The following is a 72,089-nucleotide window of genomic DNA, read 5'->3' as shown; positions in this document are numbered from 1 at the left end:
GAGGTGTGTCATAGAGGATCCTGCTGTGATTTATGTCGGAGAGTGTTTGGCCTATGTTCTCCTCTAGGAGTTTTATAGTTTCTGGTCTTACATTTAGATCTTTAATCCATTTTGAGTTTATTTTTGTGTATGGTGTTAGAAAGTGTTCTAGTTTCATTCTTTTCCAAGTGGTTGACCAGCTTTCCCAGCACCACTTGTTAAAGAAGTTGTCTTTTTTCCATTGTATATCCTTGCCTCCTTTGTCAAAGATAAAGGTTCATAAGTTCATGGATTTAATCCTCTGGGCTTTCTATTCTGTTCCATTGATCTATATTTCTGGTCTTTGTGCCAGTACCATACTGTCTTGATGACTGTGGCTTTGTGTAGAGTCTGAAGTCAGGAATGTAACACAAACCACATTAACAAATTGAAAGATAAAAACCATATGATTATCTCAATAGATGCAGAGAAAGCCTTTGACAAAATTCAACACCCATTCATGATTAAAACTCTCCAGAAAGCAGGAATAGAAGGAACATACCTCAACATAATAAAAGCTATATATGACAAACCCACAGCAAGTATCACCCTCAATGGTGAAAAATTGAAAGCATTTCCCCTGAAATCAGGAACAAGACAAGGGTGCCCACTCTCACCACTACTGTTCAACATAGTGTTGGAAGTTTTGGCCACAGCAATCAGAGCAGAAAAAGAAGTAAAAGGAATCCAGATAGGAAAAGAAGAAGTGAAACTCTCGCAGTTTGCAGATGACATGATCCTCTACATAGAAAACCCTAAAGACTCTTCCAGAAAATTACTAGAGCTAATCAATGAATATAGTAAAGTTGTAGGATATAAAATTAACACACAAAAATCCCTTGCATTCCTATATACTAACAATGAAAAATCAGAAAGAGAAATTAAGGAAACAATACCATTCACCATTGCAACAAAAAGAATAAAATACTTAGGAATATATCTACCTAAAGAAACAAAAGACCTATACATAGAAAACTATAAAACACTGTTGAAAGAAATCAAAGAGGACACAAACAGATGGAGAAACATACCATGCTCATGGATTGGAAGAATCAATATTGTCAAAATGGCTATTCTACCCAAAGCAATCTATAGATTCAATGCAATCCCTATCAAGCTACCAACGGTATTTTTCACAGAACTAAAACAAATAATTTCACAATTTGTATGGAAATACAAAAAACCTCGAATAGCCAAAGTAATCTTGAGAAAGAAGAATGGAACTGGAGGAATCAATCTATGCATATCTTGATTTCTTCTTTGATTTCTTCTATAATTTGTTGGTTATTCAGAAGCGTGTTGTTTAGCCTCCATATGCTTGAATTTTTGATAATTTTTTTCCCTGCAATTAAGATCTAGTCTTACTGTACTGTGGTCATAAAAGATGACTGGAATGATTTCAATTTTTTTTTAATTTACCAAGGCTTAGATTTATGGCCCAGGATGTGATCTCTTCTGGAGAAGGTTCCGTGTGCACTTGAGAAAAAGGTGAGATTGATTGTTTTGGGGTGAAATGTCCTATAGATATCAATTAGATCTAGCTGGTCCATTGTGTCATTTAAAGTTTGTGTTTCCTTGCTAATTTTCTCTTTAGTTGATCTATCCATAGGTGTGAGTGGGGTATTAAAGTCTCCCACTATTATTGTGTTATTGTTAATTCCCCCTTTCATACTCGTTAGCATTTGCTGTACATATTGTGGTGCTCCTATGTTGGGTGCATATATATTTATAATTGTTATATCTTCTTGGATTGATCCTTTGATCATTATGTAGTGTCCTTCTTTGTCTCTTTTCATAGCCTTTATTTTAATGTCTATTTTATCTGATATGAGTATTTCGACTCCTGCTTTCTTTTGGTCTCCATTAGCGTGAAATATTTTTTTCTAGCCCTTCACTTTCAGTCTGTATGTGTCCCTTGTTTTGAGGTGGGTCTCTTGTAGACAGCATATATAGGGGTCTTGTTTTTGTATCCATTCAGCCAGTCTTTGTCTTTTGGTTGGGGCATTCAGCCCATTTACATTTAAGGTAATTATTGATAGATATGGTCCCATTTCCATTTACTTTGTTGTTTGGGGTTTGCGTTTATACAACCTTTCTATGTTTCCTGTCTAGAGATGATCCTTTAGCATTTGTTGAAGAGCTGATTTGGTGGTGCCAAATTCTTTCAGCTTTTGCTTGTCTGTAAAGCTTTTGAATTCTCCTTCATATCTGAATGAGATCCTTGCTGGGTACAGTAATTTGGGTTGTAGTTTATTCTCTTTCATTACTTTAAGTATGTCCTGCCATTCCCTTCTGGCCTGAAGAGTTTCTATTGATAGATCAGCTGTTATCCTTATGGGAATCCCTTTGTGTGTTATTTGTTGTTTCTCCCTTGCTTCTTTTAATATTTGTTCTTTGTGTTTCATTTTGTTAATTTGATTAATATGTGTCTTGAGGTGTTTTGCCTTGGGTTTATCCTGTTTGGGACTCTCTGGGTTTCTGGGACCTGTGTAATTATTTCCTTCCCCATTTTAGGGAAGTTTTCAGCTATTATCTCCTCAAGTATTTTCTCATGGCCTTTCTTTTTGTCTTCTTCTTCTGGGACTCCTTTGATTCCAATGTTGGGACGTTTCACATTGTCCCAGAGGTCCCTGAGGTTGTCCTCATTTCTCTTGATTTTTTTTTCTTTTTTCCTCTCTGCTTCATTTATTTCCACCATTTTGTCTTCTACCTCACTTATCCTATCTTCTGCCTCCATTATTCTACTGTTGGTTCCCTCCAGAGTGTTTTTTATCTCATTTATTGCATTATTCATTTTTAATTGACTCTTTTTTATTTCTTCTAGGTCCTTGTTAAACATTCTTGCATCTTCTCAATCCTTGTCTCCAGGCTATTTATCTGTAACTCCATTTTGTTTTCAAGATTTTGGATCATTTTTATTATCACTATTCTAAATTTTTTTTCAGGTAGATTCCTTATCTCCTCCTCTTTTGTTTGGCTTGGTGGGCATTTTTCATGTTCCTTTATCTGCTGGGTATTTCTCTGCCTTTTCATCTTGTTTAAATTGCTTTGTTTGGAGTGGCCTTTCTGTATTCTGGTGGTCTGAGGTTCCTTTTTATTGTGGAGGTTTCTCCTAGTGGGTGGGGTTGGACAATTGGCTTGTCGAGGTTTCCTGGTTAGGGAAGCTTGTGTCAGTGTTCTGGTGTGTGGAACTGGATTTCTTCTCTGTGGAGTGCAATGCAGTGTCCAGTAATGAGTTGAGATGGGTCTATGTGTTAGATGTGACTTTGGGCAGCCTGTATGTTGACACTGAGGGCTATGTTCTTGCATTGCTGGAGAATTTGCATGGTATGTCTTGCTCTGGAACTTATTGGCTCTTGGGTGGTGGTTGGTTTCAGTGTACGTGTGGAGGCTTTTGGATGGTCTCTTATTACTTAATGTTCCCTGTAGTCAGGAGTTCTCTGATGTTCTCAGATTTTGGCTTAAGCCTCTTGCCTCTGGGTTTCAGTCTTATACTTCCAGTAGCCTCAAGGCTTCTCCAACTATACAGCACTGATAATAAAACTTCTAGGTTAATGGTGAAAAGATTCTGCACAGTGAGGGACACCCAGAGAGGTTCACAGAGTTACATGAAGAAGAGGAGAGGGAATAAGTAGATAGAGATGAGCAGGAGGAGAAAAAGGGAGACTCAAGAGGAGAGAGACAGATCTATGCAGTACTCTGTTCCCTAAGTGTTCTCCGTAGCCCAGAACACCCACAGAGATTCACAGAATTGGATTGAGAAGAGAAGGGGGAGGGAGGAAATAGAGGTGATCTGGGGGAGAAAAAGGTGAATCAAAAGGGGGAAAGAGTAATCATCACACTCCTGAGTAAAAATGGGTACTGAATATTGGATTCTTAAATGTCCAAAATTGATATCAAATACTGAAAAACAAAGATTAAAAATCTAGAGTAGAGGTTAGACTCTTAAAAATACAATATTAAAAACAAAAACACAAAAACTTTAAGAAATATATATGAAGTTTGCTTTAAAAATAGGGTCTTTTTTTTTTTGCAAGGTTATAGTGAAATGAAAATGAAAATTAAGGAGTAATAGAGGAGTAATAGAGGTCTTTAAAAGAAAATAAAAGAGAAAAATAAAATTAAAAAAAGAGAAAAAAGAAAAAAAATTTTTTTTAATTTAAAAAAAGAGATAGAAAAATATATCTAAGAATTTCTCTGGAGCTGTTGCGGGCAGTGTGGGTTTGGTTCAGTTTCAGATAGCTCCTTGTTCCAGCTTACACTTCTCGATATCTATAGGCCCCTTCCGGTGTAGTCGGTGTTACCTACAGGGATTTTAATCTGTTGCACCGGTCCCTTCTGAAGCGGTTCCCTTTGTTTATTTGGCTTCTGTTTGCCGGTCTCTTCAGTGTCTAATTTCCGCCCTGACACAGGCGGAGGGAGGTGGTCTCTTGTGTAGGTTCGCTTGTTCAGTCGTGCTGCGGGGAGGGAGGGGCGCTGCAGAAAAATGTCACTGGCCTGTGTGGGGAGGACCGCAGTGTTCCGGCCACACTGGGTTTCCCCCTGCTCGCGGCGTGTGCTTTCCCGTCTACGCTGCTCAGGCTCCAGGCTGCTCTATAGGGAGCGTGCCCTGAGTGGCGTGCTGTTCCAGTTTTCGGATTCTCCACAAAAGCACGGACGCGGTTGGGCCTGCGTTTTGTGCCTTCCCGCCCGAGCAGCTCAGGCAGCCAGGAGCTTGACCAGCGCACTCTCCTTGGGTGTGGTGCACCTTCTCCCCTCTGCGGTCCCAGCCTCAGTTTCCGCCCGCGCTCCAGTTGGGTGCGCCTTGTGTCTGTTCTGTGGAGCTGGTCTCTAGCCAAGACTCTCCCGGCGGATGTCAACCATCCAGAATCTTAGGAAGTCTTTGGTTAGAAACTGGGAACCTGTTTGCAGTTTGGTAGGGGTGTCGTCTCTTGGGCCAAGTTTGCCTGCCTCCTGCCTCCTGCCTCCGGTGGGGGATGGACCGGTCCACAGCCAGCTAGCTCTTCTCTGGAATTGCTCAGTCCTTCCTTTGTTCCTAAGCAATGCTGCCCACTCCTCTCCGTTCAGCCCCCACTTGCTGGTGGCAGATGTGAGCAACTGGGGTACTTTTCTGCTAGGAGTTGCTTTTAGGCATGTAATCTGTGGGTTTTATTTATTTTTCCTCCCAGTTAGGTTGCCCTCCGAGATTCGAAAACTTCCCCCAGACCCGCCAGTGAGAGGGTTTCCTGGTGTTTGGAAACTTCCTCTATTACAATTCCCTTCCCGGGACAGCTCTCCCTAGCTCTTTAGTCTCTCTTTTTATCTTTTATATTTTGTTCTACCTCCTTTCGAAGACAATGGGCTGCTCTCTGGGAGCCTGATGTCCTTTGCTAGCGATCAGAAGTTGTTTTGTGCAGTTTGCTCAGTGTTCAAATGTTCTTTTGATGAATTTTTTAGGGATAAAGTGGTCTCCCCATCCTATTCCTCCACCATCTTAGCTCCTCCCCTCTTTTTCTTTTTCTTTTACATTAAGATCTTTGTTCTTATAATAAGTGGTGTTTCTTAGAAACAACAGATATATAGCTGGGTTTTTTTAAAAATTCAGCCTAAAAACCTTAATGTCTTAATTTCAATATTTATACTATTTACATCCATTATAATTAAGGATATATTGGTTTATATCTACCATCTCACTATTTGCTCTCTGTCCCATTTGTTGTAGCCTTTTTCTTTTCTTTCCATACTTCATTTGGATTAGTCAATTATTTTCAATTATTCCAACTGTTTCCTTTATTAGTTAGTTGGATTTGCATTTTTCATGCTTTCTTTAGTCATCATTCTAGAAATTGAAGCATATATTTTGACATATAACAGTCCATCTACCATTTTTCAGATAATGCTAGACTCTTAGGACACTTTTCATTTTCTTTTCATTCTTTTCCCTTTGACATAATTTTTGTCATACATTTATTCTACTTATAACTGAATCTCAGAAAATAATATTATTTTGTTTCTATGCAATATTTATTTAAATTCATCCACATATGTACTCTTTCTATTCATCTTTCTATTCTTTTCTACATTTCTATTTATATTTTTCTATACATATCTCTTTTCCTTCTGAAAGGATTATATTAATTCTGGTAATCTGTTTATTGTGAGCCTGCTGAGTTAAATTATCTTGTTTCTGGAAGAGTCTACATTTTTGCCTTTAGTTTTGAAAAATACTTTTACTGAATATAGACATCTAGATTAAAGGGAATGTGTGCATGTGTGTGTGTGTGTGTGTGTGTGTGTGTGTGGTTTATGTGTATGGTTTAACCTTCCAACATTTAGAAGATATTTTGTGGTCTCTGATATCTGTTGTTTTATACATACTTTTGAAATCCTGGTTGCTTCGGAAGGTCTCTAAATATTCTAGTTATTTTAGGTAAAGGCATTAATTTATATACATTGCAATGTCATGTGTGTGCTAAGTCACTTCAGTCATATCCAACTCTTTGCAACCCCATGGACTGTAGCCCTCCAGGTTCCTCTGTCCATGGGATTCTCCAGGCAAGATTACTGGAGTGGGCTGCCATGCGCTTCTTCAGGGTGTCTTCCCAACCTAGGGATTGAATCTGTGTCCCTTAGGTCTCCTGCATTGGTAGGCAGGTGCTTTACCTCTAGTGCCACCTGGGAAGCCCTACTATATCATCAGTTCAGTTCAGTTCAGTCGCTCAGTCGCATCTGACTCTTTGTGACCCCATGAATCGCAGCACGCCAGGCCTCCCTGTCCGTCACCAACTCCCGCAGTTTAACCAAACTCATGCCCATCGAGTCAGTGATGCCATCCAGCCATCTCATCTTCTGTCGTCCACTTCTCCTCCCGCCCTCATTCTTTCCCAGCATCAGGGATGTTTCCAGAGTCAACTCTTTGCATGAGGTGGCCAAAGTATTGGAGTTTCAGCTTCAGCATCAGTCCTTCCAATGAACACCCAAGACTGATCTCCTTCAGGATTGACTGGTTGGATCTCCTTGCAGTCCAAGAGACTTTCAAGAGTCTTCTCCAACACCACAGTTCAAAAGCATCAATACTTCCGTGCTCAGCTTTCTTCACAGTTCAACTCTCACATCCACACATGACTACTGGAAAAACCATAGCCTTGACTAGACGGACCTTTGTTGGCAAAGTAATGTCTCTGCTTTTTAATATGCTATCTAGGTTGGTCATAACTTTCCTTCCAAGGAGCAAGTATCTTTTAATTTAATGGCTGCAATCACCATCTGCAGTGATTTTGGAGCCAAAAAAAAATAAAGTCTGACACTGTTTCCACTGTTCCCCCATCTATTTGCCATGTAGTGATGGACCAGATGCCATGATCTTAGTTTTCTGAATGTTGAGCTTTAAGTCAACTTTTTCACTCTCCCCTTTTACTTTCATCAAGAGGCTCTTTAGTTCTTCCTCATTTTCTGCCATAAGGGTGGTGTCATCTGCATATCTGAGGTTATTGATATTTCTCCCAGCAATCTTGATTCCAGCTTGTGCTTCTTCCAGCCCAGCTTTTCTCATGTTGTACTCTGCATATAAGTTAAATAAGCAGGGTGACAATATACATCCTTGATGTACTCCTTTTCCTATTTGGAACCAGTCTGTTGTTCCATGTCCAGTTCTAACTGTTGCTTCCTGACCTGCATTCAGGTTTCTCAAGAAGTGGGTCAGGTGATCTGGTATTCCCATCTCTTTCAGAATTTTCCACAGTTTGTTGTGATCCACACAGTCAAAGGCTTTGGCATAGTCAATAAAGCAGAAATAGGTGTTTTTCTGGAACTCTTGTGCTTTTCTGATGATCCAACAGATGTTGTTAATTTGATCTCTGATTCCTCTGCCTTTTCTAAAACCAGCTTGAACATCTGGAAGTTCACGGTTCACATATTGCTGAAGCCTGGCTTGGAGAGTTTTGAGCATTATTTACTAGCGTAGGAGATGAGTGCAATTGTGTGGTGGTTTGAGCATTCTTTGGGATTGCCTTTCTTTGGCATTGGAATGAAAACTGATCTTTTCCGGTCCTGTGGCCACTGCTGAGTTTTTCAAATTTGCTGACATATTGAGTGCAGCACTTTCACAACATATCTTTCATGATTTGAAATAGCTCAACTGGAATTCCTTCACCTCTACTAGCTTTGTTCATAGTGATGCTTTCTAAGGCCCACTTGACTTCACATTGCAGGATGTCTGGCTCTAGGTGAGTGATCACACCATCGTGATTATCTGGGTTATGAAGATCTTTTTTATACAGTTCTTCTGTGTTTTCTTGCCACCTCTGCTTAATATCTTCTGCTTCTGTTAGGTCCATACCATTTCTGTCCTTTTATCGAGCCCATCTTTGCATATAATGTTCCCTTGGTATCTCTAATTTTCATAGTCATCTGTAGATTGAGATAACCTTATACTTTATATATTTTAATTGGTAATTGAATTAATCAATTATAATGTTAATATGTTCCTGTATTCTTGAATTGAACCAAATTTGAAATTATATTTTTCTTTGGTGGATTTGGCTTAGAATTGTTTAATTTTTTTTTTTTCTTCTCTGGAAGAGTTTGTATAAAATTGGAATTATCTTTCTTTTATTTTTTGTTAAAGTTGATTGCGGGGAATTTAAACTGTGAATATAATTTCTCTACATGGTTATTTATGCAGCATTTATAATTCCTTTACAGCAATACATTATATTTTTTGAGCAGTAAGTTATATTTTTAAGAAATTATGTGTTTTGTCTAGTTTTCAAATTTATTTGAACAATGTTATTCTTTGATATTTTTACTTTTCCTTTTATCTTTTTAAAATAAAACAACATTTACTTTTTTTCAATATATCAGATAACTTTTATATACTGCTTCAGACATTCTCAGCCTCAAATGTCTGTGGTGTCTTGGATCATCTTTTTGTAACTGCTTCAATGACCAGCTCTACATAGGAGTTGACCAACTTCACACAGGTTTAATCTTCCAATGCCTTGTCTCAGTATTTCCTGCCTCTAGGTTATTTTTTGCTGAGTTTTGGGAATCTATAGATCTATATTTGGGACCTATGAATACATAGATTAAAAGGGAAGATAAAGAGGTTAAATTTCAACCTAAAAGCTATAGGAGTCAGTACATATGTACCTCTCTCTGGGAAGGACTATCATGAGATGTAGTTTATATGACTTCTGAGAAATGATCTACGGGATCAAGCAACTCATTGCTCTGTTCTGTGGTCAATTCAATAACACAACTTCACTTGTGTCTCCTCTGCCTGCTTCAGTTCCATTTCCCTCGCTTCTGTTCCCTGGGATCACAGTTCCTATTAAGAATATGCATATCTATCCATTGTCTTAGATCCTGCTTTCATGATGTGACCAGTCTTACCAAAGAACCTACTTCTTCGAAAATGAAGAGGCTTTGTCAATCCTCTTCATTGTACTCTTATTTTGTATATAATAGTAATGTTTTGCTTTTATATTTGTTGTTTTCTTCTTTAAATATTCTTGCATTTTATTCTCTTATTTTTATTCAAACCTTTAAAATTGAATAATTGTTATTAATAGTTTGAGACAGTCTTATTTTCTAACCTAATTTTATTGCTATAAATTTTCTTCTCTATTACCACTTGCTCATATTCCACAAGTTTTGGTATGATAAAATTTGGTATGTTAAATTTGAAATATTGAAATATTTTCTGACTTCTACTTTGCATTATTGTTCTTGCTACGAAGAAGTATGTTTTGACATTACTATGTATAAGAGTGAGTGTGAATGCTCAGTCATGTCCAACTCTTTGTGATCCCATGAACCTTAGCCCATCAGGCTCTTCTGTTCATGCAGTTTTCCAGGTAAGAATACTGGAGTGGGTTGCCATTTCCTTCTTCAGGGGATCTTCCCCACCCAGGGATCAAACCTGTGTCTCTTGTGTCTCCTGCATTGGTAAGTGGATTCTTTACCAATGTGCCACCTGGGAAGTCTGTATATGCTTTGTATTTAAAAATTGTTTTACAGTTTGCTTTCAAATTTATCATATCATGTCTATTTTAATGTATCTAATTTATCTTTAAGATATTAAGATTTGCAATTTGTTGAAGTTGTTTTATGACATAGTAAGTGACATTTTTCAAATATATTGCACATTTGCTTGTGAAGAGATTAATTTTCTAATTGTTGGCTGCAGGATATCACATATGTCCTCTAGATTAATTTAGTTGTATTGTTCAAATCTATATCCTTATTGGGTTTATATCTGCCTCATATATCAGTTACTGAAAGAAATATATTAAAATCTTCCATTATAATTGTCTATTGTTATTTATGTACACATGCACATGAATATATTTGAGACTATGCCATTAGCTATATACATTTTCAAAATTTTATAGCATTCTAGTGTAGCCTTTTATTCTATTCTCTAAATATTTTTTTTTGCATTAAAGTGTCCTTTACTTGACATTAATGTAGCAAACTATTTATTTTAAAAGCACTGGCTTGGCATAATTTTTCTATTCTTTTATTTTCAAATTTTCTCTGCCTTATTTGCTTTTAGTTTCATAAGCATGCTACACCTGGAATTTAAAGTAAAGAAAGGCTAATTCTGTAATGTTTTCCTTTTAACTTGTGTATTTCTGAGCAGATTGTCAAACTATGACCTTTAAGCCAGATTAAACAGACTGTTTTTATAAATATGTATTATATATGCAGGAATGTATATATTGGAAGAGAGCCACAGTCACTCATTTATAGACTGTCTGTTGCTGCCACAATGACATAACTGAATAATCATAAGACACCATATGGTCATCAAAGCCTACAATACTTACTATCTGTCCCTTGACAGAAAAAATTAGCTGACCTAAGGATTAGTTAATTTATGTTTATACTAATTGATAATATATATTGGACTTTGTGGTTTTTAACCTAACTTTTTGCCCTTGTAACAATTTTTCCTGTTTTAAGATTAAAAATTATTTTATTTTCTCTGTTCTCATAAACTGTAAGTTATAAACTCTGTTTCTGTTTTTATTTGTCATACTATTGGTCATACTACAAGGCTTTTCTTATTAGTATTAATTTATAGCATAATCTTTCTTCAGATCAATACAGGGATTTCAAAGTTCTGTGATTCTAATTACAGTCTTCATATCTTACATATATTTATTTCAAAGTTTTGGTCCAATCTCTATTCTCCACAGGAGATAGACAATAACAGGTTTATATTTGTCTATTTATTTATATCTCTAAATTTTTGCTATCCATCTTTTGTGTATCTCATATATAAATGATAGATTTATTTTCTTTTTGATGTACACCCTTGATCAGCTCCTTTATTTAATGAGAAGTTCTTTGCTATTGTTTGTTGTTGCTGTTGTTGTTCAGTTGCCAAGTCATGTCCAACTCTTTGCAACCCCATGAACTTCAGCACGCCAGGCTTCCCAGTCCTTCACTCTCTCTCTGAGTTTGCTCAAATTCATGTCCATTGAGTCAGTGATGACATCCAACCATCTCATCCTCTGTTCTGAGTTCTTAATGTATTTTTAATATGTTATTTCCTTTTTATTCTTGAAGGCTTAGTTCAGTATATTTTTAGAAGAGAAAGCTACTTTAGTTTGATGACTATCTTATGCCTTTCAAATATTCCTCCACTATTTCTGGATTTCATCAGTGCTCTCAGAAAACTGCTACTTGACAGTAATCTTTGCAAGGCATCTTTCTATTTTCTTTGACTGAATTTAAGATTATATCTTTGTCTTTTGCAATCTGAAATTCTACTAATATATATATATATATATATATATATATATACATATATATATATTTTAAAATGTTATATTTGTGTGCTCATAAGTCTGGATATTTATATCTAGTATCTACTTTTTAAAGATTTCCAACATAAAATCTTCAAATATTACATATCTTCCAATCTCTTAATACTCTTTTTTCAGAACATCGGTGGAAGTAGTGATGGTAATTCTGAGTTAGGTCCCTGGCAAATGGAACCTCATGTTGATTTGTGAATACAAATAAGATATTCCTTTCTGAAACTTTGACAAACCTAGACAATGAATGAGGACTAAGAAGCTATTGCTATGCAACTGGGGCCTAGAAATGATGGATATTTGGATATTAAGGTATGAGAGTCTTTATATTTTTCCAAATTCTCTTAAGTCCAGGATACATTTAATTATAAGCATAATACATCTGATTTCTAGTTCATCCCTGATAACAAATAGCTATTACTGCAAAAAAAAAAAAAGGTATTTTTATAAAGTAGTACTTTGTGTGTAACATTATATCAAAACATTGTATCAAAAGAGCTAGATCAAAATACTACATTCTACATAAGGATCTAGCAGTGATATATCCAACTGTGACATCCATCAGAAAATGCTGACATGAATTGAGCGGTCTGCTAAGGAATATGAGCAGATATTTTCTTTTATTCAAGAAAAGGCCAAGTGCTGTTAAAGGGGCAAAATACTATACAAGATGCATATCAAGTGCCAGTTTCTTGCTATTAGGGCCATATACAATTTGTGTGTGTGTGTGTGTGTGCGCGCGCAATAAAGTTTTATTAAAGTATAAAGGAGATAGAGAAAGCTTCTGACATAGACATCAGAAGGGGGTAGAAAGAGTACCTGCTTGCTAGTGTTGGCAATGGAGTTATATACTCTCCAATGAATCCAAAGAATGTCTGCAGGTTGTAAAGACCTCACTAGACCCACTCCCATAATTTACATTTTAAGATAACAGAGTTGGCCAGAAGGTTTAATCCAAAGACTGTCCTCAAGCAGCATACATCCTTGTAAAGACCAGACCTACTCCCATAATTTATGTTTTAAGATAACAGAATTAGCCAGAGGGTTTAATCCAAAGACTGTCCTCAGGCAGGATACATTATTGTTATATAATCCTAAGGAATATAGAGGAAAAAAGTTAAAATTTGTCCTTTCTTCCTCTTTGAATATTCCAGACTTCTCTCTCCTTGGGGACCCCTAGACTTCTTATCAACCTGCCTAGGAAATGACTCTCTCATTCCCCTCTTTTCTTTTAGGAGAATTATGTTACCAAGGGAAAGGGGCGTCATTTTCATTCCATAACTACTTCCTGCTGTTTAGGGGCATAGTCCCTAAATTGTTGAGGTAACACATTCTCCTAACCCTCATAGTGAGGGTCTCTGATCCAGGGGCCCCAAGTAATAGTTGGAGGAGGCTGTGGCACTCATAGGAGCTCAGACAACCATTTGAAACTTAAAAGCTTTTAGACGGTTAGAAACCCCATTATACAGTTACAGATGTAAGGCAAAATAGTCATTAAACCAAGTTAAAATCAAAATGAAAAGTCACATTATGTTCATAGTTACATCAGTCCATCTTAAGATTGTCAGAGGTCATCAGATGAAGAAGAGGCATAGCATATGATTGTTGTTGAAGGTATTCACAGAACTGGAGTAAGTCTTTTCCTTGAAGTGGAGATGTCCACCACAGGAATCCTTCCACGGATGAAGAAGGGAGTGGTCCACAGACCCAGCAGTTAGACCTATTGTGGAATGCAGCGTAGGAGTGAGCCCAGGACAGGAAGTCATTGTCTTGAGGATCAAATGGCAGACTCAGGATTTTTGGAGTCAGCATAAGTAGGCTCACATAGATTATCAGGTCCATCTTGTCCTGAAGAAGCCCGGACGAGCCCCCAAGATGAAAGGTTGTTTATGAATCACGCAAAGACGCCGGGGTTCTTGGCCTCTGGAGGAGAAGAATTCAATCCGGGGCCAGACATGAGGCTGGATTGCTCAGAGCTTTCATGCAATAAAGTTTTATTAAAGTATAAAGGAGATAGAGAAAGCTTTTGACATAGACATCAGAAGGGGGTAGAAGGAGTACCCCAGGCCATATAGAATTTGATTAAGACTAGATTGTCACTCCAACTTATTCAACATTGGCCACATAGGGTAGGGAGCTATCTTACAAATACAGTTCTACAAAACTGACAATTAAATGCAAATATCCTCCACCTCAGGCTTCCCTCGTAGCTCAGTTAGTAAAAAATACACCTGCGATGCAGGAGACCCCGGTTCAACGCCAGGGTCAGGAAGATCTGCTGGAGAAGGGATAGGCTATCCACTCTAGTATTCTTGGACTTCCCTGGTGGCTCAACTGGTAAAGAATCTGCCTGAAATTTGGGAGACCTGGGTTGGGAAGATCTGCTGGAGAAGGAAATGGCAACCCACTTGGTATGCTTGCCTGGAGAATTCCATGGACAGATGAGCCTGGCAGGCTACAGTCCATGGAGTTGCAAAGAGTCAAGACCCGACTGTGTGACTAACACACACATCATCCATCTCAGCCTCTCTGCAAATACAACTGAACAACAACCGCACAAACAGTCCTTCATTTAATTGTCATATCCTCCCCCATTTGTGATAAAACTGTCCCCAGACATTGTGAAATATTCCCTAGGCGAAAACTGCCCTTGGTTGAGAATCACTGCTGTACTTTTACCATGCTTCTCCTATCTACCTACCATTCTGAAATCTCCCTGAGAAATGACCTTAATTAATTCTCGCAGTGTCCTTCTAGAGTTTCTTCATGTAAATGCCTTATTTTACATGAAAACACTTTGTTCTTATCCTTGTTTTTGTAACTTAAAGGTTTGGAAAATTGTCATAAATTTAATTTTTTTGATAAACACTTGAATTGCTTTAAGATTATATCAAAATGAGTAAATTTATACTTACATAATTTCGTACATATATGTAATCACAAGACAAACTTCCAGAACAGTGGTGATATACACATATATATATTTATATTCATATTTATATTTATATATACATAGATAAAGAGGGGGTGGATATTGACAAATTTCCATACAAATGTATCAGCTTACACTCTTATCAGTAATTGTAGTTTCATGGAAAAATTATATTTTTAGGTTGTTAGAAGTCACGGTTATAGTTAGTAATTCATGTTCTTTGTTTTACTTTTTTTTATTTCTAATTAAAAAAAAAACATGATATTGAACTGCACTCCTTCTATTTTCATACTGTAGTTCCTTTTATAAACTTCTTGCTTGAAAACCAAGGGGAGTAAAAGATCCTGAAACTTTAGTGAGGTAATTTGGAAAACAAAATTGTTTTCAGAGAGGCTGAGAAAAGTGATAAAGTCCAAAATAATATGGTTACTGGTCTCTGGAGATGCTGATAAAATACTCTTATATTCTATTTATTTAGTGACTAAAGATGATAATATATCCCCTGGTGGCTCAGAGGGTAAATCGTGTGCTTGCAATGCAGGAGAACCGGGTTCGATCCCTCAGTTGGGAAGATCCCCTGGAGAAGGAAATGGCAACCCACTCCAGCATTCTTGCCTGGAGAATCCCATGGATGTAGGAGCTTGATAGGCTACAGTCCACAGGGTCGCAAAGAGTCAGATGCGACTGAGCAACTTCACTTTCTTTCAAAGGTAATAATCCAACTTTTCTTGAGTATAATTCACTATGAGGATGATTCAAACAGGGATTTTCAGAGTCACAAACCTATTAAGCATTTCACTTAAACTTTCTTGAGCAAGTTTAGGATTGCAGAAACTTTAATGAAGGAGAAAAAAACAAGTTTAATCAAGATTGCAATATGAATATAGCCACTGATACCTTTCACCTTTGGAGAAGGTCTAATGAGTCATGGCAGTATTAATCTACTTGAAGAAATGATACATATTGCCTTTCACGTTTTCCTTATGGTTTCTATGTGCTATTTCATAAATGGGCCCAGCTGACCAATATGTTCCTACATTATATGAGATTTCATTCATTAAAATTTCTCATATAAATGCTTTTCCCTTTAATCATTTTAAGTAGCAAGAAGACTATCATATAGGACCTTCAGTTTAGATTACTATTTCTTCCCTCTTATCATGAATTTTGTCTCTTTCCCTATTTCTATAACTTGGCCAAACTTTTAACAAAGAAGCGTTATTGAAAAAACTAGCCAAACACTTAATTGTGTTCAGAAAATGTGAGTTCATTAGATGTACTTATATGATACTTATCAACACCTAGTGCTTTTCCCATTAGAATAAAAGCTATTTTAGAATAAAAGCTATTCACTTTGTGTTACAATTAAAATATGATTACTATGGAAGATCTGAAAAGTATATAATACTGTACTTCCTAGAACTCACAGAACCAAAGTGTTCCTTTCCATGTCTGTAAAATTGAATGAAATTATTTATAAACAATTATGCTGTTTCAGATATCTCCTCCTAGCCAAGACAATATTAACGTCATCATATAGTCAACAATAATGGCATGTGAGAAGCTCTAAAATGATGAACACGACTGAATTCCTTTTACGTCTATAAATTTGAAACTACTTAGAAAGCTCTAAAATCTGTGAGTACTTTAAGTATTATAAATTTTTATCAAGTGTGGCCTTTAAAACTAAAGTTCTTTTTCGTGTATTATGTACATTTTTTGCACTGCTTACATGAGTGAGACCAATTCTCCATGTGAAGCCTGATAGCCAGAGAACAAACAATTAATTTGATAATCATTTGTTGTAGAAGCCATCACTTTAAACTTAGCTTAAGACCAATTTGAATTGATCAATATTCTTGACCACTGTGACTTTCATGGGAAGAGAGAAAAGATAGCGCAACAGAAGATAGTCTTTTCTTATGTGTTCTGTGACGATTAGCTCTTTTAGTAGGTCTCTCCAAATCAGTCCCCATTGGGAAACATTACTGGAACACTTTCCTTTTCTGGGAAAGTGGGAGCAGAATAGAGTTAACTTGCTGAATTTAGAACTTCAGTTCAGTCACTCAGTAGTGTCCAACTCTTTGTGACCCCATGGACTGCATCACTTCAGGCTTCCCTGTCCATCACCAACACCCGGAGCTTACTCAAACTCATGTCCATTGAGTTGGTGATACCATCTTCCCGTCTCATTTTCTGACGTCCCCTTCTCCTCCTGCCTTCAATCTTTCCCAGCATCATAGTCTTTTCAAATGAGTCAGTTCTTCACATTAGGTGGTCAAAGTATTGGAGCTTCAACTTTAGCATCAGTCTTTCCAATGAATATTCAGGACTGATTTCCTTTAGGATGGACTGGTTGGATCTCCTTGCACTCCAAGGGACTCTCAAGAGTCTTCTTCAACACCACACTTCAAAAGCATCAAATCTTTGATGCTCAGCTTTCTTTATAGTCCAACTCTCACATCCATACATGACTTCTGGGAAAACCATAGCCTTGACTAGATGGACCGTTGTTGGCAAGGTAATGTCTCTGCTTTTTAATATGCTGTCTAGGTTGGTCATAGTTTTTCTTCCAAAGAGCAAATGTCTTTTAATTTCGTGGCCGCAGTCACCATCTGCAGTGATTTTGGAGCCCAAGAAAATAAAATCTGTCACTGTTTCCATTGTTTCCCCACCTATTTGCCATGAAGTGATGGGATTGGAAGCCATGATCTTAGTTTTTTGAATGTTGAGCTTTAAGCCAGCATTTCCACTTTCCTCTTTCACTTTCATCAAGAGACTCTTTAGTTCTTCTTCACTTTCTTCCATAAGGGAGTTATCATCTATGTATCTGAGGTTATTGATATTTCTCCCAGCACTTTTGATTCCAGCTTGTGCTTCCTACAGCCCAGCATTTCACATGATGTACTCTCATATATTGAATAAGCAGGGTGACAATATACAGTCTAACGTACTCCTTTCCCAATTTGGAACCAACCTGTTCTTCCATGTCCAGTTCTATCTGTTGCTTCTTGACTTGCATACAGATTTCTCAGGAGGCAGGTAAGGTGGTCTGGTATTCCCATCTCTTGAAGAATTTTCCAGTTTGTTGTGACCTACACAGTCAAATGCTTAGAAGTTAACTTTCATTAAATAAAGAAAATTATTTTTTTTGAAATATTCTTTCAGAAACCAGATTTATTTGGGCTTGGTTCTATAGATTCTTCATGGTAGAGTTCATTTCTTTTCTTTGAAGATACAGAATGCTTCCCAGACTAGGTTATGTTTAAGTAATGTTCATTTTTGATCTGTGTGTCAGAAGAGGAGAAAAATCCCAAGGGGCTTATTTTGTTCAGCAAAGCGAAGTCTACTACATTATCTTTGAGAACAAAGGAGGATTCACAAGCTTTTAATCAGGAGAACAACACTTCCACAGATCCAGGTGTTCAAAGGAAATCTTAGGCATTCAAAAGTTTTCAGTACATCTACCCAGATATTCCTATTTCATGTCACTGGATCTTGTTCCTTCAAGATAAAATGCTATCATGGCAAACTTGCTGGAGTCAAAATTTTTACTTTCTATAGAGCTCTGACATTATTTATGTCTGTTCTAGATTTGATCTTGAGCTTTTTTTTTCTTTCTCTGGATGTAGGTCACTCAGTCATGTCTGCCTCTTTGTGACCCCATGGACTGTAGCCTGCCAGGCTCCTCTGTTCATGGGATTTTTCAAACTAGAATACTGGAGGAAGTTGTCATTTCCTTATCCAGGGGATCTTCCTCACCAAGGGATCAAACCTCGTGTCTCTTATATCTCCTGCATAGCAGATGGATTCTTTACATGCTGAGCCATCAGGGAATCCCCAATATGTTTGTATGCCAGTATCATTACTCTTTCTTGGTTTTTATATTTACCCTTGAAGTGTAATAAAGATTAGCAAGGAGAGATAAAAAAGCCTTCCTCAATCATCAGCACAAAGAAATAGAGAAAAGCAATAGAGTGGGAAAGACTAGAGATCTCTTCAAGAAAATTGGAGATACCAAGGGAACATTTCATGCAAAGATGCACTCAATAAAGGACAGAAATGGCATGGACCTAACAGAAGCAGAAGATATTAAGAAGAGGTGACAATAATACACAGAAACTGTACAAAAAAGATCTTCATTACCCAGATAATCACGATGGTATGATCATTCACCTAGAGCCAGACATCCTGGAATGTGAAGTCAAGTGGGCCTTGGGAAGCATCACTACAAACAAAGCTAGTGGAGGTGATGGAATACAAGTTGAGCCATTTCAAGTTCTAAACGATGATGCTGTGAAAGTGCTGCGCTCAACATGCCAGCAAATTTGGAAAACTCAGCAGTGGCCACAGGATTGGAAAAGGTCAGTTTTCATTCCAATGCCAAAGAAAGGCAATCCCAAAGAATGCTCAAACTACCACACAATTGCACTCATCTCACATGCTAGCAAAGTAATGCTCAAAATTTTCCAAGCCAGGCTTCAACAATGCATGAACCATGAACTTCCAGATGTTCAAGCTGGTTTTAGAAAAGGCAGAGGAATCAGAGATCAAATTGACATCTGTTGAATCATTAAAAAAGCCAAAGAGTTCCAGAAAAATATCTGTTTCTCCTTTATTGACCATGCCAAAGCCTTTGACTGTGTGGATCACAATAAAATGTGGAAAATTCTTCAAGAGATGGGAATACCAGAACACCTGATCTGCCTCTTGAGAAATCTGTATGAAGGTCAGGAAGTAACAGTTAGAACTGGACGTGGAACAACAGACTGGTTTCAAATAGGAAAAGGAGTATGTCAAGGCTGTATATTGTTTCTCTGCTTATTTAACTTATACGCAGAGTACATCATGAGAAATGTGGGGTTGGATGAAGCACAAGCTGGAATCAAGATTGCTGAGAGAAATATCAATAACCTCAGATATGCAGATGACACCACCCTTATGGCAAAAAATGAAGAGGATCTAAAAAGCCTCTTGATGAAAGTGAAAGAGGAGAATGAAAATGTTGGCTAAAAGCTAAACATTCAGAAAACAAAGATTGTGGCATCTGATCCCATCATTGCATGGCAAATAGATGGGGAAACAGTGGAAACAGTGGCAGACTTTATTTTCTTTGGCTACAAAATCACTGCAGATGGTGACTGCAGCCATGAAATAAAAATATGCTTACTCCTTAGAAGAAAAGTTATGACCAACTTAGACAGACTATTAGAAAGCAGAGACATTACTTTGCCAACAAAGGTCCATCTACTCAAGGCTATGGTTTTTCCAGTAGTCATGTATGGATGTGAGAGTTGGAGTATAAAGAAAGCTGAGTGCTGAAGAATTGATGCTTTTGAAGTGTGGTGTTGGAGAAGATTCTTGAGAGTCCCTTGAACTGCAAGGAGATCCAACCAGTCCATCCTAAAGGAAATCAGTTCTGAATATTCATTGGAAGGACTGATGCTGAAACTGAAACCCCAATATTTTGGCCACCTGATGCAAAAAACTGTCTCATTTGAAAAGACCCTGATTCTGGGAAAGATTGAAGGTGGGTGGAGATTAGAATGACAGAGGATGAGATGACTGGATGGCATCACTGACTCCATGGGCATGACTTTGAATCAACTCCAGGAGTTGATGATGGATAGGGAGGCCTGACTTCCTGCAGTCCATGGGATTGCAAACAGTCAGACACGACTGAGTGACTGAACTGAACTGACATATTATCCAATGAAAGGCAATGTGGTGTGCACATTAACTGAATAACAAGGAAGAAAATGATTACAGCTCTAGTGTATTGACAACTACTAGACAGAATGACTATTATCTTATATTCAGCAAACATTCCTTATTTATTCTGTTTTTTGAGTAATTTTTCCTATGGCAAATCTATGTTGCCGTTGGACTATCTATCTAGTCCAATTTGATGGGACTGTTTCACAACTTCCTTCTTCCCCTCCACTCCCTATTATCTGTGTGAATAGAGAATGTGAATCCTATCAAACTTTATAGACAGGTAGTCCAGGCTCAGCCAGTGAGATACTTCATTCCAAAGTGACTGGTTGAAGGATGGTTGACAGCAAGACATATCAGAAATTTCCCTAAGATTTATGGTGCTAGAAGAGAAAATACCTCTTATTCTATGGCTCACAAATCAGCAGAAATTTAGACTTTGAGCTGTCTGTCAGTTACCATCCTTCCTGGCATGTAGAAAAGGCCTTCTCTGAAAGGAAACATACATAAAGAAGAAAGCATCCATTTTGGAGGTGGAAAAAGACCCTAAAAGACAACATTTAAAAACCTACATCAAGCTAGGTCCTAATCCAAATCCATCTTTGGACTCTTGAGTTGCATGAGCTAAATTCCTCTTCTTAAAAACTGTTATGTTAGGTTTTATATTACTTTCAACTGAAAGAGCCACAATACGTATAAAATCATTATTTGAATATTTTGAACATTTATTATGTACTGCAGACATTCATTTCTGATCATACATATTCTGTGCTATACCCTCCTTGCCTAGAATTATCCCTAGCATTGCATAAGTATTAGTGGAGTGAAGTACGTTATTCATAGACATAAAATTAGACTTCATAGTGTGTAATACAGTAATGTTAATGGAGAAGAAAGATGTGTGTGTAAATATATTCACAGGGGGGAAAATACAATGAGGAAATTCAATTCTTCTTTAAACATTTCTGACTTCTTTCAACTTCCTCTGTGTGCATGCTAAATCTCTTCATCTGTGTCTGACTCTGTGCAAACCTGTGGACTGTGGCCTGCCAGGCAACTTAAATTCTAAAGAAAGGAGAATGTTTAGAATATGATTGCTTAGTTCTACTTCTAGCTCTACCAATGTCTTTAACATATTATAATATGTTGAATCTTATTTCCACACTCTATCAAACTTTATTCATTTTATTTATCAAAAGAAGTTGTTTCCATTATTATTTACTGAGCTATTTAATTCAGGTTAAATTATTAATCAAATAATTTACGAACTTTGAAAATATAAAAGTACACAAGTACAATGCATTTCCAGGGTTAATGTCAATTTCAAGTTCAGAAATGTTGAAATAACTCTTAAAAATTAGAAGTCCTATAATACTTCGGAGGAGAGTACAAACTTCCGTGGGGAAGAAATTAGAAGTATATTATCTAGCATTTCCAAAAACAATGTCAAAGCACTTAAAATAGAAGTTATTCTATAGAATATATTAGTAGTAGGAAAGATTAATTTTGTGTCACATTTATTATATTCTTTATCTGTAAAATGTAAGCTTTACTCACTTAAAAGTGTTTTGTTAGTCAATCAACATAATTATGTATTAGAAATATAAATTATTTCAGAAATATCTCCATGCTCATAAAGGCAAAAACAAATGTTTTGAGAAATATTTAAATATGTATTCCACTTGAAAAACTGTATCTAGTGTACTCAGTCCAAAGCAACATTTGCTTTTAAATAACTTCTTAATTAGTAAAAGGTTCTGATAACCCTCCACCTCATTCAGAACACTTTTGGAAAAGCTGACAAATGTTTACAGAAAGAAATCGTGCTGCACACTGAACTCTAAAGATTGGGATGGAAACTTCAAACTTGGTAACTGTGAATCCATACCCCACAGACAAGGTTTGCATACATTTTATTTTTTCAAATAATAAAGAATAGCTGATATAATAGCACATCAACTTTTTAAATCCATCTTAGATTTGCTTATTAATTCTTTTATGGCCTAAAGCAGAAACACAAATATTTTGAGCCCCAGATTATTGTCTGGTTGGGGAGGCACCATGAGGGTTTTGAATATGTTAGGGGAGTCTACCTTGAGGTGGTGCTGTTCCTGCTACTGCTTAGTTGCTCAGACATATCCGACCTGAAACCCCATGGACTGTAGCCCTCCAGCTCCTCTGTCCACGGGACTCTCCAGGCAAGAGTCCTGGAGTGGGCTGCCATGCCCTCCTCCAGGGGATCTTCCCAACCCAGGGACTGAACCCAGGTCTCCCACATTGCAGGCGGGTTGTTTACCACTGAGCCACCAGAGAAGCCCTGAGGTGATACTATCCAATTGTAATTATTGGTTAGTAATCACAGAAAATTCAGTTTTAAGTTATTATAAGAATTTGGGCTTATATTTTATTGAAAACTAAGTAGTGACATGTTCATTTGATAATATTGTAATGAGCTTAATTCATGCATATATTAAATGTGCTAAAATATATTCATTGGTTTCACCGACTCAACAAAAGTGAGGCCAAAAATAGAATTTCTGTTAAAGAAATAAAGAGTTAACACAATTATGTAATTTAAGAATAGTGGTTAGTTTCAACATAAATAAGTGAAGATATACAGGATTTAAGAATTAGTTTTTGTTTTGTTTTCCTGGCTAATCTTACCATGCAATTACTTCTACTAATTAACTCATGTTGATAACCCATTTCCTAGAAAGAAAAAAAAATTTTTTTTCCCAAAGTGGGAAATTTATTTTAGTTTTACCTATGTTAGAGTGCAAAGTGTGATATTTGTGTTTTTAAGAAATCTAGAAAAACAGCATAAGCTTTATTTTATGCATCAATTTTGCCTTCCTGTCTTCCTCTACCCAAATGGAGCTTTTGAATCAATATTCATCTCAATATTTGATTCCACCTTTCACTCAATGATTTTTTTACTGACTTTCAACTTTCGAGTTGAGATCATTCATAAGAATGTAATACTAATGATATTTAGTTTTAACAGAAGCAATTGTTTCTACTTGCTGATTATATCAAAATTTCATTTTGAATGCCCACAGCACTAATTAGCAACAGTATAAACTTAATAAAAATTCAGCTGCTAGTTTCTAGATTATTTTAAGAATAGCTAAACCCATTATGCCTTTAGAAATAATCTTTTTAGGTAAACAGGCCTGTATTTGATTCCAGAGTGGAATCAATGAATTTTAACAGAGAATGCAGCAATGCACCTCATTTAGGGCATTTCTGATAGTGGCCATTAGATGTGATTATGAGGAGATAAATAGTAATTTTGCCACCTAAATAATACGGACTAACTTTCTGTCTTTCACAGCAACTTGAGTTTCAAAGATGTTAGCTGTGAAATATTACTGTGAACCTAGTGATACAACAGGAAAATTATACCTTGATTATATGTGTGGGATACTGTTTTGTTTATTGTATTTATTGATTGTACAATAATCATATGCCTAAAAGTATGCAAGGGTAACTCTAACTCAAGTAACTTCACTGTCCTCGTATACCATCGGTTATTCTAGAAATGCTTCTCCTTCCTAGTTTGAATCTCTGAACATCTTTCTCCAATTCTCTAAGTAGTATGTAAAACTGAAAGTCACAATAGACGCCTGATATTTGCTCTAAAAAAGTCTATTTTATTGATATACACTTCAGTCTTTACCTTTGTTTCCTTATGGTTAAACTTTCTCATTCTTTGGTTCCTTTGATGTCTAATACCACCAACCTGATTTACCCACTAGCTAGTTTCTAGACTTTAAAGTCTGACTGCTTCTGGATTTCTGATCTCATCCAAGCCTTATACCATAAATTCACTGGTAGCAATGTCCTTGTTTGGAATGATTCCAGGACTTTGGCACTAATCTTGTAAATATCTGTTACTTAGTTCTGTCTACAGACTTATCTAGAGCATCTGTAACTGAAAAATCAGAATTTGGAAGAATTTTAATAAAACATATGCATCAGTTCAGTTCAGTTTCTCAGTCATGTCCGACTCTTTGCACCCACATGGACTGCATCATGCCAGGCTTCCTTCCCTGTCCATCACCAACATAAAAGCAGGAAAACAACACAATGTTATAGTCTGAAATAATAGTGTAATTATTATGAAAATTCACAAATGTTGCTTTGATGTCCTGCATTGCTGGCAGATTCTTTACCATCTGAGCCACCAGGGAAGCCCAAGAATACTGGAGTGGGTAGCCTATCCCTTCTCTAGGGATCTTCCTGACCCAGGAATTGAACAAGGGTCTCTGGCATTGCATGTGGATTCTTGACCAGCTGAGCTACCAGAGAAGCACCATGCTCAGTCGATAAGTTGTGTCCAGCTCTCTTGCAACCCCATGGTCTACAGCCCACCAGGTTCCTCTGTCCATGGGATTTCCCAGGCAGGAATACTGGAGTGGGTTGTCATTTCCTTCTCCAGGGGATCTTCCTGATCCAGGGAATGAACACATGTCTCCTGCATTTACACACAGGTTCTTTACCACTGAGTCACCAAGGAATCCCAGTCATTACATAGTATAAGTTTAATCTTTTCAACTAAATTTTAGTTTGGCATACAAAGTCATCAGTTATAAAGGCTTTATCTTAATATTACAGAGATCAAATTATAGACTAGGAACTTATAACCAACATCTGCCTTGGTTATTGCGTTTACTTTATTGGAAAATACAAGTTAAGTATCTCTGCTAAGTAAAGATTATCTAATATGATGGGACAAACTGAGAGCATGTGCGAACTCCAAAGGAGAGTTAAATCTCTAAACTTCCCACTTCAGGACAACCAGTAAATTTGTATAAATTTCATTGGATAATTTGGTATTCTATAATGAAAGCACAATACATTTCCATGGCTAATATTTAAGTAGTATACTTTCTATAGCTGCTTTGCTGGAAGTTGGTCTGATTGACAGTATCTCTGTCATCCAGGCTATTGATTTTTGGATATTACCTTTATGATTAAAAAATAAATCTACTCCTGGTGTATGCTGTAATTAACTTAAAGACACGTAAAAGGATGTTCATTGCAGTAAATTTTTATAATATTAAAAATCAAAATTAAGAACACTTTACAAACATCTGTAGTCATAAAATGAAGGGAAGATTTTGACAGGAGCAATTATCTTGTATATATTTTAATTGGGAACTAGAACATTTGGTTACCAACAGCTACTTCCAAGAACTGCTATAGATGGAGGCTGGCTGGCTGGCCCATTGCTTCAGGTAAGCCTTTACTGGTAGTGTCTCCACAAGCTAATATCCAGCCTTTATGTATGCAGCCTGAGAACTCTGTGGTATCAGTCCTTCCAGAAGTGACTATGTTCTGAGAACTGATTCACAGTGGTTAATCTCACAAAGAAGGGGACACATAAACCAAAATGGCAATTTATACATTCACAATGACAGAGATATCTGGCAGGATAACCAGCACCTGTCATTTCCCTGAATTCTCCCTCCTGATGGGTAAATCAACCCAGGGCAACCACATTATAGATTAGAAGGCTGATCTGTGTGCCCTGGACTAAACAAAATTCATATATTATGGGGCTATTTCAAGATATAACTCACATCTTGATGAATTTCTTTTTCTGCCTGAAAGATATTTTCACTCAAATAACTGATAATAGTCCTTAAAATCTGACACCTTTCCCTTTTCTGAACTGTAGAAATATGTGCATGTTTTACTATTTGCTTCTCTTTAAAACTGAAAATAGTCAGCCATATGGAAAACTTCCCTTCTTTCGTTACTACTTAAAGTTGCTCTGAATATATTTTGATATATTTGAAAATATCCAGCTGCTTTTTTTTTTTTTTTTTGGTGTACACCTGATCTGAAGATAAACTTTTGTCAACTTGGCTAAGCTTGAGAGCAATTTGTATGCTCATTCAAGATTTATTCAGCAAACTCATATTGCCTGCCATATTAGGCATTGGCAGAGACAAAAGATTGCCAATCCTGGCTTTCAAAAAGTGAGCAGTTCAAGATATAAAAAAGGTAATCTCAAAAATATTTCTAATTTCCAATCATACTTGTTATAGTAATTAAAATTTAAGGTACATTAGAGTTACAAGAGAAAAAGCAAAAACAAAAACAGACTTAGAAAAGGATTTCTAGAGGGTAAAGCATTTGAGTTGACAAGAGGGAGTGGCATTTGTAGACTGACTATCAAAAGAAATGTGCTTTAGATAGTAGGTAAGATAATATGCAAAGGAACAGATTCCTAATTTATGAAAAATCCTAGGTTTCATGACTGGAATTTGGAAATACACCAATCTCAGTAGGACCTCAATTCTAAATCTCTTAAGTAAACCTGTTTCTTGAAATGAGTGATGTCATCTTTCATATTTACTAAGTTTAATATCAGAGGATTATTTTTTGGGCAGTTTTGTAACATAATTCTGAGGGTTCTTTTTCAGAGTTCTAGTCTACAGTGGAATCACTATAAGCAGAATAACCCACATCTAAATCTTACAGTCTAATTGGGGAATTTGATATAATGTGAATTCCTACTTTATTGCTCTATCAAAACAAATTCTGTATAGTTGGTAACACTGGCCTTCAGGCTACAAGAGCTATAATAACCCATATTGATTTATTTGGTGTTGAGAATGCATATTTTAAATTTTAATAAAAATGCCACATTTCTACTCTTTCAAAATTCTTCACAACTCAGGTCACGGTATTACTAACGTAAACTTTCCAACACTTTAATGTTTAGCCAGATGATTATGTTCAAATATAAAAGATAAAAGCTGTTTAGTGCCCATCCAAGTTTGTGGACCAAGATTGATTCATTTTCTGCTGAAAGATCAATATGAGGTATGTTTGATAAATTAGCAAACTGAAATCACAGAAAGCTTAAATTGCTCTTAGTCCTAACTGTATCTTTCATTATACCTATACAGCATTATGTGGAGGAATTTCCAAAATTGATGCTCAGAGATACTGTGTGTGTTATACTTAGAAATTTTGATTTAATATATTTATCTGTTGATAAAAGTTATCATACATATTTGTCATACAGCACTTGAAGATGCAAAAAGTTTTTTTAAAAATTGTTATCTATAATTTTTCCACTTAGACCTAAGCATTTTGAAGATTATGTTGAATTTTCTTTCAGTCTTTCTCTTATATTTTTGTGTATATGTCTGAATATGAGGGATTTTATAACTTGGATATGCAACCTTTTGAAACACAAGTTTTATCATAATACATTGTGACTGTATTCCCATGCTGCTGCTGCTGCTAAGTCGCTTCAGTCGTGTCCAATTCTGTGCAGCCCCATAGACAGCAGCCCACCAGGCTCCCCCGTCCCTGGGATTCTCCAGGCAAGAACACTGGAAGGCACCCCACTCCAGTATTCCCATGACCTTAGATAATTATTAGATATATACTTCACAGTATTGCATTATATAGAAAAAAGTATATGGGATAAATTCTTAATCCTATACCTTTAGGTTATTTTAAAAATTAACCTAAATTTTATAAAGTTTTTATTGAAAGAATATTCCTTCATACTACCTTTTTTTTGTTGTTATTTTGACCACACTGCATGGCATGTGGGATCTTATTTCCCCAAGCAGTGATCAAACTCATGCCCCCTGCAGTCAAGTGTGGAATCCTAACCACTGAATCACCAGGGAATCCCCTAAGTTAATTTTATTTAGATTATTATAATAATCAAAGCCCTAAATGAACAACTGTTAATGAATTCTTAATTGTTTCTTTAGGAAAAAAGCTTAGAAGTTGAGTCTAAGCATAGGTAATATTTTTGATGTAGTTGTTGTTTAGTTACTAAGTCATGTCCAACTCTTTTGTGACCCCATGAACCATATAGCTCTCCAGACTCCTCTGTCCATGGGATTTCCAAGGCAAGAATACTGGAACGGGTTGCCATTTCCTTCTCCAGGGGATCTTCCCAACCCAGGGATCAAACCTGTGTCTCCTGCATCTCCTATTTTAGCAGGCAAATTCTTTACCACTGAGCCACCTGGAAAGCCCAATATTCTTGATAGATGTTATTGAATTACCCTTCACAAAGACTGTACTAGTTTGAGTGCATTGATCCACCTTGTATGAATTTTAAAAAACATAAACAAAAGTATTCTGGTCTCATTGAAAAACAGGTGTTGGGTTTTCTATTAAATTTTATTTTCATAGCTGTTAAAAACTGTAACACAACTAGAAAAGTAATTTGAATAGGTACTAGCTACATGGTTCAACCGGTAAGCAATGATCTTGCTTCATTGTATAGATTTTAAACCTGTATGAGTTATGTTATCCTTGGAGAGCAAAGGTAAGTTTTGTTTTGTTTCTTGTTGCTATGTTTAAACTCTATATTTTCATCCAGCTAGCTGAAATGGCCTTATTTTAAAAATAAATGAGTAGCCCTTTAGAGTTTCTGTAAGAAAATGCAGCAAGACATTTGTATTCTCTGCATTTTACTGAACAAAATACATATACAGTTTTATTTATGGCCTATTTCGCTTTTCAGTACATTTTGATACCTAGGATTCTGATTGAATGAACTAAGGAATGGCCATAGGTCTACAAGTTTAATCTCACATTTATCTTTGCATTAGGGATAAGTACTACTTTTCCAAACACCCAAATGTTATAAAAAGCTAATGATGTTAGGTAGTTTAAGCCCTGCTTCCCTGTAATGATTTTAAGATGTTCTTTCTGGGGAATCTGGGGGCTTTAACAGGAACAAACATGCAACCATCTGCTAATTATTTCTGACCCTGACAATAGTGGGTCTGTTTTCTGCACACAATTAGAGATGATGTTTGTGACTAAAGGAAAGGTGTGATTTTTCTGTAACAAGTTGACCTTTAAACAGGAAAGCACAAAAACTTGTTTAGGTCCTAAAATGAATGAAAACAACACATATGAACTTCTAGGTTCCTTTCAAAATCAAAATCTATTTTCACTCCTAAAATTTTAGGGGAACTTGTTTTAAATTTCCTCACATAATTTGCAAATGTTTGAAATCCTAGTAGGTGGTATATTTATTTTGAGTTCATTTTTCTCTGCTTATTGTTTGATCTTTGAGTGTATTGTTTTCTTTTCTCTTCAATGATTTGTGTGAAAACTATTCAGTTGGTTTTCAACAATCAGAATTTAAACACCACCAAATAATAAACCCACAAACTATATTAACATTCTCCTAGATTTTTCCTTGTTTTGACAATGGCTGAATATAATATTAACACCATGAACACAATAGCTTTAAAAGAAGTAGTTATCATTCTTTGTGTTCTAAATCGTTTCATTGTGTCCAAATCTTTTTGACCCCATGGACTGTAGCCTGCCAGGCTCCTCTGTCCATGAGATTCTCCAGGCAAGAATACTGGAGTGAATTGCCATTCTCTTCTCCAGGGGATCTTCCCGACCCAGGGTTTGAACCTGAGTCTCTTATGTCTCCAGCATTGGCAGGCAAATTCTTTACCACTACTGCTACCTAGGATCATAACCAAAAGAAGACTTATTTTTCAAAATTTGCTTGAATACAAATGTAGTAAATGATAGAAATGAAATTAGCCTCTATATCTATGTATTGCAAACTCTGAAATGCTTACTATAACAGATATTATATAAAAGCATTATAAACATTGTTTCATAAGCTAACTATACATGAAGAGCTCTTCAGGTCTCCAAATGACAATACCTGGAAATAAAAAACAAGAAGGGGTCAAGCACATTAGCTTCACAGACTTTCCCAATGGAGCTATCCATTTGCAAAAGTCATTAGTGGACATTTGGATTTGAAACAGAGCTCCTTTGTGTTATGATCAAATGCCCTTCTCTTTAGCAATAACTGGAATCACTAAGTTTCAGTTTCTTCTTCCTTGTTTGAATTTTTAACTATCATTATAATAATGCACTCTAATAATAGAAGCAAATTAGCTAAATAAAAATAGGTGGGGATATATATCTACACAACAATGTCATTACCCATATTTTACTTAAGAAAAATGTGTCAAATAATTTTAAGATAGTCCATAGAATCGTGGTATAATATATTTATTTTTGAAATTCAAATTTGCCTAAGTGAAAGTAATCAAATGAAGGCAACTCATAAAAATAAACTAACTTACTTATAAAACTTATCAAAGTAATATGAAAATTTTCAGGCCTTCAGTAATGCCATTGTACTGAATTTCATATGGCATCCTGAGGTTCTGAAAAACTGCCAATGATTCTATGGAGGTATTTAATGTGGAAACATATAATTCTATATTTTCTAATATTTTATTATATAGTTTGCAAAGTTACAGGAAAGTTGAAACAATTTCAATGAAGACATACATTTATACACATCACATATACTCAATAATCTATATTTAGCTTCATTTTCACCATAACATTTCATCTACCCATCCCTCTATATATTCCTCTATTTATCTATCACTAGATTTTATTTTATTTTGCAATTTGACATAAATTGTAGGCATCATTGCACTTCCTCCTAAATACTTGGTCTCCATATATGCCATTAATTATCATTAGCTAAAGTTCAATACTAGTTTATAATTCTTTTTCTTTTGAGGTGAAATTCATACACAATGACATATACAAAGCTTAAGATCATTCAGTTGTTTAGTCATTAAGTCCTGTCCAACTCTCTGTGACCACATGGACTAGGGTCCTCTGCTCAGAGGATTTCCCAGGCAAGAATACTGGAGTGGGTTGCCATTTCCTTCCCAAGGGCATCTTCCAAACCCAGGGATCGAATATGCATCTCCTGCATTGGCAGATGGATTCTTTACTGCTGAACCACCAGGAAAGCCCCATATAATTCAGTACATTCTGAAAAATATAAGACTGTGCAAACCAAAACTCTATCAAAATAATGAACATTATCATCATCCAAGAATTTGTTTCACGTTTCTTCTTAGTAAACATTCACACCCCCGCCCCACTATTCAGAAACAACTTCTAATTTTCCTTACCACAGATTAGTTTTATCTTTTTTATAATTTAATATAAATAAATACTATATATATATATGGGCATATATATGTGTGTGTGTGTGTGTGTGTGTGTATCTGTTGTTCAGTCACTCAGTCATGTCCAATTCTGCAAGCACATGGACTGCAGCATGCCAGGCTTCCCTGTCCTTCACCATCTCCTGGACATGCTCAAATTCATGTCCATTGAGTCAATGATGCCACCCAACCACCTCATCCTCTGTTATCCCCTTCTCCTCCTGCCTTCAGTCTTTCCCAGCATCAGGGTCTTTTGTAATTATTGGCTCTTTGCATCAGGTGGCCTCAGTACTGGAGCTTCAGCAACAGTCCTTCTAATGAATATTCAGGATTGATTTCCTTTAGGATTGACTGGTTTGATCTCCTTGCAGTTCAAGGGACCCTCAAGAGTCTTTTCCAACATCACAGCACATAAGAGTCAATTCTTCAGTGTTCAGACTTCTTTAAGGTCCAACTCTCACATCCATACATAACTATTGGAGAAACCAGAGCTTTGACTAGATGGACCTTTATTGGTAAAGTAATGTCTCTGTTTTTTCATATAATGTCTAGGTTTTTCATAGTTTTTCTTCCAAGGAACAAGATTTTTAAAATTTCATGGCTGACATCATAATCTGCAGTGATTTTGAAGTTCAAGAAAATAGTCTGTCACTGTTTCCGTTGTTTCCCCATCTGTTTCCAATAAAGTGATCATGGATGCCACGATCTTAGTTTTTTGAATGTTGAGCTTAAACTAGCTTTTTCACTCTCCTCTTTAATCTTCATCAAAATTATATATATATACATATATATGTATATATATATATACATACATGTATGTATATACACACACACATAAAGAAGGCTGAGCCCCAAAGAACTGATGCCTTCCAGCTCTGGTGTCGAAGAAGACTCTTGAGAGTCCCTTGAACTGCAAGGAGATCAATCCAATCAGTCCTAAAGGAAATCAACCCTGTATATTAATTGGAAGGACTGATGCTAATGTTGAAGCTAATGCTAATGCTAATATTGAAGCTCCAGTAATTTGGCCACCTGATGTGAAGAGCTAACTCACTGGAAAAGACCCTGCTGCTGGAAAAGATTGAAGGCAGAAGGTGAAGTGGATGACAGACAGAGGAGGAGATGGTTGGATGGCATCACTGACTCAAGGGACATGAGTTTGAGCATATACTGGGAGGTAGTGAAGGACCTGAAGGCCTGGTGTGCTGCAGTCCATGAGGACACAAAGAGTCGGACATGACTGAGTGAACAACAAAATATATAGCCATACAATATTTAATCATTCATTTGTTTGAGCTCTCTTTGATAACGAATGAAGCAAGCAGCAGAATAATAAGAAAAACCAATGGAACAAGTTTTTATCTCTGAAAGATGAACTCCCCAGGTAGGTGCCCAATATGCTACTGGAGATTAGTGGAGATATAACTCCAGAAAGAATGAAGAGATGGAGCCAAAGCAAAAACAACACCCAGCTGTCAGTGTGACTGGTGATGAAAGCAAGGTCCGATGCTGTAAAGAGCAATTTTTGCATAGGAACCTGGAATGTTAGGTCCATGAATCAAGGCAAATTGGAAGTGGTCAAACAGGAGATGGCAAGAGTGAATGTCGACATTCTAGGAATCAGCAAACTAAAATGGACTGGAATGGGTGAATTTAACTCAGATGACCATTATATCTACTACTGTGGGCAAGAATCCCTTAGAAGAAATGGAGTAGCCATCAAAGTTGACAAAAGAGTCTGAAATGTAGTACTTGGATGCAGTCTCAAAAATAATAGAATGATTTCTGTTAGTTTCCAAGGCAAACCGTTCAATATCACGGTAATCCAACTCTATTCCTTGACCAGTAATGCTGAAGAAGCTGAAATTGAATGGTTCTATGAAGACCTACAAGACCTTCTGGAATTAACACCCAAAAAAGATGTCCTTTTCATTATAGGGGACTGGAATGAAAAAGTAGGAAGTCAAGAAACACCTGGAGTAACAGGCATATTTGGCCTTAGAGCACAGAATGAAGCAGGGCAAAGGCTAATAGAGTTCTGCCAAGAGAACGCACTGGTCAGAGCAAACACCCTCTTCCAACAACATAAGAGAAGACTCTACGTATGGACATCACCAGATGGTCAACAAAGAAATTAGATTGATTATATGGTTTGCAGCCAAAGATGGAGAAGCTCTATACAGTCAGCAAAAACAAGACTGGGAGCTGACTGTGGCTCAGATCATGAACTCCTTCTTGCCAAAATCAGACTAAAATTGAAGACAGTAGGGAAAACCACTAGACCTTCAGGTATGACCTAAATCAAATACCTAACGATTGTACAGTGGAAGTGAGAAATAGATTTAAGGGACTATAGCTGATAGAGTGCCTGATGAACTATGGATGTAGGTTCATGGCATTGTATAGGAGAGAGGGAGCAAGACCATTCCCAAGAAAAAGAAATGCAAAAAAGCAAAATGGCTCTGAGGGGGCCTTACAAATAGCTGTGAAAAGAAGAGAAGTGAAAGCAAAGGAGAAAAGGAAAGATATACCCATTTGAATGCAGAGTTCCAAAGAATAGCAAAGAGAGATAAGAAAGCCTTCCTCAGTAAAGAAATAGAGGAAAACAATAGAATGTGAATGACTAAAGATCTCTTCAAGAAAATTAGAGATACCAAGGGAACATTTCTTGCAAAGATGGGCTCAATAAAGGACAGAAATTATATGGTCCTAACAGAAGCAGAAGGTATTAAGAAGAGGTGGCAAGAATACACAGAATAACTGTACAAAAAAGATCTTCATGACCCAGATAATCACGATGGTGTGATCACTCACCTACAGCCAGAAATCCTACAATGCGAAGTCAAGTGGGCCTTTGGAAGCATCACTACGAACAAAGCTAGTGGAGGTGATGGAATTCCAGTTGAGCTATTTCAAATCCTAAAAGATGATGCTGTGAAAGTGCTGCACTCAATATGTCAGCAAATTTGGAAAACTCAGCAGTGGCCACAATACTGGAAAAAGGTCAGTTTTCATTCCAATCCCTGAGAAAGGCAATGCCAAAGAATGCTCAAACTACCACACAATTGAACTCATCTCACATGCTAGCAAAGTAATGCTCAAAATTTTCCAAGCGAGGCTTCAGCAATATGTGAACTGTGATCCAGATGTTCAGGCTGGTTTTAGAAAAGGCAGAGGAACCAGAGATCAAATTGCCAACATCCTCTGGATCATTGAAAAAGCAAGAGAGTTCCAGAAAAAAACATCTATTTCTGCTTTATTGACTATGCCAAAGCCTTTGTGTGGATCACAATAAACTGTGGAAAATTCTGAAAGAGATGGGAATACCAGACCACCTGACCTGCCTCTTGAGAAACCTGTATGCAGGTCAGGAAGCAACAGTCAGAACTGGACATGGAACAACAGACTGATTCCAAATAGGAAAAGGAGTACGTCAAGGCTGTATATTGTCACCCTGCTTATTTAACTTATATGCAGAATACATCATGAGAAACGCTGGGCTGGAAGAAGCACAAGCTAGAATCAAGATTGCTGGGAGGAATATCAATAACATCAGATATACAGATACCACCACCCTTATGGCAGAAAGCAAAGAAGAACTAAAGAGCTTCTTGATGAAATTAAAAGATTGAAAAATTTGCTAAAACTCAACATTCAGAAAACAAAGATCATGGCATCATTCCCATCACTTCATGGCTTACAGATGGAGAAACAGTGGAAACAGTGGCAGACTTTATGTTTTGGGGCTCCAAAATCACTGCAGATGGTGACTTCAGCCATGAAATTAAAAGATGTTTACTCCTTGGAAGGAAAGTTATGACTAAGCTAGATAGCATGTTAAAAAGCGGAGACATTACTTTGCCAACAAAGGTCTGTCTAGTCAAGGCTATGGTTTTTCCAGTAGTCATGTATGGATGTGAGAGTTGGACCATAAAGAAAGCTGAAGGCTGAAGTTTGGATGCTTTTGAACTGTGGTAGTAGAGAAGATTCTTGAGAGTCCCTTGAACTGCAAGGAGATCCAGCCAGTTCATCCTAAAGGAAATCAGTCCTTACTGTTCATTGAGAGGACTGATGTTGAAGCTGAAATTCCAATACTGTGGCCACCTGATGCGAAGCACTGATTTATATGAAAAGATCCTGATGCTGGGAATGATTGAAGGCAGGAGAAGGGGATGACACAGGATGAGATGGTTGAATGGCATCACCGACTCAATGGACTTGAGTGAGTAAACTCCAGGAGTTGGTGATGGACTGGGAGGCCTGCTGTGCTGCAGTCCATGTGGTCATAATGAGTCAGACACAACTGGGCCACTGAACTGAACTGAATGGAACAGGATTACAAGGATTTTTTTTTATTCTATATGTTCGATGGTAGAATTATTGTCTGCATGTTAAAGCCAATACAATCCACAGTTAAATTTCTGTCATTAATAAGAATTTATCAAAGATCTGGGTATAAGATTAATGTATGAAACTCAATATTATATCTATATAATACCAAAAGTGTGAGATAATAATTATAAAATGCCCTGTAGAAAGTAATAAAAATATAAAGCATATAACAGTAAATCTAATAAAAGATGTGTAAAGTATTTTTGAAGAAAACTGTGCAACCTTGTTGAAAGATGATTTGAAGAATATCTGCAGTGACAGAGATACTCATTGTTGAAAGTGAAAGTGAAATCGCTCAGTCCTGTCCAACTCTTTGCGACCCCATGGACTGTAGCCTACCAGGATCCTCAGTCCATAGGATTTTCCAGGCAAGAATACAGGAGTGGGTTGCCAAGATACTCATTGTTAAGTGAGATTAAATATCATAAAGATGTCAATTCCCTCAAATGGATCTATAGATTCTATGCAATTCCAAGCAAAAGTTAGGAAGATTTTAAAGAACTTAACAAAAGTTTTAATAAAATTATTTCAAAGAAAAATGGTAAGACACTTCTAAAAGAGACCCCAGTAGTGTATTTGCTCTGATACGGTCACAGAGTAGGACACTACTGAGCGTAGCACAGCACAGACATCGTCATGGACTACTGATATGGTGCTCAGTCACACAGTCGTGTCTGACTCTTTGCGAGGCTTGGCTCTGTAGCCTGCCAGGCTCCTCTGTCCATGGGATTTTTCAGGCAAGAATACTGGAATAGGTTGCCATTTTCCTCCTCCAAGGTATCTTCCCGATTCAGGGATTGAACCTGTGCCTCCTGTGTCTCCTGCATTGCAGGCAGATTCTTTACCCACTGAACATCAGGGAAGCCTGGAGTACCTGTTTAGGAAAAATAAATAGAACAATAGAGCACAGTGTTTTTTTTTGTTTTTGTTTTTTTGCTCTCCTCCTTTTTTTTTTTTTTTTTATTAGTTGGAGGCTAATTACTTCACAACATTTCAGTGGGTTTTGTCATACATTGATATGAATCAGCCATAGAGTTACATGTATTCCCCATCCCGATCCCCCCTCCCACCTCCCTCTCCACCCGATTCCTCTGGGTCTTCCCAGTGCACCAGGCCCGAGCACTTGTCTCAGGCATCCCACCTGGGCTGGTGATCTGTTTCACCATAGATAATATACATGCTGTTCTTTCGAAACATCCCACCCTCACACTCTCCCACAGAGTTCAAAAGTCTGTTCTGTACATCTGTGTCTCTTTTTCTGTTTTGCATATAGGGTTATCGTTACCATCTTTCTAAATCCCATATATATGTGTTAGTATGCTATAATGTTCTTTATCTTTCTGGCTTACTTCACTCTGTATAATGGGCTCCAGTTTCATCCATCTCATTAGAACTGATTCAAATTAATTCCTTTTAACAGCTGAGTAATATTCCATGGTGTATATGTACCACAGCTTCCTTATCCATTCGTTTGCTGATGGGCATCTAGGTTGCTTCCATGTCCTGGCTATTATAAACAGTGCTGCGATGAACATTGGGGTGCACGTGTCTCTTTCAGATCTAATTTCCTCGGTGTGTATGCCCAGACGTGGGATTGCTGGGTCATATGACAGTTCTATTTCCAGTTTTTTAAGAAATCTCCACACTGTTTTCCATAGTGGCTGTACTAGTTTTCATTCCCACCAACAGTGTAAGAGGGTTCCCTTTTCTCCACACCCTCTCCAGCATTTAATGCTTGTAGACTTTTGGATAGCAGCCATCCAGACTGGCGTGTAATGGTACCTCATTGTGGTTTTGATTTGCATTTCTCTGATAATGAGTGATGTTGAGCATCTTTTCATGTGTTTGTTAGCCATCTGTATGTCTTCTTTGGAGAAATGTCTGTTTAGTTCTTTGGCCCATTTTTTGATTGGGTCATTTATTTTAACCTAGAAATAGATTCAAGCATACACAGGCACATAATTCACAAAGAAGTAGAATTTTAAAGTAGGCTGTAAGTGGCAGTATTCAATAAGTGATACTGGGACCATTGTTTATCCATTAAGAAAAAGAAACAAATTGGATTCTACTTACATAGACAAAAAGCAGTTCAAGGTGGATTACATACAGATATGGAAACAAAACTTTATATATTTTAGGAGAAAATAAAAGATATATATTTATAAGTTTAGGCTAGAAAACTTTTTCTTAGATGAGACAAAAATTTCTAAACATAAAGGAATAAATAGATTTGATTAAATTAACACAATAGCCTGTTCATAAATGATGGCATTAAAATTGAAAGATAATTTAGCTGGGTAAAGATATTTGTCATAATCAATAAAGAATGTTCATTCATCATTTGCATCTAACATTTCAATCAAAATCAAAGATTTAGAAAAGACACAGAATTGCCATTTTTAATAAATTTCAACACAATAAAAATACAAGGTAATATTTTGAAAAATTCAGTATGGTGGTTCAATAGGATGGTTCCCTAAGGGAAAGCAGATTGATGTGAACAGGTAGGAGCTCAGAGAGAGCTTCAAATTTGACAGTGTGTTAGCTCTTGGGGAGGGTGGGAAATTTACAGATGTGATGGCTTTATTGAAATGACAATTTGACTAAGACAATAGTCCCCAGTTACTCAATGAAACACTAATGTAGGTGTTGCCATGGAGACATTTTGCAGATATATTTAAAACCCATGATAAGGTAAGTTTAAGTAAGGGAAATCAATTTGGCTCATTTGGATGGACCCAGCTGAATCTATTGGAAGGTCTTAAACCAGGGTTGAGGTTTCCTGGGAGACAGAATTCCATTCTGCTCATTATATCCCCTTCCTAACTGCTTGTCCTATATATCTGGACTTATTTTGCCAACCTCCATAATCATCTAGGTGAGTTCTTTGTAATAAATCATATACACATATATGTATGCATAATATGTATATATGTATATATATACATACACAAATGTGCAGCTTACTAGTTCTACTTCTCAGGTGGAATTTTGATGTAACATTCTTGATATAACAGATACTTTATTATTTTGTATCATTTATATATAAAGATCATTGGGGAGCAGAATATAGTATCAATGTTTAAATATGCTCCACTTTTATTTATTGTTGTTATTATTATTACTTTTAGGTAACCACCTCAAGAAAAAATAAATCACTGTTCAACAATAAAACACTGTTGCAACAATTATTGATTAAGACTGAAAGGATTACTTTCTGTAAATAAATTAGAATAATCTCATAATTCTGGCAGAATTTTTAAACTCATGTTTTAATAAAAAACATTACACAATATTCTCTGCAAATGAGCTCTCATCCAAAACGTAGGTTTGTTTTTAAAGTATTTGTAATTTGCAGGAATCTGGTCAGTCTAATCTCACAGTCTAATTAAATGAGATATAGAAGAGAGGACACAGATATCTCAACTGCACTCTGTCACATACATACACACCTACACACGCATAGGGTAAAATTTTTACAGTGAGCTTTGTCTCAAGTCACTACAATGCACCTTCCTATGTTTTCTGGGAGCTGCTCCAGTGCCTCAGTAGTTACCGTTCACCTGTCTCTTGTCAACTTGCTTCCAGATTTAAAAGTATTCCAGGGATAGAATGAATCAGGTTACTTTGAAAGCTTCTGAGGAGGAGGAAAAGAAGCCTAAGTTGGAAATATTGCACTGACAGAAGCAACGCTGCAGTAGAATGGGGACACCTGGATGAACCAAAAATTTAAATAACTAAAACTAAACTTTTGCCAACAAGTAACTTTCGTAGCAAGTGAGAAGCAGGAAGAGCATCAATAGAAGACTAGGTGGAGAAAATGACTGCAGGGCATCATCTGTGACTTGCATTAAATGAATGATTTTGGACAAGTTAACCTCCTCAGAATTAGACTTCTACTCTGCAAAATGGGTATGCAAATAGGATCTCCTATATGCAGTGGTGGCTTGAGATGTTCTACATCAGAGAGGTCTGCATGGCATCCTAATAAGTGGAGAAAGCAATTGATTTTCTTAGAGTTCTAAAGCAAGCACATTATTTTTATGCAGACTCTTTTGATTTACTGTTGTTTAAGGGAAAAGATGCCGCAACTGCTAATAGAATTGCAGTGATAAATAATGAGATAATGCACAAAAAGTAGTTGGCACAGCGCTGCCAAATAATATTATAAATACTTTGTAAATTATAGCAGTAATAGTTAATATTAAAGCTAATATTAATTTTTAGATCAGTATACTTTGCTTTTTCCTCATTTCTACATTGATACTTATTCATATTTGTAATGTTTGTAAGTGGGATGTTCATAACATAAAATAGGTGAATTTATTTTTAATTTGACTTAAATTTACATTATGCAATACACCTAAATATATGAGATAACAACTTTTAGTAACTTTTAGCATGGAAAGAAAAAATCATATATAGTTTCTTTTAAAGCACATAAAAATATGCTGAGCAACTTAAAAGATAAAATTAATAGTGCATTTAAAAGCAATTATAAATCACTTCTACAGTCTCCATTAGAAACACTATATAAACAATAAGTTAGTCAATATCACATGCAAAATAAGTCCATACATTTATGCTAGCCTCGTGACCACATTTTTTTGTTTTTCATCTTCAATATTCCCATATGACCATAAATGATCATCTTCTTAATTTAAAGTGCTGCTGTCTCTAACATTTTTCATTTATTCAATAAAACAATGAAACAAGTTAGGCCAGAAACACATTACCTCTGGAAAATCATTTCAATAAAACAAAAGCTCATTGGTAATGTAGTAACTAAGGTGGTTATTGAAGTCATCACTTACAACACAACAAACAAGCCAAAGCATTCCAAAATGAAAATGGACTCTGAATGCACTGAGGTAATTGTCATCATCATCATAATATTAATAACAATAAAATAATAAATCATATTTCACATAGAAATGAATATATGTTTTCAATGATTTATACAGGCCTGCTAAATTTAGGTAAAGCCATTAACTTGGAAGATTAAAAACATCATGGGTAGTGAACTATGAAATGTGGTTCCTATGAAGGCAATAGCATTGGAAAACTGTCATAGTGAAGCTGGCTCTCTTTGAAAATGCTCTATAAGGTTTTCTTTTTAGTAAATAAGCTATGTTAATTGTAAAGTACAAATACCAGCTCTGTGTTTCTAGAGACCTTACAGTTTAGCACAAATAAGAAACAAAGACGATGAAAGTATTTCTTTCTCTGTTCCCTCTACTCCGGTACACTGAGTTCAAACTCTAGAATCATAGGTACATTATATAGGAATTGGTCAAAGGCATTCAATGTCCCTTAAGAACATCATTATATATTCTTAAAACCTATTCCCACCTTATTAACTTTCATCTCTGTTGTAGATTTCTCATCCATTCGGCTTCCTCTCTAGCCTTTCTTTCTCATGTTCTTTTGTTGCTGTTTAGTCACTAAGTCCGGAGAAGGCGATGGCACCCCACTCCAGTACTTTTGCCTGGAAAATCCCATGGATGGAGGAGCCTGGTGGGCTGCAGTCCACGGGGTCGCTAAGAGTCAGACACGACTGAGCAACTTCACTTTCATTTTTCACTTTCATGCATTGGAGAAGGAAATGGCAACCCACTCCAGTGTTCTTGCCTGGAGAATCCCAGGGACGGCGGAGCCTGGTGGGCTGCCCTCTATGGGGTCGCACAGAGTCGGACACGACTGAAGCGACTTAGCAGCGGCAGCAGCGGCAGTCACTCAGTCATGTCTGACTTTTTGCAACCCCATGGACTGTAACCTACAGGGAGAAACCCATGGACAGAGGAACATGGGAGAATTCTGGAGTGGGTTGCCACTTCCTTTTCCACTTGTGTTGTCTATCCTCTTGCTACACCAATTAATAATAATAAGAGCAAACACTTAATAAAGCATAATTCTAGGCCAAGCATGACTCTAAACATATTATGTAAACTAGTTTATTTAATCCTTACAATAATCCTATGGGGTTGATGTAGTGTTTATCCTTAATTTATAAACAAAAAAAATTTGGGTTAAAACAGAGATATTATTTTGGGCTTCCCTGGTGGCTCAGAGGTAAAGAATCTGCCTGCCATCACAGGAGACACAGGTTCAATCCCTGGTCTGGGAAAATCCCACATGCTGCAGAGCAACTAAGCCCGTGAGACACAACTTTCCAGCCTGTGCTCCAGAGCCCAGGAGCTGCAACTACTGAAGCCCGTGTGCCCTAGAGCAGCTTGAGCTTGGCAACAAGAGAAACCACCGCAATGAGAAGCCTTCACAATGCAACTAGAGAGTAGCCCCTGCTCACCACAACTAGAGAAAAGCCTGTGCAGCAATTAAGATTCAGCACAGCCAAAAAATTAAATAAATAAAAAACGAGAGATAGAATTAGTTCAAGATCATATGGGTGGACTATAGGTAAATGACAGATCCAGAATTTTTACCTACTTCTCTTTTTTAAAGTTTTAATATAAATTTAGTCCTATTTAATTATTCAATATTCATTCATTAACAACTCAGATCCACTCTTGATTTCTATATAAGTCCATTTTACTTCCCAAGTGTGGGGAATCTTGATGCAAGTCTCAGACATATATTTGTCAATATTTTACATGTATCTTTAAAATATGAGACCTGTCCTAAACATAAAAACAATGCCATGCTCAAAACTACAAATTAACAACTCTTCTTGAAGTCCAGTTAGTACTTAGACTTCCATGTCTATCTTTGTGAATGTAGTTTTCTATTGGATTGCTTAAATTAGGATCCAAAAACAAAGTCCAAAAACAAAGTCCAAAAGCCCATCATTATGTCTCTTGTTTCTTGTAATCAGTAGTTCTCTTCTGCCTCTGATTTTCATCCACTCTTTGTTTAATATAAAAAAAGTTTTTGTGCGGTGGAGTTTTCTAGTTTCTATATGTTGCTGGTTGCATCCTTATGATGCTATTTACTGCATTCCTTCCCCTGTATTACTGGTAAACCAGTAGTTACATCTAGAAGCTTAAGATATTGTATATGTGTGTTTGTATATGTGTGTGTTGTTTGGTTTGTTATGGTTGATTTGGTTTGAGAAACTATGTTACAGGTACAAAGCCAGGGTTTGAACATACTCTCGTTCCAGAATCTGTGCTTTGAATTACTCAACGACACATTCTCACAAACATGCATCCTTCCATTGTTTTTCACAACTTAATTGTCCACTGCCCACCTCATCAAGCCTTTCATTATACTACTGAGTTGTCACAGAACCTCAGTCCTCCATTGCCTATGATAGAATATTTATTTTGAATGTAATCTTTTTTAAAAGCATTTATCATATCTCAAGATATTGAAATAATTTATTGGTGTAGCTCAACACTAATATTTTGAACACAAATGATGTGGTTTTATGTTTTTATTTCCAGTGCTTGCTAATATATGATACCTAGTGTTGACCTTAAAGAAAAAGACTTCTAATTGTTTCTCCAACAAAAATGGGTTTATTGGGGATTATCAAAAAATCGCAGTGTGGAGTCTGTAACAATGATGAGTCACATGCAAGTTCCACTGCAACAAGGAGAGGAAAACTCTTATATAAAAGGGAAAGGGAAGATGGGAGGCCACAGTAAACAGAGAGCATTGGAGGAATTGAGAATTCAAAGTGTAGTGGCTTTCCATCGGCTGAGTTATGAGTGTCTCAGGGGCTGAGCTCTTGCCAGGAAAGAAAAGAAAGTCTTCCTTCCTCTTGTTGGACTCTGCTATTATTTGAGCATCTCTTTCTAGCCTCCCAACTCTACTTTAATTGAGGTTTCTATTTATTAATTTTTACAATTATAAGAATGGACTAATAAGTATTTGTGGGAGAAATGAGTAAATGTATACAGGATTGAATGAAATGAAGATGCTTATAAAACACATAATGTCTAAGCAAGGAGGGATTAAGTTATGTTTTAAGTGTCAGATACAGAATAGTTCAGAACCTTAACCCAGAATCCTGAGCAAACCATGATATATTTTTGACATGTTAAAAAAAAATAAGTAAAAACTATCAATTAGAATTTTTTTTATCATAGTGGCTCAGATGGTAGAAGAATCCACCTGCAATGCAGGTACAACTCTTTGCGACCCCGTGGACTGTAGCCCACCTGGCTCCTCTGTCCATGGGATTTTCCAGGCAAGAGTACTGGAGTGGGTTGCCATTTCCTTCTCCAGAGGATCTTCCCAACCCAAGGATCGAACCTGGGTCTCCCGCATTGTAGGCAGACGCTTTTACCATCTGAGCCACCAGGGAAGCCACTGCAATGCAGAGGACCTGGGTTCAATCCCTGGGTTGGGATAATTCCCTGGAGGAGGGTATGGCAACCCCTTCCAGTATTCTTGCTTGGGGAATCCCCATGAACAGAGGAGCCTGGTGGGCTACAGTCCATGGGGTCACAAAGAGCTGGACATGACTGAACAACTAACCACACATTATAAGCAATATAAGATAACTTTGGGTAATTATTTAAAGGAAATTTGTTACAAACATAGAGTCCTGAAATGTGACATCAGAGCAGGGAAAGCAGTCTTGGAGATAGGAAAGCATGGAGCTGAGACACAGACTGTCAAGAGCATTTCTAGAACCCCCACAGGAAAGAAACTAAGACTCATGTTCTGCTTTTTTTTTTTTGCCTCTCTGCCCAAGATTCATTTTCCAGAAAGGGATCATCATCCCTAACCTTAGCCAGAGGAAAGGCAAGATCCCTGACTTATAGTCTCACTGGATTACATCTCATGGAAAAGAATTCCTCCAAAGCAAATGCAGTATTCTTAAGAAGGCAAAATATATTTTTAAATTTCTCTATAAAATTCTCAGAATACCAGTATTTCCAAAATATTTTTGAGGTAACTACACTGAAAAAATAGCCATGGATGAGACACATTAAAAAATTGCCTTTTCAAAGTTAAGAGAAAGAACCTGTGTGGCAATTGTTCCGAAAAAGCAGGTAGGGAGTACTGTAGTAACCTACAGCAGAAGTAACTAATTAAACCTGGATATTAAGAGAAGAATACACATATAATCTGGCTCCTGAAAGATGAGTAAGAGTTGCCTAAGTAATGCAAGGGTGAAGGAAATCCCCACATAAAGAAATAAAATGGAGCTGAAAGTCCTCAGGCAAGACAATGAAGGCCCATTATTGAAAAGAGACAAGATTGATATAAACAGTGGAAAGAGATGGACTGAACTGTACAGCCAAAGACCTGGAGAGGAGCCAGCTAGGGAGAATCCTGTCAGGATTTTGGATCTGATATAAATGACAAGGGAAAATTATTAGTTTAAAAAAAGAAAAAAACTAAAAAATTTCTTTTATATTTTGGCCTCACTTGGTCTTTGTTGTTGCATTCAGGCCTTCTCTAGTTGCAGCGAGCTGGAGGTACACTCTAGTTGCAGTGCAGAGGCTTCTCATTTCAATGGTTTCTCTTATGGCCAAGCATGGGCTCTAGGGCACATGGGCTTCAGTAGTTGTGGTACATGGACTTAGTTGCCCCTTGGAATATGGAATCTTCCCAAACCAGGAACTGAACCCATGTTCCTTGCATTGGCAGGCAGATTCTTAACCACTGGGTGACCAGGAAAGTCGATAAGGTTTTAAATAATGATGTAGATCAAGAGTTTTGCAACACTTCAGGAGCAATACGAAGAATGGCTTGAGTGGATAAAAGTAGAAATAGGAAGGCTAATTCAACTAGTAGTCATGAGAATTGAGAGAAATGGACTATTTGAAAAATACTAAGAAGGTACAAGGGACAAAAAATGGGAAAAGGATCGTGACAGATGAGGAGAAGAAACAAGTCATTTCTGGCCTGAGTCACAGGAAGGAGGGCAGGGCCATTTGTTGAGATAGAATACACTGAAGAAACAGCAGGAGTTCCAAAAGGATGACAGAACATTCAGTTTTGATTTAATTAGTTTGATGTACTTGTGAACCTCAAACCACAAGGGTCTTCCCTGGTGGCTTAGTGGTTAAGAATCCATCTGCCAGTGCAGGAGAGACAGGTCTGATCTGAATCTAGAAGATCTCCTGAAGAAGGAAATGGCGACCCACTCCAATATTCTTGCCTGGAGAATTCCATGGACAGAGGAGCCTGGTGGACTACAGTCCATGAGGTTGCCAAACAGACATGACTTAGCAACTAAACAACAACTTGTGAACCAAGTAGGAATGCCAAATAAGTACTTGGAAAATAAATCAGGACCCCAAGAGAGATTCAGTACTGTTTGCTGACACTATGGAGACACTGATCATGGACAAGGTTGCAGAAGTACAGAGGCGGTTTGAAAATAAAATAAAGATTAAAAATTGTCCATTGAATTGAATTATAGAAGTGATTTTTAGACTAAATGAGAAAAATTAAGTGGATCAGTAAGAATGAAAGCCAAATGGGAGAAAATTAAGGGGTTAGGGGTGAGCAGATGTAGATACTAAATATAAGAAAGTTGTTTTGTTTTGGAAAGCTTGACTGTGGGGGAGAAAAAGGCAAGAGAAGTAGGTGATGACAAGGGAGAAAAGTTTTTTTTTATCCTATTACTATTAGTAGTTGGAACTTTGGAATCTATTACTGAGCAGTAGGCATGTGTAAGTTTCTTTCCTTTAAATGGTCAAGATACTTAAATTGACATTTTTTATATGCTATGAGCTATTTTGTTTCATATCAGTGATCTTCAACAGTTGTAACACAGAAGAGCTGCCCTAAACTAGGATTGCAAATACAGTCTTTTGCAACACAATCTTTCAGGCAGCCATTATCGAAAATAATGGATTTGGCGCTTGTGATGATACCTAAGGCTAAATCTGGACTCAGCAAGAAAGAATGCCATGATTGATTAGCCATGTCTGCCATTAGCTCAGAACTAAGGACTGATCCTGCCAAATACTTGCTGACACCAGGCTGGGAACTTCACTTGGCAGCATCCCTTCTTAAAGGGTTAGTTAGTTGATATTCAAGTCAAAATAATTTTGATATAAATAATTTGTATGCCTGAAATCCTACATATGCCAATATGATATGTTATATATTTATAATATTAATATATAACCTATCCTTTTTTAATGCAATGGTATTGCCTTTTATTTTGACAGTATATTTAAGCAGAGCTGTCTGCATTTATAATTTTTTTTTTAATTCTGCACATTTACATGGTGGTTGAGATATTTCACTTGCAATTGCTCTATTCACTTTTCAATATGGGCATATAAATGTTTATTACTCAAGTAAATAGAATCCTTTTCTGAAAAACAGCTGATTGCAACAAGATGCGTCTTTGCTCCAAGTCTGTGCTTCTTTGTGGTTCAGTTGAGATTTGCATGTGAGCAGACATAACTTGTCAGGGCTGCACAGAGGTGTGACTGTGTAGGCTTTATTTCCCCATAAGTGAAGAATTACAGCAGCAAAAGAAAGACAATGAAGAAATAAGAAAAGCATCCATTTTAAGACAAAGCATTTAACCTGGGTGTTAAATCTGAAAAGACTGGGAGCATAAAAGAAAGCAAAAATACAGGGAGAGATCCCAGACTATCAATTATTGGGGTTGAAATCTTCCTTTGCCCCCTAATGGCAGACATACCCCAGGGGTCATGTTCCATCACCTCAAGAACACTGCAGCTGGACTTCATTGGCAAGATGACTAATGAACAAGTAGGGCCCAGTGAGTACCATTTATTTTCTGACCATGTCTCTAATTTGCCATTCACTTGAGTCTCTAGAGGAATAATTCACTATTTAGTCCATCTTTTTGGTAGCTGTATGGTTTTGGTAACAGTTTTTTCTTGTTGAAATATATTCACCACAAACACTAAAGTGTTGGATTATGAAGAGATAATTAGGCAAGTGATATATATAATATTTAATTTTTATTAAATATTAATCAATTGTTAAATATATAAAATATTATGTATATAATATTTAATTTTTAGGACAGAAACTACTTCTATCAATTAATCAACTTAAATGCTATTAGGATATTATTGTTAAAGATGGTTTCAGTTTATAGTACAGTTTCTAAGAACATCCTTTATGGTTTCATATTGAAAAACAGATATTGAATTTAAAAAGGAATGTAATTTAAATAAGAGTAAAACAAAGCTTTAGGAAACATTACTTACCATGTGGATGGAAATAGCAAAGAAGCAAGGTTTCAATGAAATTTGAAGGAACCAATTGTTTTAATAGGAGAGTGTTCTTGTATAAATACAGGCGTAGGTGAAACTGCTGTTGGTGTTTTGGTAATTGGCTTCAAAAATGTTGCTGTAATAATAAACCAGTATCTCCAGTCCTGTGAGCTAAGCAACTTAATAGAAACATATAAATAAATGAGATTCATAAAGACTCCTGTCTGAACATATGGGATTATTGGATTTGAGGTCAATGATCTTTCTTTCACCACATCCACAAGTCATTTAGTCATTTGTAACTGCTGGGAAACTTATTTTACTAAGGATGATCAATATTTCCTAGAAATGTAAGAGGCACCCATGTAAGAGGCAAAAAAAAAAAAAAGGAATATGAGAAAATAGAGTTCTTAGGAGAAATCCATGGTCAAGTATCTAGAGCATCAGAAATGTGTTTTTAATAAAGTGTGCGAGGATGATTTGCTCTATAATTATCCTTTACAGAATATTGTCAAAAACATGTTGCCCAAGAGAAAATTCTGAACTGTGTTCTCCTAAGTAAGTGACTTCATATATTAAATTGCTTCTCCTAATAGCAAAAAAAAAAATCACTAAAATTATTAGTGTAAATAATTCTATCATAGCAGATATAATTGTTTCAAATAAAAGGAATTTTTCTTTGAAAATAATTTAGAATTCTAAATTATGGAGACCACATGATTTATCAAACTTACCAGAAAAGTGACTATTAATTCTTTCCTTGTTGATTCTTTTATCTAAGTTTTATAGTTTTCATGTGCTTTACCTTTCAACTGAACATTATAAAATAAAAATAATTTTTTTCTTTCTTAAAAAAACAACTGTAGAACATTATTGTGTGAGATGGCATGAAGTCACTAACCAACTAAAATATAAATCAATCAAATGACTTTTATGATTAACAAGTTCTGCTTACATTCTATCCTTATAAAATGATTAGAAACTGTCTGACTTTTCTAAGGACAAAAACATTATTTCAAAAATAGTGAAATGTTTTTGAATTTAAAAAAAGTAAATAAGAAACAATAAAATGATGATTAATATATAAGTCTCGACTTTTGGAGTAATACATAATTATATTCATCAAAAATTATTGACTATTTTAAAATACTCTGGTACTGTTCACAATGGCCAACCCAAAGAAACAGATAAGAATATGACTTCTTTCTATTGTGAATTTAAAAAGAAGCAAACATTGAAATCTCAAAATGATACTATTCTAAGCTTATCCCTGAGGATTACTTTATTTGAGATAAATACTGGTAGTGAAAGTCAAAAAATGTCTGGGCAAAATGCATGCAGCAGAGACCAGATAAATTTGAATTCAGGTCCTAAATTCAGATAACCCCAAACCAGGATATCTTCTCTGTGTCATACATGATGCCAGCCTTGTTTTCTCACTTTGAACACAGTTACCACATCCTACCTGCCATACTCCTAGCTATCTTCACCAAATATGCTGGTCTCTGCTTAGGATTCCAGCAGCACTGGTGAGAGGGTTCATTTCTAAGAGAGTGTTAATAATTTCTGAATAGAGAAAAAGTGAAGGAAATTGGGTAAGCCAAACAATGCTCAACTTTATAAAAATATCAATGCCCAGCTCTGTCACTAAAGGTTTCTAGCAATTTTACGTAACCACATTACTTAAATTATACACTTTGAAAGAGAAGTGTATAATTACACTGTACACATTAAGCATGTGATCTTTATATTATAAAATAAATGAACTGAGTGAAAGGGAGAAAGGAGAGAATTTCTTCAGAAGATCAAAATTCTAATCTTCAGCAGAATTGGGGGAAAGAGAGATCTTCATTAGAAAAGTTCTGTGATATTTTGATTTGTAATAAGAAATTTTATATTTGTCCTTCACTCCAGTTTCTGGCACAGAGCTGCTATAACTCTTGGAATTTCCTATGTGGTGAGAGTGATAAAGGTGTCTTTTGTAATGTTAATGAAGTGACTTTTGGGCTGCCCTTAGATCAAGTAGGGCTTCCCTGGTGGCTCAGATGGTAAACAGTCTGTCTGCAATGCAGGAGACCTGGGTTCAATCCCTGGGTCAGGAAGATACCCTGGAGAAGGAAATGGCAACACAATCCAGTATTCTTGCCTGGAGAATCCCATGGACAGAGGAGCCTTGTGGGCTACAGTCCATGGGGGCCCAAAGAGTTGGGCGCAACTGAGTGATTTTCACTTTATGCTTTAAATCAAGTGAGGATGGCCATTGGTCACCAGAGGAACCAGCCATGTGATTAGAAGGTTGGAAATTTCAATCCCATCCCCTGACATCCAGGGAGAAGAGACAAGTCAGAAATTGAATCAATCATCAGTGGTCAACAGCCAATGATTTCATTAATTTTAATTACGTAACAAAGCCTCCATAGAAAAACCGAAAAGAAGAGGGTTCAGAGAGCTGCCAGGGTGGTGAACACATGGAGATGTAGGGAGAATGGTGCCTCAGGCAGGCATGCTCCTCACAACTTTGCCTTCAGCATCTCTTCCGTATGACTATTCTTGAGTTACATTCTTTAACAAAAAAACATTGATAATCTAGTGAGTAAACGGGTTTCCTGAGTTCTGTGAGCCATTTTAACACATCAATCAAACACAAAGAGGAGGTTATAGGAGTCTCTAGTTTATAGCCAGCTGATCAGAAATATAGCTGACAATCCGATCTTGTGATTAGCATTTGAGTTGGAGAGTCATTAATCAGAACCTACAGTTTGTAGCCAGTCTGTCAGAAGCACATGTAATAACCTGGGTTTATGATTGGTTCTCAAGTGAAGGGTGGTCTTGTAGGAATGAGGCCTTTACTTATGGAATCTGATGCCATTCCCAGGTAGATAGTGTCAGAATTGAATTAAATTTTCAGATAGCCTGGTGGTCCCAAGCATTGCTTGTTAGAGTAAGGAAACTTCCACACCTGCACACATACTGGAATTGGGTCCAGAAACCTGAAATAAATTTTAAAGCAAGCAGTGGGTGTTGTGTGTATCATTGGATGCACGTTCTTCATTGGATGCTCTTTATTATCCCTCCTTTTTTTTTTTTAACATCTTCAGACAATTATGGAAAATCTACAAAGTGTATTTGTTAATTCTTTCTGGAAAATGTAAGTATATGAATAGAAGGTAATACTTATATAAACCAAATTGCTTGTTATTTTGAGGCTAAAGAATAAAACTCATTTTTGCTCATTTTTCAAAGGAGACCAGGGAAATATGTATATCAGTCTTATCAAATTCAATAAAATGGCATTTTCTGTTTTGTATAGAGATATTTATGAAACTGATTGTCTTATTCGTGAAGAAAAGCATGTTAAGCAAGTAAAAAAAGATGGTATTGTAAAGGCAAAAGTTTAATTTCAGCACGTACCCTTTTAGGAAGATAACAAAATTGAAACTGTGAAACTAAAAGTAATGATGTCTTATGGCAACAAAGAAAAACAAAAGCATTTTGTTCGGGATCGGGATGGGGAATACGTGTAAATCTATGGCTGATTCATATCAATGTATGACAAAACCCACTGAAATGTTGTGAAGTAATTAGCCTCCAACTAATAAAAAAAAATATATAAAAAATATTAAAAAATAAATAAATAAATAAATAAAATAATAAAGCTGATATAGTGAATATCATGTGAACAAATAGTTAATTTATTAATAATATATTATTTTATGGAATATATTTCTTAGGTTTCTATGGCATAAAAACAGAAAGAAACTCTTTAAGTGATTTAACTTTAAAGGGAGAAAGAAAATCCAGCCAAGTGGAATATAATCTTGCATAAAGGAGAAAAGTAGCAAGGGATTTGGGGGTCCTCCAGTTCTGTAATTCTCATATGACAGGAGGGAAAATATACAAAATCACTTAAATGAACTGAACTTTTCAATCACTAAGCATATTTTTCAAAGTGCAAGTCACTATGCTAAACAGAAATGAGAGCCTTGGAATAATGAACTATCCCATGAAAAATAAATGAAAGAAAAAGACATGTTTAATTACAAGAGGCAGATAGCTTCATTTGGCTTTTGAGATAAGAATTTTAGACTATAAACAACTTATTAAAACTCATCATTTGAAATCATCCCCTAAAATTATGAGAATTTTGTTTCAAGCAAGTTTGGTAAAATCAGACCTTAATGTACAAGTTCATTTGGATAATCCAGGGGGTACTTTTTAAAAATTAAATTATTCTTTTGTGAGTACTTCTAAATTATTAATTCCACTACTCTGACTTAAGGCTTAACTTTTGGGATCACAGACACATTTGCAAACCCTCTGTCCTTAGAAAAATGCAGATCTACTCATGCATAAGACATTGTATTTCCAAGGGCACTTGGAGTTTTAGGTTTAGAATCTCTGGTTTATGCCCTTATTTAACTATGTCACCCCTTTGGAGTAAGACAATTTATCAAGTAGTGGTTTTTTTTTTCCCCCATAAGGCAATTTAAAAAAGACAGAAATGGTGCATTTTGCTCCAGAAGATGGTAAACCAGTAATATTATGCAGGTTATGCCCGATACAAAAGTGCATGGCAGTGGCAGTGGGGTGGAGCTGGAGACGGGCTGAGGGTTGAGGGTTGAAATCACCAATTCATGAGGCTGTTAGCTGAGCTGTAGACAGCTTGGAGAGGAAGCACATTTTAACTGATTTGCCCAGAAGGATGCCTTTTCAATTGTTTGTGTTGGTCTCTGCCCTGCATTCCAGGTCCTCTAATTTGACTATTTATGTACAATGAGCATAAAGAAAATGTACTTGTATGCAAAGGAATACACATACACACACACACACACACACACACACTCCACATAAAGAGATTTTGAAAACTAATTCAGTTCAGTTTAGTTTTCCAAAACTAGATTATTCTGGATCTAGTTTTCATTCATACTTTTTAATCTTATTTCTACTCTTAGGAAGATGATTCTTTCTTTCTGTTTCAACTCATCATTGATGATCTAGATATGACAAAAAAATATTCACCTAGGTAGATTTTCTTTTCTTCCTAGCAAGTATGGTCTAACATTAATACGTCATTTTTAGTTAGTAGGAAAGATTATTGTGTATTCCATACAGCTCTGGACACAAACTAAGAGACTTGAGGCTCCTTAGGAGAGAAGAGAATTTTTATTTAATTCTTGCCTGTATGTGTATGACCTCCATTGCTCACAGGGAGTTTGGATACTTAATCTGAATCTCACTTTTCATCTTATTAGCCATCCTGAATCAGTGCTTGTTGAAACAATCTACAGCATCCCCTGAAGCCAAACTTTGTCCATGTAGAAAAGCACATCTGTTCCCTCCAAATCTCTGCCCTGCCTAAGTTACCATCCTCAAGTGGCTTCTAGAAAAACGGAAACTTTATGAGTCCAAACAATACCCACTTTTGCCACCTTAGGCTCTCTACTCAAGCAGAGAGCCCTGGCTAGCTGAGAGAATTCTGATGGATTTACATAGAGCCAAAATCCTCCTATCAAGAGGAAATCTTTCTTTCTGTGCCCTCAATAAATTTTCCTTCAAACACAGAAGACCTCTGTGACTCTGAGGCTTTTATTATTATTATATTATATTAGCAGCTATTTGCTATTTATCTTGCAAAGAATTCTGTTGTGTGCCTTTATGCTTATTGCCTACATTGAATGACCTTTTATGGTCAAGTTTAGTGCCAATTCAGTCTTGCTACCAACATGCTCACTAAACGTGCAATAAATATTTGTTGCTGTTGATGAGTTCAGGAACTGGATTTTGCCAGTGCCCACTATGATCGACAGCTGCACCAGAATCGGATGTAGTCACTGTCTAGCATCGGCCCCTGCATGCTACAAAAATCTGGAGAGGCTGTCAGAACGCCTAGTGTATGGTGCTCTGCCCTCCATCCCAGGTGTTACGGGTTCAACCTCCCTTGTGTCGGTCCAGCCCTGATGGCGTGAAGCAGAGTTAAAGTTGCTGCAGATGCTTTTGATTCAAATGCATGCTGAGCTCTCCCTGATCAGCACGTTCCTTTGGGCGATATCACAATTTCAGCTTGTTCAAGCTGTCTCCATTCCTGTTTACTTAGGTTTGCAAATAGAACTTTAGCCCTCAAATTAGTACTGACGGTACAACCTGCAAGGGTTCTAAATCCTCATTTGCCTTCATTCTGAGGGACAGCGCTCTATTTTCAGAGCAATATTGTTTCATGTCAAAATTGCTCTCCTGGTTTGAAAACATAATGACATGAAGACGCATGAAAACCCTGCATTCTCAATTTTAAAGGCAGTGATCTGAGAGAGAAAAACAGCACCAAAGGGCATCAGATTCCTTGACCACCGGCGTTGTTTCTTTCTTTTGTTTTTCCCAAGGAGCACAGAGGCATGTGTAAACAAGAGAAAAGATATATTCAAGATGGTAATTCAATGGTGCATGAAGATGATGCTTTTTTTTTTTTTTCTTAATCTATAAACAATTTCTGACCTACAAAGTTTTCTCCTGCTGGGGTTCTGATTGTACTACTTAGAGACGCAGTATCACAATGACCTGAGGGTAAGTCATACTGCCTCCAGCAGGCAGGATTCGAGGCTGGATGGTCAAAGGAAAGAAACCCCAGAGAGAATGAACCAGTTATTCTAGCTCATTCCTATTAGATGGGGAACCTGGGGGTAAAGTCACAAAAATATAGCCTGTTTCCTTCTGGAACAATGGTCAATTTGTATGTGAGTCGCGGTGTTCACTCCTGGCTGCATGTCAGATTCATCTTAAGAGATTTTTCAAAATCTACATACCTGGGTGCCATCCAGACTAACCTAAATCAGGATTTCTGGGCATGAGGCCCGGGTCCTGGTATGATGCAGTGCTCCCCAGGCTCCCACAGTTGCCCAGATCAGCAGGATATCATGCTTTCTTTATCCAGACAGACAAGCAACCCCCTGTTTTCCACCCAATACCTCACATGGGATGTCAGTGTTAAATGGTGCCTCTGACTATTGAGACCTTTTGGGATTCTGCGTCAAAAACAGACTTGTCTCCTACAGGAGTCCTTGCAGTCAGCTTCCTCCTCTGCAAACATTCATTCACTTTCTGGCATCCAAAAATTAGTTTCCACCTCCTGTCTGATCTTATCTCCTCATTTTGAAGGATTTCTACTTTTCCGCCCTCCATTTGCTAGCATTTTATTGCTGTCTTGAGAAACAGTAGAGACCCCAGTATTTACTACACCATGCTTAACCAGACACATTTCCTTTTTTAAAAGTGTCTGAACTTCCTGTCTTGGGAGGGACCTTTGCTAAATGTCTTGCTTTCCCTGTCCATCTCTCTAGCCTCCACTAGAGAACGCTATTGCAACCACCTAAGAAAACTGTTCCTTCAACCCTCCTCTATCTCAGAAACATCAATTTACCTGTCACACATCTTTAGCCATTTCTAGTGTTGTGGGGAGGAAGAACATTTCACGTTACTCCAGAAGCATTTTTTTCTCTTCATCCCTTCATTCTACCTTCCTAGGTCAATCAACACTCTCTCTTTTCAAAGTTCCCCTTCCCAAATCATTCTCATAGTACACCTAGCAAGAGGTTTCAAATTCTCTAATTATAACTCCCTGTTACAACGAGATTAAGGGAGACATGACTGTAAGTCAAACGATTTAGGAAAGGACTTAATTTTTTTTTAAAGAGGAATCTTTGTAAACAGTACTATAACCCATTCTTTTCTATCTTAAATGAAATCTTGTAAAGATGAAAATAAAAAAGGGCCTAGAGTCCTTGTTTTAAATAGAAAGAATAAAGTATGTGGTCAAAAAATTCATAGAACTAAATCATAGAACATGAAATTGGTAAGCTTTCCATCACCTCCCACAAAACTCTATCCCAAGACTAACTACTGTTAACTAAATGTTGAGTTTTAAGCTAGCTATTTTCACTCCCCTCTTTCACTTTCATCAAGATACTGTTTAGTTCCTCTTCACTTTCTACATATCTGAGGTTATTGATATTTCTCCCAGCAATCTTGATTCCAGCTTGTGCTTCATCCAGCCTGGCATTTCATATGATATACTCTGCATAAGTTAAATAAGCAGGGTGACAATATACAGCCTTGTACTCCTTTTCCAATTTGGAACCAGTCCGTTGTTTCATGTCTGGTTCTAACTGTTGCTTCTTGACCTGCATACAGATTTCTTAGGAGGCAGGTAAGATTTCTCTGGTATTCCCATATCTTTATGAATTTTCTACAGTATATTGTGATGCACATAGTCAAAAGCTTTAGCGTAGTCAATAAAGCAGATGTTTTTCTGGAATTCTCTTGCTTTTTGTATGATCCAATGGATGTTGGCAATTTGATCTCTGGTTTCTCTACCTTTTCTAAATCCAGATTGAATATCTGGAATTCTCAGTTCACATACTGTTGAAGCCTAGCCTGGAAAACTTTGAGCATTGCTTTGCTAGCTTGTGAGATGACTGCAAATGTGTGGTAGTTTGAGCATTCTTTGGCATTGCCTTTCTTTGGGGTTAGAATGAAAACTGACCTTTCCAATCCTGTAGCCACTGCTGAGTTTTCAAAATTTGCTGGAATATTGGGAGAGTGAAAAAGCTGATTTAAAACTCAACATTCAAAAATCTAAGACCATGGCATCCAGTCCCATCACTTCATGGCAAATAGATCGGGAAACAAGGGAAACAGTGACAGACTTCATTTTCTTTGGCTCCAAAATCACTGCAGATGGTGACTGCACCCATGAAATTAAAAGATGCTTGTTCCTTGGAAGAAAAGCTGTGACCAACCTAGACAGCATATTAAAAAGCAGAGACATTACTTTGCTGACAAAGGTTTGTCTAATCAAAACTATGGTTTTTCCAGTAGTCATGTATGGATGTGAGATTTGAACCATATAGAAAGCTTAGAGCTGAAGAATTGATACTTTTGAACTGTGGTGTTGGAGAAGACTCTTAAGAGTCCCTTGGACTGCAAGGAGATCCAGCCAGTCAATCCTAAAAGAGATCAGTCCTGAATATTCATTGGAAGAACTGAGGCCAAAACTCAAGATCCAGTACTTTGGCTACCTGATGCAAAGAACTGACTCACTTGAAAAGACCCTGATGCTGAGAAAGATTGAAGGCAGGAGGAAAAGGCGGTGATAGAGGATGAGATGCTGGATGGCATCACCAGCTTGATGGACATGAATTTGAGCAAGCTCTGGGAGTTGGTGATGGACAGGGAATGCTAGCGTGCTGTAGTCCATGGGGTCACAAAGAGTCGGACATGACTGAGTGACTGCACTGAACTGAATTAAATGCTAATACTTTATTTCCCATGTATTCATGAATACAGAAATATATATATGTGTATATATATATGTATAACTTGCAATATTAATGTTTTGCTCTGTAAAAAGAATTTCACTTCTAACCCTGCTCTACAGCATTTTAAATTTGATATAATGTGGAAGTCTAGAAAAAACTCAAACTTGCTTGTCCAATTTGATGACAGTATAAATGTCTACAGGAAGTAAACAGGGAATACTTGATCATCATGAAGAAATATTCAATATCCAACCAACATTACTTTATCTTTTGAAAAATCTGAAAGCATCTCTAAAAAGGAAACTTTTGCAGAACTTATAAACTTCTTCTGTCTCAAGTTATTTCTCAGTGTTGGTTTAATTATAATTTTAATTACCTTTTTCTTACTTTTTTTCAGTGTTAGCAGTAATGGAAAATTCAGATGGATTACTGATGCCATCTCTAGAGAGATACCTGAATTCAGTTCAAAACAAAATCACCCTGATATGTAAACACTTTAATAAATTCACTGAAGCTTAATGACTTCAATTGTTCTCACCATCACATATGTCCCTAAAACCATGCTAATTGCATATGTTCCACAACTGTAACAAAAATAATTATTTTCAACTTCAAGATTTTGAAGCTCTGCCAGTTTCAAAAATAAGAACAAGCTAAACCCAATCTACATGCTTGACCATATTTAAACATTTTAAACTGGTTTGTATTTAGAAGTTTATTACAATTATATGACATGTGTATATATGTAGATATTTAAATGCATAGGTATATATGAGTATATTATACATACATTTATATTCCCCATAACCTTTACATACACACACATGCACAGACATAGTTTAAGACCTTAGAAAAATGGAATTAGAGGTCACTTGAAGGCTTCCCTGGTGGCTGAGATGGTAAAGCGTCTGCAATGCGGGAGACCCAGGTTCATTCCCTGGGCAGGGAAGATCCCCTGGAGAAGGAAATGGCAACCCACTCCAATACTCTTGCCTGGAAAATTCCGTGGACAGAGGAGCCTTGTAGGCTACAGTCCACGGGGTCTCAAAGAGTCAGACACGACTGAGCGACTTCACTTCACTTCTTGAGAGCTGAGTTGAATTTTTTTTTAATAGTCTCAAATTCTCTTTTTAAAGTATTCTCTTTTTAGATAAAATCATACAATACTTCTGTTTTTTAAAAAATAAACACATTTAGGAACTTTTAAAGATTAAATGTGATTCTGCTAAATTGATGCTTTCTCAGAGCATCCCTGTGTAAAACCAGAGGACTGGATGCCAACGGGAGGTCTGATGGTGGTGGGTGTGGGGACCCACTTTTGTCCTGTTCTTAAATGTTTAAATCTCTAGCTACTTCACACAGAAGAATCAGTTAGGCCTAGTTGGCTGGTATATCATCAGGTATAAAACGAGGCAGTTTGAATTTCAATAAATGACCCCAAGCCACTACCCACCTCCTTTCACTTAGAGTTGTAAAGAAATGTGTCATAGCTCTTAGACCTGGGGGATGCTGAAGACAAACTTTCTCCTCAGGAGTCCACACTGGGCTTTGCTCATCTGGAAACAAATGGGGATATGAACAGGGATCACATTATAGAAATCAACATCTCAGAGGTTAAATAACTAAAACTATGTGACAATTCAATCTCATCAAATAGTTCTAGAAAACCTATACTCTGTCCAGAATAGAACTAAACTATGGGGTTAACTAAAGGAAGTGGTGCTCTTCTGTATTTTAAAATCTGAGCTGGTTGCAGAGTTAGTTTAAAATAGGAACCAGGTTTGATGCATGAGACAGGGTGCTCAGGGCTGGTGCACTGGGATGACCCTGAGGGATGGGATGGGGAGGGAGGTGGGAGGGGGGATCAGGATGGGGAACACGTGTACACCCATGGCTGATTCATGTCAATGTATGGCAAAAGCCACCACAGTATTGTAAAGTAATTAGCCTCCAATTAAAATAAATAAATTAATTAAATTAAAAAATAAAAATAAAATAGGAACCAATTTGAGAGCAAAAGTCATTTAATTTTGAATATTAGAATTGCAAATTGCCGATTTCTGCCAATAGGCCATTACTGTGCTCGTAATAAATAGCCAAAATGGACAAGGCATCCACCCTCAGATAACTGAGGTACCTCCTGTCCTTCATCTTCTCTGTTCTCTCACTCTAGGAGCCATCCTAACTCTTGTGGTTTCCTTCCTGGACTCTGCCTACACCCCCTTATCTGTCTCCCATCTTCTGCAGAGCAGACACTTTAAAGTCTTGGCAGGGATGGGTCGTTAGAGAAGTCAGCACTCAGCTTACAGGTACAGAGGTGATCTGCAATAAATACGCATTTTCCTCACCGTTTCTTTTCTCTATTTAAGCTCCTTTTCTGTGTCATTGTATGTATATAGCAGACACATCCCAACAAACCTCTGAAAATGGATCTCTGCTGCTGAACCACTGGTTGACAGTTACGTGCATGCAGGGAGTTTTTTATGAGATGTGGACTCATTTTTTTTTTCAGGAATGCATCCATAAGGATAATAGAAACATTCGATAACTTTAAAATTACCAAATAATAATAATACAGAAATTGACTAGTTGCAATTATATGAAGGCTGTAGCCATAATTGAGTTGCTAACTATGTTGAAATACAATGCATTAATAAAGTAAGAATCAAAGTTTAGGAAAGAAATCCCCTCCACATCACTAAATACATAGTACTGATATGCCTTGATTTTAATTTGTTCTATGACTATGTTGCTTCTGGTTGGTGCTGTGCTTGCAATGAAATCAGCTGTGATTAATTAACTCCATTAGGAAACTAAAATATGAACTATTTCAAATCAACTCAAAGTGCATATTTGAAAATTATAAATGGCTTTAAACTTTAAAATCAATCCATCATCTTCTCCAGAACTAGGTTTTCCCCACTATTAATGTTGCCTCCAATTATGCACATTTTTGCATGTTACTATTAACTACAGGTCTCACAGGGGAAAGTCTCAGGCTCAAATTTGCAGTTTTAAGATAATTTATCCATCACTTCTTTTTATAACAGAGTTATAAGTATAAATACACATGACTTCCTCTCGTGGCTTTGGTACTGCCTTTCTTTATATTAATAGTTTCTCTCTTTTTTCTTAGATATGTCTTTCGAATTTTCTTCAGGAAACCATGCTTCAGAAAGGATAGATGAAGCCCTAGCTGCCTCAACTTGGGATTCATCACTGAATTTGTACCAAGTTCACACCCCCCTTTTGCTGTTCCCAGTTAATGATGAGCATGGGACTAAGGGTGGTAGTGCCCACCCTTTCCTGCCTGCCCAGGACTCATCCAAAGGCCAGCCTACGCTGGGGAACTTCCCATTGTTTCAGCCAAAATTTCTGGAGGAATCAATTGCGCATGACATCTTCCTACTTAGTCCTCCCTTCTCTTTCTCCTTTCACAGGTATCAGAGCCACATCTTGGTGTGACACTACTCCCCTCCTACTCCATTACTCTCCCATGTTTATCCTTTACAGGTATTCCCCCCAGTGAATTTCTTATACATCTATCTAATTTAGTCTGCTTCTTTGAAAATCTGAACTAACATTTTTATAGGAGTATTTCAACTGTCCCTTTAAATGTTAATGCTTCCTTTGGTTCCACTGTCCACTTTTTACACTTTGTACCATAACTCATTTTAATTACTTCCATAGATATACAACATAGCATCCTTTTATTAAGGTGTCTCAAGTGTTTATCTTAGATACACATCACTTTCTGGTCAAACAACACTGTATGTTAGACATACAGTTGCTCATTGCTAGACATTTTAATTTGCAAGACCTACAGGCACCATAAAATCAGTACATGAAGCACTGAGTGTATCAACATTCTAAACCCAGCAAAACCACTCCCTATTACATAGGGGCTTCCCAGCTGGCTCAGTGGTAAAGAATCTGCTTGTAGTTTAGGAGACTGCCTGCAAAGCAGGAGATACAGCTTTGATCTCCAGATTGGGAAGGTCTCTTCGGTAAGGAAATGGCAACCCACTCCAATATTCTTGCCTGGGAGATCCCATGGACAGAAGAGCCTGGTGGGCTACAGGGCTTGGGGTCGCAAAGAGTAGGACAGGACTGAGCAACTAAGCACTTATCTAGCTCAGTAAATTCTAATACTGTCAACTCAGTCACACAGCTGGTGTTCCTCTCTGACTTCTCCATCCCTTCACTGAGTCATTGTGACCTATCAATATTCCCTTCTGAATACCTCATGCCTCTGTGCTTTTCATGCTTTGCATCAGCTGTGAGTTAATGTTTACAAAGAGAGGGAAGCTAAATACCAACTGTCTGCAAGGAGGCTTCCAAAGAGAACCAACCTTATTCAAGATGCATGAGTCCAGGAAATCTCAACAAGGGAAAGTACCACTTATCTCTAATATGTGTGCAACGTGGGGCTAAAGACCGAGGCATTGTTTAAAAGTCAATATATGGAGTTTTAGATTCTCCACAGTCAGGCGATTGCTGGATCCCAAAAGTTTCTTCTGAAGATAAACTTGAAGTCAGAGCAGCTCCAGAATCTGGGGGACTCTGCAAAATACAGGAGGGGTGGCTGCTGATCTGAGAAGCAAAGTGCTATGCCTTGAAAGGCAAAATTCTTCCTCCTGGCTACTGCTTGGCTCCAATAACTTTGGTTTGGAGTCAGGCATAAAATCACCACCTGTCACTTCTCCCCTAAAATAAGAAATTGAAAAAATCTTATTAAGGGAAACTAAACAGCCCATAGAGAAAGACAAAAGACAGTAACTTGGGAGGGTTCTCTAATCACACAGCTGAGTTCCTCTTGGATCAGATCTTCTAGCAAAGTTCATCAGTGGACAACTTCCACCATAATCACAAGGCGTCCATGTCATTTTTCAGTGGTTTGTCTTAGAAAGAAATGGTCAGCCCCCAAACTGCCAACTTCCGAGTGTAAGAACAGGCTAAAAACATTTTCCTATAAGAAAGGCTCAGAATGTTTAACTTTCATTCATTTTTTATCAGGGGGAAGGAAAAAAGGGGAGAGGAGTTAATAAGAGAAAAAGAGTGATTGAAACAGAAATGAGACCCACAGGAGAGACAAGGGAAAACTGGAGGGAGAACTCTGCTTACCACTCAGGAGAAATAATCCCACTAGGAACACAGAGGTCTCCTGGAAGTACCCTCACTGGGTGAAGGTAAGAACAGATGTTGAAGTATATGACCAAACACAAAATAGCATTTAGGGTAGTTTTATGCTTCTCTTAGTTGATTTGGGAAGAATATTTGATGGAATGCAGGAAATGACAATAATTAACTCTAGGAATTTTTTTAAAAAGGAAATATAATCAGAGAAGACAACCTAGAAGAGATCTATGTGAAAGCAGTTATAATAAGATAAAAGTTGGATATGGATTTAACTAAAATTTGTGATACTAAAATGAAAAGATTTGTGAGAGTAAACTAATCTTATTTTTAAAAAGTATTTGTACAGGTATCTTAAGAAAAGAGGAAAATGGCTGTTCACTTTAGCAGATGATCTCAGACGTTAGTGGGTGTCAGAACCACCCACTTGTTGTTTTGTTGTTCACTCGCTCAGTCAACCTTTGCAAAGTCAATTCTTTGCAACCTCATGAACTACAGCAGGCCAGCCTTCCCTGTCCTTCACTGTCTCCTGAAGCTTGCTCAAACTCATGTCCATTGAATCAGTGATGCCATCCAAACGTCTTATCCTCTGTTGCCCTGTCTCCTTTTGCCTTCAATCTTTCCCAGCATCAGGGTCTTTTCCAATGAGCTGAATCCTCTCATCAAGTGGCCAAAGCATTAAATAGAGCTTCAGCTTCGGCATCAGTCCTTCCAATGAATATTCAGGGTTGATTTCTTTTAGGACTGATTGATTTGATTTCCTTGCAGTCCAAGGGACTCTCAAGAGTCTTCTCCAATACCACAGTTCAAAAACATCCATTCTTGGGCACTCAGCCTTCTTTATGGTCCAACACTCACATCCGTACATGACTACTGGAAAAACCATAGCTTTGACTATGTGGACTTTTGTCAGCAAAGTGATGTCTCTGCTTTTCAGTACTGTCTAAAATCTGTCTAGGTTTGTCATAGCTTTTCTTCCAAGGAACAAGTGTCTTTTAATTTCGTGGCTGGAGTCACTGTCCACAGTGATTTTGAGCCCAAGAAAATAAACTGTCACTTTTTCATTTTTTCCCCATCTGTTTGCCATGAAGTGATGGGAGGTTTGTTAAAAAGGGAATTACTGGATCCCATCCTCAGGTGTGACTGAAGAATGTGCATTTCTAATAAGTTCCCAGGCGATGCTCCTGCTATGATCTGGGACCCATGCTTTGGCAGACTCTGCTGTAGGATATTTCACTTGCTATGCTAAATCACTGAATCACCCCTTGTAGCAGGACTTATTTTTGATAGATCTTTAATAAAGATGCTGGGGATACAACAAACATCCTTAAAATGTAGTAAGCAAAGCCTTACTCCCTCCTCCCTCGCCCCCTATTTACTCACTAATTTTAATCCCTTGCTATATCCTAAGGGGGAGAGGGGAAACTCTTGCCTGATAAATGAAAAAAGATCCAGTTATCTGCACAGTAAAAGTGACTCTAGGGAAAAGCCATAGAAAAGTAGTAGTTGGTTATATCTATATGTAGTTTAAAGCATGACAGAAGAGAAGTGAATTCCAGTCTCTGTGTTAATTTTGGCTCTTTATGTAGATTCCTTACTTGGGAAGAGACAAGGGAGCACCTGGAGGAGTCCTGTCTTTGGGAATCATCCCATAGATGCTGAAAATGCCAAACAATGAATTCTGAAACTGAACCAGTAGCTTTGTTTTCCCCTCAAGAATTGAGTTTTAACTATTATCTAAGGGTAACTAGTCAGAGATGAATATAGAGTCAGCAAAGAAAGGCTTTGTGTGAATTGATCTCTGCTTGATTCCCAAACCCACAGGAGTAGTCTTGGAACATCAGCCAGATGCAAGTAAAATTAACCTATATTCATTTCTGTGCTCTAAAGGGGAAAATATCATCCTTAAGTACCGAAAATAAAAATCACTGAAAAAATAAATGTAGGCAACACTACCAAAGTAAGCTAATTCTTAATTGTAATACTTACCACTCTTAAATCATTTCCTACTTAGGTGCTCTTTTCAATAACGTATTTTGTTACTGCCAGTTTTCTGCATGCAAAATTCTAATGTAGCATTTGAGGGAGAGGGAGGGGGATTGCTTCTATTATAAGCCATCACTTTTTTTCTAGTGTTTTAACTACTTTTCCAAAGCACTTTCACATCTGTTATAGTTTTACTTTCAGAGCTGAGAAGAAATGCTTCGTTTCGGTTTCTTGGGGAATCCTCTACTTACTGGATTTCCTAAAAGTAGTGCAAGTTTATTGAGGGATAAGTCCCCAGTCCCTCTTCCCATCTAATTATTTAAGTACACACTTCAAGGTTAATCTCCTCCAGCACTTAGCTCTCCCTGGAGACACCTACAGACGCTAAGAAACAAGCTGGTCCAAGTTCCTTCACTACGAAGTTGTGAACAAATCAGCAACCTTCTTCTCCTAATTGAGCGAGTACTAGAAAGAGTAGAGGCTAAATATGAAACCAAGTTCATGTGGAGATAATTTAAAGAATTGTAGAAGTTAGTGGATGCTTGTCATTACCTCTCAAGCAAAGCAGTCCTTCTCTTACAAAGAGCCTCCTGTGGGTGCTTCCCAGAAACTGTGTCACTAATCCCAAACGAGCGGTAAGTGATGGAATGCATTACCAAGTTCACAGATTTGTTTTAAATTCTCATAGCCCCTCAAACATGAAAGAGGAAGATGTGAGCTGCATAGTGGTAGAGGATTCATGTTTTCTTACTTCCTTTCAATAGATGCAATATGCATGCAGTAGTTCTTAATTTTATAATTATTACTTTATTTTCTTTGGTCATAAACCTTTTAAGAATCTAAGTAGCACAGAGAACTATATTCAACAGACTATTCAATACCCTCTGATAAACTATAAAGGAGAAGAATATTTTTAAAAAGAATGTACATATATATATATACATGTATATATATATATATATATATATACAGCCCACTTTGCTGTGAAGCAGAAATTAATGTAACATTATAAATCAACTCTATGTCAATAAATATAATATTGAAAAAAGGAATCCAATTAAATACCCAGACCACTTTCTCCTATGCAAACCTACAAACAACATTTTGCCTATTGTTTCAAGAGATTTGCAAATTCATTAAAGCTCCTTTCTGAGCCTCAGTTTAAAAATTTCTGATAGTGACACTATCAGAAGTTAAAGCATCTTTCAACCTTAGCCATGTCATTTACGCTGTAGCCTTGTGCAATTGAACTTTGAAGTTTTCAGATTCTCCACTTGTAAAACTGACACCATAATGTCTGTCCACCTTCTTCACAGAAGAACAAGATAGAAGTATACCCATTTTAACTGTCATGGCAGCCGCCACACCTGAACTAGCACTCTGATCTTCTTGTGGAAAAATATCCTCCCCTCCTTTGAAATAATTTTGGTAGTATGGTCAGCCAAGATGCTTCAATATTCCCTGGCCAAGTGCTGGGCACAATACAACATGTCACATTAGTTACACATTCCCTTGAACCTTGAAGGTAGTGACATACAGTCTAAAAATGCTTGCTTGTTTCTTTCTAACAGCAGTGCTGTGATCATAATCTCTAACTCCTTTATCCAAAAGGCTGCAGATAAAAACAGACAATCAGTTGGGAATAAAGAAAGTGCTTCTTTTGTTGCCCTTCAATAATGTTTTATAGGAATAAATGCATGGAAAAGTAGACATGCATTGACTTGCAAATCTGGTTTGCAAGTCAAATACCAGAAGGTTCACTCCATGAAAGCAGGTACAGCATGGTGCCTGTCTTTTCACTCTGGGATGCCCAGCACCCAGAATAGTAACTAGGATAAAGTGATATTAATAAATATTTATAGACTAAATGGAAGAACAGAATGAGGTGATATCCAAGACATAGGCAGTGGCCATATTACATAGGTTGTTCCAGACCATGTTAAAAGAGTGAATTTAATTCATTGCCTCAACCCACAAGACAGTTTTAAAAAAAAAATCAGAGGTGATTGGCTCAGTGCTTAATGTTATATTCAATGTGTGTTTCTCACCAAGATCCACACTTAACTTTTATAGAAGATGCAAAACACTATTCTAAAAATTAGAGCCTGGTAAAACTATGCAACTAGAGAAAAAAGCATAGCCATGAGCTAAGGCTTTTAGGATTACAAATCCCATGTATTTCTTTGTATAAAATATTTTATGATGTGCAAAAACATTGTTATTATTAATAATTTTATTAAATCTCCACAGGAGAAGCAAGGTATCTCATCTTGATGAATTATTAATTCCATAAAAGAATTCCTTTCTTGACAGATTTTTTATTAACACTTTCATACTTATCTGATTCCATGAACTTATTTACCAATTAAAGGAAGCATTTTCCATAGTGAACTGAGTTACACATGTTTCCTCTGCTAGACTTCTACGCCTCCATCGATGAAGCTACAAAGGCCATGTGGTCAGTGGTATTCCATTCCAGTTGATAGCTACACGAATAGGTGGACCACATTATAGGTTTCCAGTTCTTCCATTCAAATAACCTGTCAGTGTAATATGATGCCAATGAAATCTACTTTCATTTTTAGGACTTCACAAAATAATTCTAGTATTCATTTCAAAGAATACATGCATTTTCTATGAGAATTTTTTTTTAATAACAATAATGAGTGGGTACTTGCCCTTGATAAATTAAAATACACTGTAATAATTTTTAAAGTTTTTATTTTGAAATAGTTACAGATTCAGAGGAATTTGGAAAAGAGTAGACAGATTTTACCCTTATCATCACATCTTAATCATAATCGCTATCGAAACAAAGAAATTAAAACTGGCACAGTGTGTGCATTTGGTTTTATGTCATTTTATCACATGTTGAAATTTCTGTTACCACCACTGCAATCAAGAAACAGGCTTATGGTATCACCACAGAGCACTGCCTTAGGCTTATTATCAGTCAGCCTCCTTAGTCTCGTAAACCAAAGACCCTGACCCAAAGTATCCAAAACTGTGGTCAATGGTGAGGGCTCCAATTGGTCAAACCTCACCTTCCTCATGTACACCTTCCATATCCAACTGTGAATCCAGCTATCAAACTTGTGAGTACAATTATGCATGTCTAAAAAATAATTTGTAAATGAAAGTATTGAATCATAAATGAAATCAATTCAGACGGAGATGATTTTGAGAATCCCATGAATTTGGTTTAAAGCAAATAATCACATGCATAAAAATTCTGGAAAAAATAGGTGAGTTCATTCAAGTTTCAGGATAAAAGTTCAACATAAGAAAATCAATAGTGTTTCTATATACTAACAAGGAGTAGAGTTCAAGATGGCAGAGTGGAAAGCTCTGTACTCAGCTCATCTTCTTGGGCAAAAATCCCAAAATTGCAACTAGCTATTGAAAACCATCAAGTGGAGGATGTTGAAACCAAAAAAGAGACAACCCACACCAAGGACAAAGAAAGTCAAAATGATAAACACTGAAACCAAGTTGAATATATCCTTTTCAGCCAAAGATAGAGAAACACTATATAGTTAGCAAAAACAAGACTGAGAGTTGACTGTGGCTCGGATCATGAACTCCTTATTGCAAAATTCAGGCTTAAATTGAAGAAATGAGAGAAAACCACTGGACCTTTCAAGTATGACCTAAATCAAATCCCTTGCCATTATACAGTGGAAGTGATGAATAGATTCAAGGGATTAGATGTGATAGACAGAGTGCCTGAAGAACTATGGATGGAGGCTCATAACAATTGTAAAGGAGGCGATGATTAAAACCATCCTCAAGAAAAAGAAATGCAAGAAAGCAAAGTGGTATTCTGAGGATGTCTTACAAGTAGCTGAGAAAAGAGGAGAAGCAAAAGACAAAGGAGAAAGGGAAAGATTAACTCAACTGAATTCAGAGTTACAGAGAATAGCAAGGAGAGATAAGAAAGTCTTAAGTGAACAATGCAAAGAAATAGAAGAAAATTTTTTAAAAAGGCAGGGGGAAGCCTAGAGATCTCTTCAAGAAAATTGGAGATACCAAGGTTACATTTCATACAAAGATGGGCACAATAAAGGACAGAAACAGCAAGGACTCTAACAGACAAGAAGAGATTAAGAAGAGGTAGCAAGAATATACAGAAGAACTATACAAAAAAAAAAAAAAAGTCTTAATGACTTGGATAACTACCACGGTGTGGTCATTCACCTAAAGCCAGACATCCTGAAGTGTGAAGTCAAGTGGGCATTAGGAAGCATTACTACAAACAAAGCTAGCAGAGGTGATGGAATTCCAGCTGAGCTGTTTTAAATCCTAAAAGATGATTCTGTTAAAGTGCTGCACTCAATACGCCAACAAATTTGGAAAACTCAGCAATGGCCACAGGATGGGAAAAGGTCAGTTTTCATTTCAATCTCAAAGAAAGTCAATGCCAAAGAATTTTCAAACTGCTGTACAATTGCACTCATTTCACATGCTAGCAAGGCAATGTTCAAAATCCTTCAAGTTAGGCTTCAATAGTACATGACCTGAGAACTTCCAGATGTACAAGCTGAATGTACAAAGGCAGAGGAACCAGAAGTCAAACTGTCAACATTCTCTGGGTCATAGAAATAAGAGAATTAAAAAAAAATCTACTTCTGTTTCATTGACTATGCTAAAGCCTTTGACTGTGTAGGTCACTACTAACTGGAAAATTTTTAAAGAGATGGGGATACCAGACTACCTTACCTGGCTCCTGAGAAACCAGTATGCAGGTCAAGAAGCAATAGGTAGAACCAGACATGTAACAATGGACTGGTTCAAAATTGGGAAAGGAGTACATCAAGGATGTATATTGTCATTAAGCTTATTTAACTTATATGTAGAGTACATCATGCAAATTGCTGGGGTGGATGACTCACAATCTGGAATCAAAATTGCTGGGAGAAATATCAACAACCTTAGATATGCAGATTACACCACTCTAATTACAAAATGTGGAGAAGAACTAAAGAGCCTCTTGATGAGGGTGAAAGAGGAGAGTGAAAATGCTGCCTTAAAACTCACCATTCTAAAAACTAAGATCATGCCGTCATTTCATAGCAAAGAGATGGGGGAAAAGTAGAAACAGTGACTAATTTTATTTCCTTGGGCTCTAAAATCCCTGCAGACAGTGACTGCAGCCATGAAATTAAAAAATGCTTCTCCTTGGAAGAAAAGCTATGACTAACCTAGACAGCATATTAAAAAGCAGACACATTACTTTGCCGACAAAGGTCCAAATAGTCTAAGCTATGGTTTTTCTATTAGTCATGTATGGATATGAAAGTTGGTCCATAAAGAAAGTTGAGCACCAAGGAACTGATCCTTTTGAATTGTTGTGCTGAAGAAGACTGTTCAGAGTCACTTGGACAGAAAGGAGATTAAACCAGTCCATCCTAAAGGAAATCAACCGTTAATATTAATTGGAAGGACTGATGCTGAAGCTGAAGCTCCAATATTTGGCTACCTGATGTGAAGGGCCGATTCATTGGAAAAGACTCTGATGCTGGGAAAGATTGAGGGCAAGAAGAGAATGGGGCACAGAGGATGAGATGGCTAGACATCATCACGGACTCAATGGACGAGTTTGAGCAAACTCCTGGAGACAGAAAAGCGCAGGGAAGCCTGATGTGCTGCACTTCAGGGGTCACAAAGAGTCAGACATGAATTTGGGACTGAACAACAAATTTCACAATGAACATGTAAAAGTTAAGTAAAAAAAACAATACTATTATAACTGAAAATGGTTCTTTGACCAAACTTTAGGTTCCTTTGAGCCTCTCCTCTATTAGATCTCAACCTTTGTTGTTTTCAGCAGAGAATCCTGCTAAGTCAGTTTAACAAGAATCCTCCTACCCTTGATGCCTCATGACACTTAATATTATCAGGTTCATCATCCATCACTCTTGATGTGTATACCCTCATCCTGACTTTAGTGAAAAATCTTGTTAAGCCAGTTTACCAAAAGTCCCTCTACCCTTGATGTCTTCTCTTATTAATTTTCCATCCACTGTCTCCCTCATTCTGCTCATTGACTATAAATCCCCACTTATTCTTATATTTGGAGTTGAGCCTAGTGTTTCTCCCCAGTTGCAATAGAATTGACCCTTATTACAATATTTTTAAATAGTCTTGCTTATCACTTTAAGACTGTCAGAACAATTTTTCTTTTCCACAATCACACCAAGAAAAATAAAATACTTTGGTATATAGTCTTAAAAATGTACAGGATCTATATACTAAAAATTTGTATCTTTAATGTGATTCCAAGAAATGATTTATTACCCTACTAGGGTATTTTGCTAGATCTTCATGTATTTGTTGAACAAGGGAAAAAATGACAGTCTTGCAGGTGGGAGAACTGCTGAGTTAATTGGAACAAAATTCTGTACATGAATTATCCTTTGCAAAAATGATGAGTGATCCACAACCATTCTTTTCTCTTCGCTCCCTGTCCAGCCCACCCCTAATTTAATATTTGAACTTATAAGAAGTTGGGTGAAAGTTTGCTTTGGTATTCCTCAGAATATTCTTCATAATGCATTTGAGAAATAATTGTCACTCTCATTGGGCCCTGAAATGTTTACACAGTGCATAGAAGTCACTGCCATTATATAACACAGGAAAAGCTAAAAGCTTCTGATCGATGATATTCCACACACCAAATCATAACAAACATGCAGTTATACTAAACATAAAAGATTAGAGAGCTCTGAATAACAGAGTTTTATCCACATGCCAGAATACTGTATGCTTTCTGATTTACAGTGAATGGTTTCTTTTCTTGGACTTTTAGAAAGACATCTTTTTCTTTTGGGATTCTGTTAAGTATAGAAAGAAAATATAAGAGCATAAATTCTAAGTTATTTCCTAGCACTGCCAAAATCTCTCTACAGCCCTAAAATAAATCTGAGTTCTTTAAGGTTTCTGGTATAATATGGGATTGATAATGTGCATTATCTAAGTCTGAGTTCACGAAAAGAAATATGCATTATAGAAATAAATTGCTGCTTTTTTTGTCTGTCATCATTTGACTGTAATATGTATCTTCTTCCAATAGAATTTTCTGGGTAATAGAGTCTTTTACAACACTGTATATTAACATTCACAATTGAGAGTAAGAGTGCCTGATAAGTTTGGTATTATAGGAAGCAGAATGAGTTATTCTGAAGAAAGTTGTTCAAGACAGTGATTTCTCTCAGCTGTGCAAATCATTTCAGGATTATCTCTTAAGGGATGCCTTATATGAAAAAAAAAATCATAAATGATGATATATAAGGTTATGCTGGTTACTTTGTAAAGTTGGGTAATGTGACCATAGCAAATATATTTTCAGTGCTATCCCTAATTTTCTTATTGACTTATCCTTCCTCCCAACCCCTATCCCTTGACCTGCCTCTCTGTATATCCTTGTCTCTCTGTCTCTCACTCTCTCTCACACACAAGCAAATATAGAAAAGCGAAAGCTTGCTAGTTATAGTTTTCTGGCTCAATTCCCTAAACTCTACAGACCTAAACATAAAGGAAAATTTTTCTTCATTACTTCATCACCCTGTAATTTTTTTGTTCTTAGAATTCAGTTTGTATACAAAGGAAAAGAATTTATATAGAGTTTGGTTTCACTTTTCTGGGACCTGACAGTAATT

Source organism: Cervus canadensis, chromosome 24 (genome assembly GCF_019320065.1).
Source record: "Cervus canadensis isolate Bull #8, Minnesota chromosome 24, ASM1932006v1, whole genome shotgun sequence".
Classification (NCBI taxonomy): Eukaryota; Metazoa; Chordata; class Mammalia; order Artiodactyla; family Cervidae; genus Cervus; species Cervus canadensis.
The sequence above is the reverse complement of the archived record's forward strand: the minus strand, read 5'-3'. Positions refer to the sequence as shown.